This window comes from Lissotriton vulgaris, chromosome 7, assembly GCF_964263255.1.
Source record: "Lissotriton vulgaris chromosome 7, aLisVul1.2, whole genome shotgun sequence".
Classification (NCBI taxonomy): domain Eukaryota; kingdom Metazoa; phylum Chordata; class Amphibia; order Caudata; family Salamandridae; genus Lissotriton; species Lissotriton vulgaris.
The window spans coordinates 1690155107-1690227195 of record NC_141695.1 but is presented as its reverse complement, the minus strand read 5'-3'; positions in this window follow the sequence as shown (position 1 = coordinate 1690227195).

The following is a 72089-nucleotide window of genomic DNA, read 5'->3' as shown; positions in this document are numbered from 1 at the left end:
ACAACACATCACCACCACGAATAATGCTGTTTAAGTTACTTTAATAAGCATTAGACACAGAGCACCGCACAGTACAAACTGATCAGGCTGGTCAGTCCCATCATTCACACGACCAGCCACCCTTCCAATGCTTCCATATTGAAAACGTTCCATACATTTTCTAATTACAATGATGTACTTGTCTCAGACAAAACACACTCACACATTTCCGATCCCCCCCAAAAAATTGCTGTGACACGGAAGACACAAAGTATGTCAGGTTTCTCCAACCAGTAGCTCGTAAGCTTCAGGTGCCTCTCCAGATATCAATAAGTTATTAAAATAGAAGCTTTTGCTTGGTTTTACTCAAATGTATATACAAAACCTGAAAAGGTGTGTATTTTCAGACCTCATAGGCGGATATTTTTAAAAATTATTTGAATTTCGAAAAAATATTCAAAGCTGATATTTCAATGGCAAATGAATCTGCATTAGGAAGATTTATTACTAACATTATTACTTTAGAGGAGCCAAGCTCGCGACCGTGATGGCCGCAATGTAGCTCGGCTCCGCTAGCCTTCCTGTCCAACACATATATCCTGACACGTATCCAGCCCCGAGACGGCATACTCGGGAAGACTCGGAAAGACGAAGGAAAGCTTGTACTCACCATCTGTCCCGGGGGCTCCTGCGAGCGGCTGATCCGAAGTTACACCCCTGCTTGGTCTGGGGCCTCCGCGGCGTAGAGACCGGGGACTTGCCTGTGGAGGTCAGCCGGCGAGATGGTGTCGACGGCGGCCCCTGGTGGAGAGGAGAGGTCGCCTGGGAGAGGCCGTGGTGCGGTTATGCCGATGGCAACGGATCGGGCCCGGTCCGGCGGCCGGAGGGCCCCGTGGTGCGATGCAGCACGCCTTGGACGGGGGAAGACCGTGTAGGAGGCTCCCCCCTTTGTTGCCCTGTCCGGCCACTTGAAGCCCTGCGCCCGGAGTCGGCATGTGGCGCCCGCGGGGCGGTGGCGCTGGCGGTCCCCCTTTTGGTGGCTCTCCTTTCTGTACCCAGATTGTCATTCCTGGGGCTCGAGGGAGCTCCCGTGGTGGCCTTGCTTGAGAGCCCGCTCCAGAAGTTGAGCCGCACGGGGACGCGACTGAATCTGCAAGATGGCGGCCGGTGCCCTGAGTCACGGACTGCACCGGGGCGGCGAACTTGTGTCACTGCAGTGTACGGGGGTCTGGTCATGTGAGCGGGAGCCCACGCTTGGTGATGTTCTTGACGCCTTAAAGACCTTATGCGCGACCCTGGCCCTCGACGCCCTTGTGCTGGATAGAAGGACGGGCCGTCCCTCATGGACGCGGCTCGGCTCCGAGTGTGTGCTGTTTCGTCCCCCTCTGTTGCCGTGAGGAGTGCTGTCACTGTGCATCGGCAAGACTATACACCAGCCTTGATCGTGGCGGGCGCGGGGTTGGGCACCGCGTCGGAGCCCGTTCCTGCTCGACTGGTCGGGGAACAACGTAGATTGCCGATTCGAACTGCCCCGGCGAGACCCCAGTGTTATCCTGCTGAGACGACTCTACTTTCCTGGGCGGTGAGACTTTACCCACACTGTTTGTTGTTCCCATTGTCGTTGCTGAAACGTTTAGACTGCCGCACAAAGTTCTTGCTTGGCCGCTGGTTGCTGGAGTCCTCTGGTTTGCTCCCATGGTCTGTCCTGTTTCTACCATACGGCCTCACCACTTTGCTTTGTTTGCTGCCCACTACTCTACCACGCGCGGTAGCGATGGCTAGGAAAGGACAGGGGTGAGCCGGTTCTGGACCCGGAGGACTGATGGTTGGCGGATGGAGATGAGGAGTGCCCTCAACCATGATACTATGGACGATTCCTTCGAAGGTTTATGATACCCGATATTATGTCGATTTCGTTTTGATGTTGCATTAATATGGGTGATGGCGGGGGGTAGGGGCCGAATGGTTCGATTGATGGCTCTTCTCTCCCCCTGGTTCTTTTTCCTTTTTTGTCTCTTTTGTTTCCTTTCCCTCTCTCTAACTTCTCCTATATTTCAGGTCTCCTATTTAGGGCGACAGGCACGCTGCTGGGGGGGTAGGCCGTAGCCTTCTGCAGGGGTGCAGGGTGGGGTGGGTGGGTTGGGGTCTTTTTCTGACCGTTTTTTAGTTTCTACGGCTCTTTTGTGTCCCTTTCTTAGGACGCCGTGGCTGTGCGTGTTTCCCACGGTGTGATTGCTTGGGGGGGGTGTGATCTCTTATTTTATACGATATTGATTGCACAGATATCCTGACTTGAACGCCCCACCCCCAATAACGTGGTTCCCAGTCACTTTGCTCGCCCTTATCGCTGTGGGGGCGCGTACAGCAGCACGGCGTTCCTTCTTTTCTTTCTTTTTTAGCGTCCCCCTTCTTCTTATCTTCTGGGTCAGTTTAGAGAATGACTGTAACTCCTTTTGCCGTTCTGGTTACTCAGTTAGGTATAAGTATGATAATTTGGTGGTCTGTGTGTACGTGGCGGGCTACGATGGGTACTGATTGGAAATATGGCATCTATATTCTGATTGGTGTAGACTATTGCTGATAACCGTTTTTATTGATGCCTTAATGTTTCGCTGCTTGATTCGTGGCCCGCTATGGACACTCGGATGATTAAACTGCAACCGATCCTGCTATAATTTCTATTACAAATTTAACCTTCTTTGATCCTACGTCCGGCGGTCACACTCGGCTCCTCTACGATTGAACTACTAGCCCGCAATATACTGGGTGACTGCCGTGAAACCTCTTTATTGATTTACGTGCTTTTCAGATTGCTTCGTGGCCGGCCTAATTGGTTGTAGGCCCGTATTTGTATGCTACTACCTGCACAATAAAGGTTTTCCAAAAAAAAAAACATTATTACTTTAGTGATAATTGCTTTGCAGCTATGTTTTTTTTTTTTAAAAAAACTTTATTGGTAGGAAGGAATAATGGTCAATCAATTGCATACAATCATTTTGTAATCCTGTAGTTCGTACATCATTTCTGTGCAATAATTCGCGGGCTACAATTACGTAATCAAGACATGGTTCCTGCCGTTACATGGGTCTCGTCTAAGCTTTCGACTTGCTCCATCTGTTCACAACGTGCATTACCTCGACGACCCCTCTTCCCTGTTCCAGTGATAGTTATGTCTCCCTCCCCTAACTACTAAGAACAAATTCCCCAACATATCCCCCCAACCCTGTGTCATCACGTCCCCGTAACTCCCCCCACAGCTCGTAGTCACCTGTGCCGCTGGTCGTATCACAAGAAATGTTCAGGCCAGGGCCACCTGTATACTCATGTTACATGCCTGAGGCCACCACCTTTCAGTTAGTCATTCACTCCTCCTCCCCCTCGGAGTCCGATTCCTCTCCTTCCGGCAAGGGCTCACAAAGTTCCCCTCTGTACAAGTTCCATGCTGCCCAGACTTTGTTCCATTTCCTGGGCGCCGCTCGAATCACATAAACCGCTCTCTCTGTTACCATTAGGATGCCCATGTTTTTAGCCCACCTATTGGCGGTGGGTGCTTCTTGTGCCCCCCATTTCTGTGCTATATCCCGCTTAGCCACGGTCAATGCCAGTGTCGCCCAAATCAGTTCATATCTACCCAGGTCGTTCGGGTCCCAAATGTTTAGAAGGCATTTACGCGGTTCAGGCAGGACTGAAAGTTTTAGGGCCTGGGAGATGGATCGGAGCACCTGTCTCCAGAATTCACGTATCTGGGGGCATTCCCATAGTGTGTGGAACAATGTCCCTTCCTCCCCGCAGCCTCGCAAACAGTAGGGGTGTGTTGCTCTTTGTATTTTGTGCAGCAGTGTTCTGGTGTAATAGATGCGGTGTAAGATTTTAAGTTGGACCAGTCTGAGCCTACTAGAGATTCCCACCTCCTTTGGAGAGGCCAGGGCCTCATTCCACTCAAACTCGTCTGTATCGCCTAGCTCCCTCTCCCATTTCTCCTTAAGTTTTAGCGTCGGGTCTTTAAGGTTGTTGATTAGCTTCTTGTACGTGAGGGAGGTGGCACTCTGGAGCATGAAGTCAGTTAGCAATCTATCCTCCAAAGGAGAGGAGTCTGGTAGTGTGGTGCCGGCCGGGATGGCCTGTAGTAATGCATGCCTAATCTGGACATACCTAAACGTTTCTGTGGGTCCGAGGTTGTATTGCTGTTGCAACTGTGGAAATGGTAATACTGAGTCACTTTCCCAGAGGTCTCCTATTGTAGAAATACCTATCGAGTCCCACCGGTCAAACCCCTTACAGCTTCTCAGATTCCCCAGCGCTTTCGTGTCCCACAAGGGTGTCATTTTAGTAAGTCGGCCTGCCCACCCCAGACGGGTCTGCGCCACGTGCCATAGTGCCGCCGTGTGTTTGGTCGGACCGATCAGGGCCTTCAGTTGTGACTTGTTGTAAAGTGCGGACAGCATACAGTCTGTCCCCAGTTGTGACCAATCCGCCCGATAGGCCGGGTCGTTCTTCGGGGCGTGGATCCAGTAGTTTATAATCTTAAGTTGGGCCGCCCAGTAATAGAGCTGAATGTTGGGGAGCGCTATGCCACCCTCGTACCAGCTCTTTACCAGTTTGTCATATGCTATGCGCGCCGGGCCCGTGTTCCAGAGCAGGACCGTGACCAGTGCCACTATCTGTTGAAAATAACGCTGCGGCACCAGGTGCGGAGTGTTTTCCAGTACGTAAAGGAGTCGTGGGAGGGCCATCATCTTGTACAGCGCCGCCCTGCCCAGTAGGGTCAGGGGGAGGGCTGCCCAGTGCTTAACATCCGCTCGCAGGCGGTCTATAGGCGGTTTTAGGTTGTTTACGAAAAAGTCTGTGCCCTCGCTCGCGATGATGATACCCAGATACTTGAAAGAGGCCGACGTCTTAAGCATAGGACAGTTCCCCTGTAATCTCGGCTCTGGGCCTTTTAGTGTGTATATGGTGGATTTCGACCAATTGAGAGTGTAACCCGATGTGTGCCCATGTGTGTCGCAAAGATCTAATAGTGCTGGGATGCCGGTCTCGGGTGTGGTCATATATATGAGCATATCGTCTGCGTATAGCGAGACTTTGTCCTCCCACCCTTCCTCCCATTTGATGCCCGCGAATAGTGGCGTTGATCTGATTTGGATGGCCAAGGGTTCAAGTACCAACGCAAAGAGCAGGGGGGATAGGGGGCAGCCCTGTCTGGTCCCCCTGCCCAGTGGGAATCTAGGCGATGTGTGGCCGTTGGCCACCACTTGTGCCACGGGCTTCGTGTAGAGCAGCCGTATCCACCGAATGTATTTTGGGCCAAAACCCATGCGTTCCAGCACCACAAAGAGGTATTCCCATTCTACTAGGTCGAACGCCATTTTGGCGTCGAGGGAGAGGATTACCGCTTGTTCCGTGAGGAGGTGCGCACGGGCCAACACTCCGTGGACTCGCCGGAGATTTAGCGCCGTACTCCGGTGGGGCATGAAGCCCGACTGGTCAGGGTGGATTAGGGTGCTAAGATGGGGCATCAACCGGGTAGCCAGAAGTTTAGCTAGTATTTTGGTCTCGATGTTCAGTAATGATATCGGGCGGTATGAGGTGCATTCTGTCGGCGGTTTTCCGGGCTTGGGTATTGCTACAATCGTCGCTGTGCGTTGGTCCAGCGGTAGCTCTAGTCTGTCTCTACTCTCTAAATACATAGCTAGCAGCGGGGCACTGAGGTCCACCGCCATGGACTTGTACCATTCTACCGGTATTCCATTCGGGCCCAGTGCTTTACCTGACTGTAACGCTTGGATTGCCAGCTGGATTTCATCCCCCGTTGGGTCTAGTTCTAGTGCGTCGCTATCCTCCTGTGTTATGCTAGGTATGGTAATGTCAGCAAGTGTTGCCCTCGCCATTTGTTGTGTGACCCTCCGTCCCGGTGTATAGATGTCCTGATAATGACGAGCCAGTTCGCCCACTATTGCTTCCGGGTGTACCAGTGTCCGCCCATCCTCCGTATTGAGTCTATGGATACCTCTCACTCCATTCCCTCTCTTGTCCAGCCACGCCAGCATTCGCCCCGCTTTGTCGCCCACATCATAGATTCTATGTCTAGTGTTCGCTATGTATCCCTTCTCTGTCGTTTTGAGGTGGGCTAGGTATTGTTGCTGCCGGAGCGTGAGTGTGTGTATCGTGGTCGGGGAGGGGTCTGCCCTATGAGCGTTATTGGCCGTATCTAGTGCAAGTTCTAGGTCTGTAAGTTCCTTCCGTGAGTCCCGTTTGTGTCCCGTAATCGCGGCAATGGCCGCCCCCCTGAGAACCGTTTTGTACGCCTCCCATAGTACGGAGGGTGACTCCACTGTGCCCGTGTTTTCATTAAAATACAGAGACGTTGCCAGTTTGAGTTTCTTCCGGATCTTGGGGATTTTCAGGAAGTTGGGGTAAATTGGGTATGGTCGTGCATTTCGCTTCCCTCCGGCGGCCAGTGATAGGACAATCGGAGAGTGGTCTGAAACCCCCCTGGGTAGTGTGTTTAATTTTTCTACCATATCCAGTCCCAAGCCCAACGTCATGAAGTAGTCTATGCGAGATAAGCTGTTGTGTACCGCTGAGTAGTAGGTGTAGTAAGTGGTTTCTGTGTGCAGTTGCCGCCCGAGATCCACAAGGCCCATTGCTTCCACAAAGTCTGACAGTGGTGCAGTGCCTCGCGGCCGGGTTCTAGAGGGAAAAGTGTCTTTGAGTGGGTCCATGACTGCGTTGAAGTCTCCCCCAACAATCATGTCGCCATCAGGGAGATCAAGAAGGAATTTGCCCAGAGCTGGTAAGGCCACCGAGTGTAGGGCTGGTGGAATGTATACTGAAATCACATTTAGGGTCCTGCCCTCCCACTGTCCGTGGATCGCCGCAAAGCGACCCTGATCGTCAGCCACACAATTGGATACCATAAGGGGGGAAGATCTTCTCACCAGTATGCCCGTTCCCCTGGAGCCAGTAGTGAAGTCGGCGTGGATCGCCATTGTGTACCCACGTCTGTCTAAGGCTTTGCAGGTGGATCCCGTGAGATGGGTTTCCTGTAGGAGGACCACATCCGGGTTCTGCCGTTTTATGGCCTGGAGGACCAAGCCTCTCTTGATTTTGTCACCCAGGCCCCGGACATTCCATGTCAGTATGCGCAGTGGGGGAATCGTGCCGGTTGTGGAGGGGCCCTCCGCGGGCGTGCGATTAAGTGGCCTGGCCATTGGGTTGATGAGGGAGTCTGGCACACAACACGTGCTGTGGCTTAGCCCCTGCTATGACTAGTGTCGTGTCGTGTAGGGGGCCTGCTGATGCCAGGGTGATACTACTGTGTAGGTGGTGAGTGATGACTATAAACAAGAATAAACATTTCAACAAATAAACTTCAGTCCCTTCCCCCCTCCCTGCTACCCTGCTCCACGGACAAACTCCCGCCCGCATCCCCAACTTTGCAGAGTGCTTCAGCCCTCCCCTAAACCTCTTACTTGCTCGTAGGGTTGGTGAGTCCCCTCTGGGCACCGCCTGTGCCCACCCTACTCAGCTACCTCCGAGCCACGGTTCCGCGGCCCACACAGTCTCAAGAAACAATACAGGTAAATGTTACACTGGAGCCGATTGTCCTGAGTCCAATGGATCCCTCTCGAGGTCGGAGTCAAGTTCTGTCTCGCCTCCCAGGTGTTGTCGGTGGGAGGACTGACTGGGCGAAGTCCGTTCATTTTGGTGTCGCGGCTGGTCTCGCTGTGAGCGGTGTCGTCGCCCTGCTGGCCGCCAGCCCTCTAGCCATTCTTGAGCCACCTCCGGCGTGTCAAAAAACCAGGTCTTCCCCTCAGCCACTATCCGAAGTTTAGCCGGGAACATCATGGAGTATGGCAGCTCTCTGTCGCGTAGTGCTTTCTTAACCTCTGTGAAGGACTTACGTCTCCTGGCCACCTCTGCCGTGTAGTCCGGGAAGAACGCTAAGGTTGCATTTTGAATCTGTACTGGTGGCGAGTTCCTCGCCGCCTGTAATATTGCGTCTCTGTCTCTGAAGTTGAAGAGCCGTGCTAGCACCGGTCTTGGATTCGCCCCCGTCTTGGGTGGGCCTCCCGGGACCCTGTGCGCTCTCTCTACTGAAAAGAAGTGCGACAGGCCCTTGGGCCGGAGCTTGTTCTTGATGAGGTCTTCTACATAGAGGTCCATGGCCCCCTTCCCCTCCGTCTCTGGAAGCCCAAGGATACGCACGTTGTTACGGCGTGAACGCCCTTCCTGGTCGTCCAGCTTGTCGTGTAGGAGTTTAGTGACTTTTTGCATCTTTTCCATTGCCAATTGGAGCTCTGAGGTGTCTTCTACGAGTGACTTCGTGACCACTTCCACCTGCGACACCCTCTCCGCCATTTTGTGGAAGTCCGCTCGCAGCAGTGATACTTCTGAAGAGATGGCCCCCACCGTGGTTTTTACTTCTGTGAGCGTCTTCATGATGTCTTCCAGCGTTATCGTCGACGTCTTTTCCGCTACCTGGGCCTGGCCCGTGGAGGGTCGCCCTGTAGGTTGTTGCTGCCCTTGGTGTCCATAGGCGAATTTATCCAATTTGGTTTGTGCGGATCCGCTCCTGAGGCCTTTTCCCGCCATAGTGCTGGGGCCCGTGGGTGTCCGAGATATGTTCCAGGTGACCGCGGCTTGTGGGCCGACGGAGGTCACCGAAAAGCGTTATCAGTCAGCCAGGAGTAGGTCCCACTGGACGGTAGCGCAGAGGTCTAGGAGCCACCGCTGCGTACCGTGTCGTTGTCCCCGGTTGTCTCTCTCCGAGACGGAGCTATCTCTGCGGTCCCCCCCCTGCTGTTCTGCACTGCACCTTGATCTGTGCGCTGGACTGGCCGCCGTGCGATGGGCACCGCTGGTGTGTTGACGCTGCTGACGGTGGGCCCGGGGGTCCCCTTGCGTTCTTCGCTACTGCCCGGTGTTGCGCCGTCCCCCCGGGGCACCTGCCGATTGTCGTTTGTTCTGGCTCTTTGTGCGGGCCCTCCGTCTCCCCGCCTGCATGTGGTGCCTTAGATTGCCCCCAGTAGCGACTCGGCGCCAGGTATGTCTGTTTTCAAGGGGGGGGGGGGGAATTTGCTGCAAGGCGATGTCTCCGTTTCTCGTGGCCCAGGCTGGGGTTACACTGACCTCCGCTTCGGTCCGGTCCTGCGTGGTGTAGGCGGCAGCCTACTTGTCACCGGAGGATTCCGCTAGTAGTGGCGGGCTTGGTCCGAAGGTAGCGCTATGCACCGGGGTGCGATCACTTTGTCCGGCCGGGTCCGTCTCACTTCCGCCGGGGCCGAGACTTTACGCAAGGCCGGTGCTTCGCCTCCCGCTACAGGCCTCAACTCGCCTCTCGATGCTGCTCGGGCTCCGGTGCTCCGATTTTTACGAGACTTGGACCGGTGACACCGCTTGGGTCCCGGACTCGGACGCCGCCGCTTCAGGCGCGCTTGATGGCGGATAAGTATGACGGATTTCTGAAAAGGCAGCAGTGCCCTCGGGAGCTCTCACGCTAAGCGGCCGCCATGCTTGGCTGCTAGCCACGCCCCCCTTTGCAGCTATGTTTAATTGCTACCCAGGTTAAGGCATTTTTGATAATACTAGTGATGCACCAAAGTCCTTGATACTGGTAATCTTGCACAATGCGTCCACTAATGTTATCTTGTCTGATGTGGTCACTAATACAACAATAATAATATGTGTTAGTAGATCAGGGTGACTTTTATTGAACATAAGTAGCTCTTATTAGAGAAGAGGTTGGAGACCCCTGATGTATGGTAACAGCCAGACATGGCACGGCCATCATTTGAGTGATGCCTCCAAGATTTGTGTCCTCTCTGTTTTGTTGGGTGTAGAACTCTGTGCACTTTACCCCACTAACTAGTAGTAAAGTGCCTGTAGTACCCCTTTAAACATGACACATTGGCTTACTCTTGATTGGTATATTTAACCCCTTCACTGCGGCGGCTATTCCGCCGCAGTGCTAAGGGGGCGCGGCGGCCGCATGCTGGTGACGGAACAGCTCCGTCAACAGCCTCGGTTGAGCTGTGCTTATGACGGAGCGGTTCTGTCATGGCCCGCCCCGCTCAATAGAACGCTCAGCGCGGAATTCGCGCCGCACAGGCGTTCTGATCGGGCCATGACGGAACCGCTCCGTCATCAGCACAGCGCACCCGCAGCTGATGACGGAGCGATTCCGTCATCAGCGTCCAAGGGGTTAACTTACCTATGATCCCCAGTATACGGTACAATGTGTACCCAAGGCCTGGGCATTAAAGGCCACTCATGATTGTAGCACCAACTGTGCCATCCAGTACCGTGGCAATGCAAACATGGCTTCAGGCTTAGAATTATAACCTGACTGCTGCAGTTTTAAATCTTCAACCTGGCCTGTCAAAAAGACCTTTTGTCAGGAGAAAACCTCACTTTGACAAGTTAGTAAGTCACCCCTTAAACAGTGACATGTAGAAAATTAATATTACCATGTTCCTACAGAGAGAAGGCCCAAAAAGCTATTTTCACTGTTAAAGGTCTAACTGTCCTTAGTAGGAATCCAGAGTGTAGATGAAAATACTAATACTGCTAACTCAGGAAAGGTACTAGCTAAAAAAAAAAAATGAAACAACTATTTTTAATAGTTAATAAAAATCCAATTCAATGACGGAATCAGATTTAAAAAAAATATATATTAATGAAAAATAACTCTTAGCAAGTTACCCTTTTCCTGCCTGAATTGTCAGAAGGCTAATTAACATAAATGTCTGTCAGCTCCCAGCCAATGATTAGCCTTGAATGCTGCAAAAAAGTTATGAAATGCTTCTTTGGAACAAAGATTAGGCTGATCTGAATGGGCAGAGATGACTCCTCTAAATTTCGCAGAATATACAGGGTGTGGGCTATGGGCCTTCTTTTGACAGCACAATATCAAATCTTGCTTGACAGGTCTATTGAGCCACATGTAACACCTGGCATGAGAAGGGGGACCGGTTATGCAAAGACAGGGGGAACGTGGAGGGCAGAACAGGTGAAGCAGCAACACAAGGAGAGAGGGATCGGCCAATCAATGACAACAGGGCAACAAAACATAAGGAGGGCGGGCAATCAAAAATACGGAACATGCACTCACATGAAAGTGATACAACTTAAAGAACAGAAAAGTATCTCTGAAAGCACCCGACCAGTGGAAGGACCCTGGCCACTTACAGGATGATGTACTTAGTCTGTGCTTCACGAAAGGGACAAACGTACGCAGCGAAAGTTAAACCGACACATGCTGACCAATGAGAAGCACTGAAATGAGAGTGATGATGAAGCACACCAATGCTAAGTAACGGGCTAGCTCCAAGCCCCTTGTATGTAAGCAAAATGTCTCACAAGCACGAGTAAACGTGATGTCTCAGGCGAGCCCTAAAGATCAACTATAAGCTGCACACACTACAACTAACATCCACACGCACAGACAGGAATGGAGTGTTTCGAGATATTAAAATCATGCACCACAGATTAAAAGATGACAAACAAAACTTTAAAAATAACACCCTACTATCTACTTTAATGCCAGCATGAACAACATGGAGGAGAGGGAGTTGCCTTTTTGCCCTTTAGGCACTAGCCGGAGAAGGGAACTGTGGAATGTATGCCTCAGTGACGCAAACATTCAGAATCCAAAGAAGGGCTGAAATGCATCACAAACAAGCAGGAACTATGGGTACACTGCAAGCATCTATGACATACACACTAACACTGTCCAAGCACCTCACAAACACATGCTGACAAAAAAAACAAAAGTTCAGCCAACTTAAGGAGCATTTGTGAGCCTCAAGAGCTTGAGAAACCTGCTTTCCACCCTTCCAAATAGATGACCCGCCCTAACAGCTTGCAGGCCAATAGAATCACAATCTATTCATCCCCTCAAAATGGAAGCTACAAAACCAAACCCACCCAGGAACATACATTTCAGAGCCAAGCCATTTTACAACGTGCATAAGTGTATAATCTGGACAAGCATCTTCCAACTCCTGTTTCTTCAATCTTGCAAACAGAGAAAAGACCCAATCAAAAGGAACCAACAGCAGGACAAATCTGACTGCTTTGAAGCGTTTAGCAGCTAGGCTATCATTAAACCACGTATCTGATTTCTCAAAGCCAAATTCTCCAAACAGAGGCAAACTAGAAATCTTTGAAAGTGCTCTAGACAACATCGTTTACGCCGCTTCCTCCAAAATTCCACATTTAGTTTCCCAAGAAAATAATTTACCAAGTCCTGATCTCTTCTCCACATCTCGGAACAGGACACTATGGGCCTGATTCACAGAACTAACTTGAGACAAAATCCTAAACTTACTACTTTTGGTATTCACAGAAGTTAGGATTTTGTCTTAAGTTTGTCTTAAGACAGACTTAAGACAGACTTAAGACAAAATCCTAACTTAAGTCTTTCTAAAGTCTGTCTTAAGTCTGTTTTAAGACAAAATCCTAACTTCTGTGAATACCAAAAGTAGTAAGTTTAGGATTTTGTCTTAAGTTAGTTCTGTGAATCGGGCCCATAATCACCCAGAAAAACAGGAAATACAAAAGAAGAGGCGACATCACCATACACCATAGCCTAAAGAGATCAAACGAAGGAGAATGTCAGGCACACCCAACAAGTCATCAAACTACTGACAACCTGATGTCAGAGAAACACAATCTGCTTCATCATTTTTACAGTTTATCTGAGCCCAAATTAGGGTTCTACTCTCACTAAATATGACACCTTAACTGACTGACTCTCCTCTAGACACTATAACAGAATACATATTCAAAGAGTAAAGAAGTGGAAATATTGCCACTGCTGCAGTTCAGGAACCAGAAACTGAGAGTCAACGTCTTCACCAAATTCTATAATAAAGTCTCAACCTTGAAGAAAGTTGCATAATTCTAGAAAATGTGGTGGTGCAAAACAGTTTCCGATTCACAATAGTCACATCAATCGATATCTCAGAGCAGGAAAAGTTGGTTACATATTTTAGCACCCAAACAAAATTAATTGTATTTATTCCACATCTACTGGGAGATGACAACCCCCTCAAAAGCTCAAGAGGCACTACAACAGCCATTTCAAGAACTTCTAGTTGCCTTTGATTCCAAGGGGCATATGATCAACAACGAGCGATAAATATCGCTAAACTTGTCTTGGGCGTTTTTCATTATCGCCGTATATCTCCGGATCACATTGTAATGTTAGCGGTGTATTTGCAACGATTTGCCAACAGGCGATGTGAAATCCGGCGATATGCCGCGATTTCCATCAATATTGCATGAAAACCAGCGATGTCAGAACTGCGCTGACGAAAATGTTGTAAATAGGGAGTAGTGGATGTAACCTTATAATCCGCTTCCCATTATGCACATGGCCAAGTCGAGAATATTGCAGACGTTATTTTTTGCGATATCCGGATTTTTTCATCGCTACGCGTGTTATGGGCCGGCTCAATGTCCGGTTAGTGATTATTTTCGTGTAGTTTCCTGACGGTTCGCCTACCTTGCATCTCATAAGTGATGCAAGGCGAGGCATTTGAAAAATGGCTGCTAACATGCGCTAATGCATGTTAGCGCTGCCTTGTTAATAGGCGATGTGATTTTTGTAACTTTCTTGTCTTGTAAAGTCAAAAAAGCGGCGAAATGGACCTTGAAAATATGCCCCCAAAATTGTTAAAATGTAGGCCTTAATCACTATTACTTTCGAATTTTACCATTTGCTCCAAACCTCCGCCCGCATACAACTAACCTTCTGGCTAATCAGGCTGGAGCATGTGATGAAAGCAGTAACACAGCCACAGAAGCAGGCTCAAAAGCACTGTGACCATGGCCCGGACATTTACTAATTATATCCCTTTGGACGGCTTCACTTGTGAAACCCGCAAACGGGCACAATCACACATTAATGAAGAACCGATCCCCAGACCTAAGAAGCTATCCCACTATACGTCTGTTTCAAGCCTACTGTGCCCAAGACTCTGAAAGATGATACAAGGAAATTGTAGTAGCAGCCGCGGCGGGTAGTGGGAGTACCAGCCGGGCGGTGACGTGGGAAGGGCAGGGTGGGGGGTAGTAATGTATGGATTATGGAGTTTAACAGGTAAATAAACATATAAATAAATAAAACGAATTCTGTTGCGCGCACTGCGTCGCATTTGGTGATGCAGTGCACGCAACGAAATAAATAAAACAAATTCTGTTGCGCGCACTGCATCGCATTTGGTGATGCAGTGCACGCAACAAAATTAGTTTTATTTATTTATCTGTTTATTACCTGTTAAACTCTGTACCCATACATAACTACACCCCACCCTGCCCCTCCCCCTTCCCACGTCACCGCCAGGCCAGTACTCCCACTACCGGCCGCGGCTGCGTAGTAGAATGTTTAAAGTCTCCAGCTTGATCAGCAGTTAGATTTCAGACTTGTAGGGTGGAATGAGATTGTACTGTCCATTAATAAAGGCTCCTTAGAAGAGAATACCCTGGCAAAGCTGAAGCCCCTTGGCTGTAAATATTCTAATGATCCACTTCTCTCTGCTTAGTCGGCTGCTTTTATGGACGGGAACAGCAAGAGCCTGGTTGGATTGGATAGACTCCTTCCTCACCAACTTCACATGAAAAATATGAGGGGGTCATACCTAGAAGAATATAACCTGAACTGTTCCAGCAGTGGTATGTCATCTATCAACATTTATATATGAGCTAAGTTAATTGAAGAGCACCAAAGTCACTTCCTGCTATACAGAGTCAACAGCAAGATCAACCACAGGGTATTGTCTCAGTACAAATAAGAAAAAGACAAACTTAAACCTTACATCACTGTAATTTCAGAACTTTTTTTTAACCTTTAATGGTCATGGGTTACTTTACTTACATTGGAATTATTTTAATTATAGGCTGGAAACCATGTAAATATTTAACTACTTAAAACCATACAGAAATATGATGTTTTTCTGCGCACAATTGACTGAATAAACAGATCTATCTTTCTATCCATCTATCCATCCATCTATCTATCTATCTATCCATCTATCTATCTATCTATCTATCTATCTATCTATCTATCTATCTATCTATCTATCTATCTATCTATCTATCTATCTATCTATCTATCTATCTATCTATCTATCTATCTATCTATCTATCTATCTATCTATCTATCTATCTATCTATCTATCTATCTATCTATCTATCTATCTATCTATCCATCTATCTATCTATCTATCTTTCTATCCATCTATCCATCCATCTATCTATCTATCTATCTATCTATCTATCTATCTATCTATCTATCTATCTATCTATCTATCTATCTATCTATCTATCATCTATCTGTCTATCTGTCTATCTATCTATCTATCTCATATAGAAACATAAAATATTGTTACAATAATTATAGTGGCCATTTAGGCAAAAAGTGTGTTTGTAGTCTGATTTCTTTCAGAATTCCAACAGTTCCTGAAGACCTGGCTATTCGGCTAATCAACTGTACCTTGCCAGCGCCTTGATACCCTGACGAGTGACAAGAAGCGCTCTACAAATCTACTAATTGATTGAAATCCACTGATCTTCCCTTTGAGGCACCTCCATGCTAGTTAGTCCTCATTCTTTTAGGACTTTGATGTGATTTGAACTTCATATTAATTGATCCACTCAGATATTGAATACTAATTGACACTAACTTGATGATTTTGTCTTCTGTAAACCTTTAGCCTTTAATAAAACTTTATGGTTTGAAAACTAAATTACCTACTGTCTTCCATACAGAGCATAATGTGCTCTATGTTCTTTGAATGTATTGATTTGTTGACCAGACTCAGTTGTGAACTTCAATTCATCCCATAGCGCTTCATGGGCCCTGAAATTTGCACAAAGAAAGGCGCCAACATTCTTCATAGATTGGATATTTCTCATGGGATCAAATGTAAATCTTGTGAAGGGAGCTCAAAAAGCAGGCTTAGTCTCCAGTCCTGATTACTAGCCCTACTATCATAATTATACACGCAAAGCACTGTGCCTACAAGGCCTTTTCCCCTAATGCCATTGGCCGACGGGAGCACTCCATCCCCAGGGCTGCCGTCGGCCAATGGCCGACGAAGCTCCGCCCACCCTTTAGAACACCCGCACCGCGGCGGAAAAACCGCCACGGTTAAGGCGTTAAAGTTGTAGCGCTTAATGCCACTGCTAGCAGCACAGTTTTGCACACCCAAAATGTCTCTCATGAAAATTACTTCCAAGCTGTCAATTGTCAGTACCACCTGTACTAACCAGAAGGAGCTATACATAAGTATTAAGAGAAGAAGCTCAGAGGGTGGTTTAGTTGTCGGGGTATATAGAGATCAATATATGTCTTAAAAAATTGTAATAATGAATTACCCAGCATCGTTGGAGCCTTGACCTTTCCTTCCTACTCTACTTCCACCAAAATCTATGGTTAAATCATATCCCTAAATTCTTGTACGTTTTGATCTATTGCAGTTTTGTCCTACCAACATTCCATTTATTCCTACAATACTAGGTACCAAAGTAAATAGTTTGCATATTCTCTAAATTGTTAACTAGCTCATTGACTGTAGCACAATAGGACAATATATTCAAAGCTTGATCATGGTGACTGGATGCCTGGTCACAGATCAAAATGTCATTCGCTTAGCAATAGCAGGGAATCTTAGTATGAAAAGAGGACTTTCTCCAGTTCAGCATCTTAGTCAGACACATATAAATTAAAAAGTTGGCCAGGGATACAGTTCTGTTGAACCCCTCCGGCACAGCCATCTCTATCATCTGGGCATCTTGGCATTGATGGGCTTTCTTTTCAGGCAGTTCACAAATTTAAAAGCCAAGGATACACAATACGCTTCACTTCAATAGTTTTCACCATTGGCCGTAGTTTGGTTGGTCCATCGCAGCTAACATTATACACCTACCTCTGGCCTTCTTGGGTTTGTTTGTGTGTGGGGTGGGGCATTACTTTCTTCATTACTGGTAGATACAGCAAAGAGTCTGTGATAATCTTATTGTTTTTTAGGTCTCGCTATTCGATGCGCATGCGCATCGAGCTTGCGAGAGTATGGGGGCTTAAACAGTCTTTAACTAACTTGCAAGGAATCGTGGCGATACCTTGCAGTGCCCGTGAAATTCAAGCTCAATGCGCATGCGCATTGAGCTTAAAAGCGCGTGCACATCAGTTCCCTCAGCCGCACTCCAGGCCCCTGCTGCTTTCACACCCTCTCCCCGCTCCGCCCCCTCCCCTGCCCGCCGTGTCGCATTTCTCCTCCCCCCTCCCCTTCTCTCCCTCCGTCTTGTTTCGGCCGCGTCTCAGGCCCCTGCTGCTTCACACCCTCATGCCGCTCTCCCCGCTCCGCCCCCTCCCCTGCCCGCCGTGTCTCATTTCTCCTCCCCACAGCAATGCCCTCCACCGTACTTTCACTTTGACGGCCGCAGACCGTCTCTCGTGTTTATCCTTGTTTCGCTCTGTCCCTCATACTTCTTTTGCTCCCTTCTTATTTAGAAGACCGTCTTCCCGTCACTTCAAACCCATCTTGCACACAGCGGCGGAGGAGGAGACGCAGCAGCAGTCTCATGCGGCACCGGTCACCTTTCCGCTTCCTCCCACGGGTGCCTTCTCCCATTCACGGACTCCACCTCCCTGCTGTGACCCTCCGTCCCCGGGAAGCCCCTCTGAGAGCCCAGACTCCGCCCCCCAGGCACCGACGGCAGCAGCAGCACTTTGTTTCATTCACCTAATCCACCCTCTGCTAAGAAGCTGCCCCTGCTGATAAAAGGCTGAGCCTAGTTTGGAACGTCACATTACCATTTTGTGAACAGAATTTTAACCGCTGGACCGGAAGCTGAGGTTGATAAAGTAACTTGACATGGATGGGGGAGGGGCAGGATGAATGGGGAAGGCTAATTTCTATCACTTAAAATTGAGTCACGTGGGGAGGAGCCAAGACGGCGATCGGAGCGGACGTGTAGCTCCTCGGCTCCACCGGCCCTTTAGCCCCGCACCGAAATCCTGCTCGCCATCCTGAGGTTTACTGTACCGAAATGTGCGGGAAGCTGAGCTGACTTTGCCAGCGTTCTTCCGAGTTCTCCACCCGCCCGGCGACGGAAGATATCGAACGGATTGCCCTGCAGCCCGGGACCCCGCTTACATCACAGCGCCCTGCCGGACCTCGCGGGCTCCGAGGTGGCCGAGCTGCCTACAGGGGAGGTGAAGCCTGGGAAGTGCCGCCCACACCGGGATACAGACCGGCCGACGTATGCCGCCAAGGATTTAACGCGCACTCACAGTGTAGCGCGAGGGCAAGCTGGAGACGTGCTTTGTCTGCGGTTCCTTTGTCCGGAGCCGCCATGGTGTTGTTTGGCACCCATCGTTGTTCTGCCTGACATCGGTGAGCCCCCCCTCCTCTCTGCCTGCTTTACCAGGCTGCCGCGGTTCCCTGCCTATACCGCTGACCGAGGGTGACCTTGGATACTCAGGGGAAGACTATTGCTGATCGGTCGTGCCCTGCGACCTCCCTTCCCCCCCCAGCTTTCCAGTGGATCGTGGGCAAGATGGCGATGCCTGCTTCTTTGTTACGTGAGGATGACTGCACACCCTCACCATGTAACTGCAATCTCACTTTCGTGCAGTGGGCCGGATCTCACTCATCCTCCGGGGATTTAGAGCTACGGAGACTGCAGCCTGCATGGACTTACAAGGACGTTTTAACTTTTCTGGGGGAACTACGATCGGAGATGACACGCAACTACTGCATATTGGGTGAGAAAATTGATGCACGTGCCCATGCTCTGAGTCGGGAGCAGGGGATCCGTCCCCAACAAAGTTGGGACTTGCCTTCGCTACAGACTATCAGTGAACCAACGTCTCCGAGTGTTAATGTCGAGGTTAATGTAGCTACTGCTGCTACTTGTAGCGACTCGCGGCCACCCATCAGGTCTGTTGATGCAACATTGTCTCCCCTTTGTTCCGAGACTGATTATCTGCCTCGTTCAACGTCTCCGCTGCTTTGGACACTAGAAGCCTGTTCTCTCGCCCCCTCGTCTGCTCCTTCCTTGGGGACTTTGTTCTCCCTGCTATGGAACTTTTGTCACCTGGAAGAATCGGAAGGGCTTCTGACAGAGGGAGACACGCTTTTTGAGGGCAGGCGACGCTCATTCTGTGCTCACGCACCTCCCCCCTCCTCAGGGCGGCCATTTTCTCTCTTTGTCTTGGATTGTGCTGAACTACCATGGAGGGAGGGTAAGGGGGTACGTCCCAGATCGGGCCAGGGCTAGGCGATTTCTTTGGTAAATTGACACGCTGGCGGGTGGAGACCGTGAGGGACTCGATTTCGGTCTGTTTCGTTTGCATATTTCGAAGTGACTCTCCCTAATTGTCAAAATTTTGCCGAATCTATTTGCTGATGTTATTGGGGTGGAGACTGTTTATTGGGCCGGCGGTGACCGAGAATATGTACTTGGCCCTCCTCCCGGCCTCTTTTTTTTAGTGGGAGTTGTAGAATAGAATGCTCTTTTCTCACTCCCTATATCACAGGTTTATATTTATTCCTTTTCTTTTTCTTTCTTCTTTCCTGCTCTCTCCTTTCTCTTTTCTTGCTATATTTCGGGTTTATGGGGCGACAGACACTCTGCTGGGGGGGGGGGGGGGGGTAGGCCATAGCCTCTGCATGTGTGTAGGGTGGGGGGTTTGAATTTTAGTTTTTAGTTTTAGTTTCTATGGTGCCTATTTTTGCTTTTTGTTTTTTGTTTTTCCTTCTTTCGTCTTGGCCCGTGTTTAGGCATACTAGGGGATGGGTGGCGGCGGATATATGGATGGGATGTTAGGACTGATACCCTTGTAGCGTGATCATCTAGCTGCCATCCTGCCTGGTGGGGACTTGATTGTTGGGTTGTTGGATTAAGTGGTGAACTGTAGCTAATGTCATGTCCCACCTGCACGGACCTTGCCCTTTTATCATATTATTTCTTTCATGATTAAGAAACAGTACGAATGGAACTTAATAGCTGCATAGAAAATTCTAAATTAACCTTCATTGATCCTGTGACATGGTATCGCGGCGCTTTACAGTTTGATTTCTAAATATTTGCTGATGGTAATGACGTATTACTGTGTCGCCGGATTGCATGCACTGGTGCTTCATGAGTATTTGTGGCCGGCCGGATGGTTGTGGGCCCGTATTTGTTCTTTACTTGATGCACAATAAAGGTTTTCAAAAATTAAAAAAAAATAAATAAATTGAGTCACGGCCCCTCTGCTTTTTGATTTACAGATCTCTCATCTTTGCCGGTAGTTAGCTGCTGGTGACGTCTTGCCTCCACATTCGCATGATCGCCTTATGTTATTTGATATATGCAGGCAATTACATGTTGGATTTGATTGTGCTCGTTTTGTATGTAATGGTGCAAATGTTCTTCTTTTGAGAGGATTTTGGAGCAATGAGCGCTGTTCTGGTGTTTTAGCTTATTAAACGTAGCTTCGTGAAGTCACACGATGAATATTGATCCACTCGGTAACTTATTGTTTAGAATTCGCCCCCAAAGATTTTCCGATTGAGGTGTTAAGCAAGGGCAAGTGCATCTTTCAAGACCGTTGATAGTCGTTGTTAATGAGAAAAGAATGTGTTACATTTTCTAAACGCATAAATGCCCACCCTTCTGATTCCGGCGGGAGAGTTATGATTTTAAGGCTAGTCTCCACTCTCTCGATTCCTGAATGCAGAAGCCCAATTCCTTGGTGTGCTTCTGCGGACAGTGACTGGTCTTGTCTGCCTCCGAGTATGCACTGCCGGTGCACAGCATTTGTCATGCTCTTCCTGCCTCGCACAGCGCGTCCTCCCTGCTCCGACTAATAAGGAAAAACTGTATTTTTTGCACTTCTGATATCTGATCCTGCCTCAGCAGTTTACAGTCACATACATGACATGGACCCGATTCAGGCCCGAGTAGAAATCAATGGGAGAAATACGGGCTGCATCCACCACCGCCGCATCCACCACATCCACCACCATCACATCCACCACCACATCCACCATGACATCCACCGCCACATCCACCACCACATCCACCACCACATCCACCACCACCACATCCACCACCACCACCACATCCACCACCACTTCACCACCGCATCCACCACCACCACATCCACCACCACCACCGCATCCACCACCACATCCACCACCACATCCACAACCACCACATCCACCACCACCACATCCACCACCACCGCATCCACCACCACCGCATCCAGCACCACCGCATCCACCACCACCTCATCCACCACCTCATCCACCACCTCATCCACCAACGCATCCACCACAACCACCACATCCACAACCACCACATCCACCACCACGACATCCACCACAACACCACCACATCCACTTTCACCACCACATCCACCATCACATCCACCACCACATCCACCACATCCACCATCACATCCATCACCTTCACATCCACCATGACATCCACCACCACATCCACCACCACATACACCACTTCCACCGCATCCACCACCACCACCACATCCACCACCACCACCACCACATCCACCACCACCACCACATCCACCACCACCACCACTTCCATCACCGCATCCACCACCACCTCATCCACCACCACCGCATCCACCACCACCACATCCACCACCGCATCCACCACACCCACCACCATCACTTCCACCACCACTTTCACCACATCCACCACCACCACATCCACCACCACCACCAACTCCACCACCACCACCACCTCCACCACCACCACATCCACCACCACCCCCACATCCACCACCACATCCACCCCCACATCCACCGCCATCACCACCACATCCACCACCACCACCACATCCACATGTGTGTGGCTCTGTGTGTGTAGGTGCAAATGCAATGTTCTTGGATTGTCGTCACAATAAAATACACTGAACATAATCTTCACAAAAGTTATTTACAAACGTTTAAGCTATTGCCATTATAAATTACAATAACTTTTATTTAAGTATTAATTATTTACAAAATTAAAAGCCATTGTTATTTGTAATATCAATACATCTAAGTCACGTAAATACAACACACATTGCATTACAAATGCTATAGGTGTCACATTTGCAAATGTTAAAACTATTGACATTGTAACTGACAAAGCTATTAATTTTGCTACTTTCAAAACCAACACATAAATAAAAAAAGTGTCATTTACAATACCAATAGCTCAAACTTTCCTAATGCGAGACCTATTGCATTTCCAATGCTTGTCTCTATTGAAGTTATCTAGATTTTTTCCAGATTCCACAAGGAGTTTTCACCATTTCACCAACGTGTGTGGTTTTCTCGGCATACAAATGTAGTACATTGTCGGTCTATTGAGGATTGTTGCCAATGTATGCCTGCAGTAAGATTCTGTACCAGAGAGAAGAAATTGTTGTTCTAAATGGTCTTCTTGATTTATGGTAATTTTTCATTAATATCTGAAGTTTGTTTTTGTTTCTTTTATCAGTGAATAATATCCCCTGCCTGTTTACTGACTGATTTCACATAAGTTATTACTGAACAGCATTCTGTGTTTTTGATTAATTTGTTTTCAAACTCTCTCTCTTTGTTTGTACTATTGGATTTGCATTTACCTGTTTGTTTACTGTGTTCTATGCCAAATGTTGAATTGCTGATAGCGTATTGAATAAATCAGTAGTGTTGTCATATATAGTCTTGTAAGATCTCTTTCTTCTGTGCCTGATTAACCTCTATGACATTCGCTCTGGGATGTGCGTTCATGTGATTGCTGAGTGAATTCCTTTGCTGGGCCTTTAACATGTGTTAGCATTTTCTTAATATTTTGTTTTTAATTGATATTGGGTAACTCTGGATTTCTGGAGATGAGTTATCTGACAAGGAAAGGATTCATTTTGCAGTCGGAGAATGTTAACCTTCCTATAGAACCTCCTTTTGTTCTTCCATTGAGATTGTAGATTCCAAGACATTTGCATATGTTTAATAATTTCTTACGATTTCTCTAAACCACACCATCATTGCAGTTGCCATCACCTTTAATAGTCTAGGCGAACATTATCAGAGCGAGGAACTGGTCTATCTTATGTAATGATATCAACAATCGAGGAAAACCTCTTAAAATTGTGGGTGATAGATTAGGCTTCTAGTGACTACCTTGGTTTGAGATGTTATGGTCAGGTTGCTATTAATGCAGATTTCTTGGTTATGGACCTACTGCATTATATTGGCATGATGCTTATTCCTTTTTGCAAGAATGAAGGAAGAGGTTTCTCCATGGACCCCTATGGTCCCGACTGAATTTTTGGGTAGACCACAGTGTTCATAGCAGTTATGTAGAGACCAGTATTGCAGGCAGCAAACATGTGGGTCAATAACACTAGGCAGATGTGGACCTTTTACAGAAAGATGGGTAATCCCTGGGGCACAACAGAGGACATCCTGGTGATTTTGACAAAGAATGTGGTAATCTCAACCTGATGGGCCTGGTCATCTAGAAATAAAATGAACCAAGGCAATGCTTAAGTCAATGCTGCATCCTACAGGGGCGGCCTTAGGCATGTGCAAGCTGTGCAGGGCCACCAAACCCCAGGGGCTACCATGCCAATATATATCCTTAATATAATAATCCTCTGAGGATGGATACATATTTGCGTGGTGGCCCCTGGTGGGGATTTGGCGGCCTCCGGCTCTGTTCCACTTCCAAACACCTTGAACCCCCCCGTCTTCACTGGCCTCCGCGCCCCGCCCCACCTGGACACCCTCATTTGGGGCCCCCTACCTACGCTCCCTGACCAGCGCCGCCATGAGCCTAGAGCCGCCCCTGCTTCCTACTTTAGATGGTTAACCTTGACAGTGTGATCTGTGTTCTCAAACACGGCAGAAATCGTACACATTATCGGACTGCTAGTCACCCCTTCCTTTCTAGCAGTGAGCAGATCCTCCCTTAAGTTGAGGACAGAAGAGTTGGATCATCAGCATAGGCATAAGCACAGCAGTACCTTGCTCGGGATGAGAGTTGTTTCTGGAAGTGAGGAAAGCTAGTAGGTAACGATTTGCAGATACTTCACCGCATGTCAAATACTGAGATTGTATTGACAGAGGGGATTGTGCCACAGTGATTGCCACATTATTTTTTAAAGGGAGTACCCACGTTCCTCCTCCTAACCTGTTGACAGGCATTTCTCCACCTACAACTGCAGCGCTATTGAATTATGCGGTGCATAGCAGGCTATGAAATGTCCGTCGGTAGTAACAACACAACACAAAATCTGCATACCGTAAGTAACTAAACCTCTGGTGACTTTTCCATGCACAGAGTTCCTGAGGTTGCTCCATAATTCGGCAGTATCCATTATTGTTCTGCCCCTTTTAATAAAGTAGACAGATTGTGTGCTTTAGCTCACTTGTTAACACTGCATTGAAAAGGAAAGAATTAATGAGTCTAGTTACCAGGGCGTCCAAAGTTTCGACTCCCAGGTTGGCAACCTTCACATTGCAAATATTTGTTGATGGTGCAGTCAGATTAAAGGACTGGATTTCTGTTATCCATGCCTCTTGAATAGCGTTTAACTCCTCGACCAGGAAATCATCCAGGAAGTCCCTTCGGATGTCCAAAATTTAGGTGGGTGACTGTTCTTTGATTTGCCCAATGGGAGGTGGTGTCTCCATGAGGAAGGCCGCATGCTGGAAACAGCATTTGTGAGGGATGGTGGACGTCGCGTGATGGGTTTCAAATTTCCATGTGAATCATAAAGAAACATTTGTAGGAAATTCTAGCTTCAGTACGTTTGGTATATTCTGAGTTATAAACACTGAGTATTTCACTTGTAGCCTTGATAGCTGCTGTAGTGGCAGATAGTTCAAACTAATTCCACAATCTAGTATGCTTTTACTAATTACTTTACCCCAGGTCTTCAGTCATTGGGTGATTACTGCCATTAGTGAACACATTTTGTGAATCCAGGGCAAAAGAGATGGTTGCTTAGATGATGCCAAGGAATTCATCCTGTTTTCCTGTTCTTTGGACTTAGATGGCAGCAGTCATTCTAATAAGATAGGCGGTACATTATCATGCCAGGGGAGTGTGGCTTAATGACTGACTTGGTGTGAGAGGATCTTGCTTTCTATAAACGGCACAAAATCCAGGGAAAAACGTTCTGATAAATTAGAGGAACCCATTTTTCAGGGGCAGCTCTTCTGTTAAGGTGGAGGAGCGTCGCCCCACTAACCAAATTGCCCCCAGGTATGTTGCTATGTGTGCACTAAAGCCTGTTTGTCAGGGTATCTGGAGCTCTCTGTGCATGTCAGGCTGTGTTTATACGGTCCACGTTTATAAGTGTCTATAAGAGCAATGCTTAGGTTCACAGGTAATCGGATTAGATATGGCCCTGTCTAGGTTTGTACATGTGTGTGATCTATGTAAAGTGTGCCTGGGTGTTTTGCATCTCTGTGAAAGTACTATGCAAAAGCCAATCTTATAGGCTTTCCCTACAAATAATTGTAATGCCATTCCTACTTTGCTACCACCCCTTCCCTGAATGACAGTTCTGTCACTTCTGTCCATTCACCCTCAGTTGTCTTGTGCTTAGTGTATGTGCCACACGTTCACTATCCTAAATTGTTTCTAATTTATATCTGAAGCATTTGGGATAAAATACCACTCGACCCCTCTATCCTTCCTCCAACCCACCGTACTCACGCCATTCCTCTACGGAAGAGGTTTTCTGAATAAAGGGCACGCCCATCACAACAGCAACTACGTGTTTTGGGGGGTGAAAACCAGCATTGCATTGGGTTACCCGATGTCTCCATTTCACTGGGACACGTTGTCTCTGGTCCAGGCCTTTCAAGTGACAAATAAGTTTATTCTCGGATTTGTGGTCTTAGTTTGGCTCTGTTAACCCCTTCAATGCTGATGACGAGCTCAGCTCGTCATCAGCCACGGTGGTCGTGTGCGGATGACGAGCTGAGCTAGTCATCTAACGCGGCTTTTAGAAAAAAGCAGCGTAGCGGAAAAATAAGCGCCGCAGCGATGCGGTTAAACCAGTTCAAGTACCCCACAGGAATGGTAGGGTCAACAAACGTGACTTATCACCAAGGTCCATTGGTGACATATGACAGCCTTGGAGTACGATATTACAATACATTTGTGGGTGGTGTATCTCCCAGAAAGCATGAGGACCTAGTGAACAATAGTCTTGAATAGGAGATTCTGGTCACATGGACCCCTGTTACCACTATCAGTATCAGTACACTTGTCTTCTAGTAACATGCCACGCTTGTGTCTCAAGTATTGGTAGCGTTTGGTTGAATTAAATCAAGAGTGGTGTAGGAACAATTTTCAGAGTGGGTGTGGTGCAGTCAATGTGACATCCTTGAAGTCATAGTTGTGAAAAATCCAAGCTTCACACAAAGAGTAAGTGTAGCAAATGAACTGCAACCATTCAGAAGGAGGGTTGTGTGTGGTATGTTGCACATGTGGCGCACCGTGAAGAATAAGGTCGCAAATCAATTACTTTTACAGACAGCACATTTTCCATTGATATGGACGCAAAATTTGCACTGACATGCAGCTTGACTGATAGAACTACAGCACACAAATGCTAATGTGTGAAAATCGGGCTCCTGCAAATATTTATTGTTTGCGCATCTCCAAGTAAAAGTGTTTTGATTTTCATTTTAATCCAATTAGTATATTTGTTTTCAGCACACTACAGAATAAGAAAAGAGCTTCCTTTGTGTTTTCCTAACTGCTGATATATTCTGAAATGTGTGTTCAGTTGATATACAGGTATTTAGATTTAATTGGGTTAGGAAAAAACTGACACCCTACAACCTTCGCTTTCAAACTCCTTGCAAGTTAGCAACATTGCCAAATAGGTCACTTTTCAATTTGCTTCAACTTTGCAGTTAGAGAAAGAAAAGTAAACACTTGTCTCCGTTTTAAAAGAACATGCAGCAATTTGTCAGAAGATAAAGCCTGACATTTGACATGTCTTTGAACATTTAGTGCCAGGAATTTGTCAAGATAAAAACACTTTTTCAAGACTTATGTATTTTATCATTCATCTTCTGAACTCCAACAGTGGTTATTTTCTTTCTTTGAATTTTATGTATGTATCTCCCCCCCCCACCCCCCCCCCCCCCCCATTCCTCAAGCGCCTTGAGACCCCCTGGGTATGTAGTGCGCTATATAAATTCTGAATTGACTTGACTTGACTTGAGCCTGACCAGAGACTTTCACGTGACAATCTCCAAACAGTATACATTTTTTTCTCTACCCAAAATCTAAAAACGTCACATTTTCCGAACTCCAAGTATTTGTTTACAGCTATAAAAGTACTCGGTAACAGACTTTATATTTACATAATATGCAACCTCTGGGCCAAGGGGAGCTCTGCCTAAAATTGGTAACGATTCCGAGAACTGTCTTAACTATTACACAAAAGTCTTGGCAAAGCCCAAACTCGCTGCGTGCAGCTCAACAACAGGTTCTGTACCGGCCCCCCTTCCAACCCACTCTTGTCTGTGCTCCTCTCCCCTCGGGCGCCCCCTTTCTCCTGGCTGTGCTCCCCTCCTCCCTACGGGCTCCCCCTCTCTCCGCCCCCTTCCTCTTTCTTTCAAGGCAGCCCCCACCTTCTTCCTCGCCTGGGTGACCTTTGTCCCACTTTTGTGTTTTGGCAGAAGCAGTTGGTTTGTTTGGAACCCAGACACATTGCTGTTGCTATGCGCTCGCGAGCCTGGAGGGGGGACTCTAAGGTTTGCACGACAGACGGAGACTGCGAGTCTAGATAGGTTCACTGGGTTCTTTAAGGGGAAACTAGGGGGTGAACGACAGACAGCACTGTTTGGACACATTAGGAGCAGGGCCTTGGAGCATGCATTGTTGAAGCTGGGCTCCCACGTTTTATTGTATTAGTAATACGAGTTATTACTCTTTACTACATTTATATTTACACAGAAACAATAGACTTTTGTTGCCATCAGTCTGTCGCTCTCAGGGCCATATTATCAAGAAAGGCGATACATTATCGCCGATTTTATCGGCAGGAAACTAGTGCTAAAGCGGCGATAATGGGCTTGATAATATGCCCTTGTGAATTCCCATAGAAGCCCAGGTTCTGGTGTAAACCTGGGCTTCTATGGGAATTCACAAGGGCATATTATCAAGCCCATTATCGCCGCTTTAGCGGCAGTTTCCTTCCGATAAAAGCGGCGATAATGTATCGCCCTTTCTTGATAATATGGCCCTCAGTGTCTCCCCGAGGGGAGTTATATACCGTAATTTAGACAGGCGCATGTGTGGCGCAAAGCATTGCGACGTTGTATTTGTCGTTAAAAAGGCCTGTGGGCGCGCCCAAAGTTACTCAGCGTATGCACATACACAGGGGCGGATCTACAAGAAACGAAGGCAGCTCGGTGCTGCAAGTCATTTTGCTGCGCCGTGCTGCGTTAGTTTTGAAGCACAGGGATGCAACATATTTACAATATGTCGCATCCCTGTGCTTCCCCCTGCACTGGCGCACAATGGGCTGCCATGCCGGCGCAGGCACCCTTGCACCATGGTGCAAGGATGCCTGCGTCGTCGGGAGATTGTTTATGTGCACAAAGGTTGCACCTTCCTGCCCAAAAACAATCAATTGGGGTGATTTCCTCTTCTAATGCGTGCTGTAGAATGCAGCACACATTGAAAGAGGAAATAAACAAGGAGAAATGAAAACATTTCTCATCGTTGCACCTCGCTACACCACAGCATTCTGACGCATTACCAGATTTACGATTTCTGGTAAATCTGGAAATGCAAAACCAAAGGGGATGATGGACGAAGTGTTGAACATTGCAAGCACTCACCCGCAGTCAGCTGATCTGGGTTTAATCCATCATCATTCTTTAGCTCCCTCCACCACCCCAGTTTAGACCTGGCCATATGCAAATCAGTCAGACCCTGTGCCTCATGGGAACAGTTCAGCCCGAACTGCTGAAATCTGGAAATACATCAGTGAACATGGGTGTTGCGTGGTAACACCCACAACAACACCCATGTCAAGCCACTGACACGTAAAGTGTTGCGTGAACAGGGGCGATATTTACAAACACAGGTTAAGTAACGGAGTGTGACTTTACCTGTGCTTGTAAATATCACTCAGCAAGCTGCTCCACCGGTACGTCATGCAACGTGATGCATCGGCTTACTTCTGTGAATACCGAAATGAGTAAGTGTCTTCTGTGAATACCAAAATGAGTAAGTGCCTTTTGTGAATACGAAAATGGTAGTACGTTTAGGATTTTGTCTTAAGTTAGTTCTGTGAATCGAGCCCTCAGTGTTTAATGAATTTAGGTCGCCTTTTGAATTTTTTTTATCAAGTGCTCTGTAGGTGTTTAATTAAACTTAAACAGAAAGCAGGTTCTATAAAACAGGAAAGCATAGACATATGTGCCTGTTACCTCTGACAAGTCCACAGCCTCTGTGGTTATAAGTTCAAACTGCATACGTTCAACTTTTCCATATGAAGGCAATACAAAACTGTGACAAAACCAAATAGTCTGGACTTTACATAGTGAAAACTAAGATTTTATCAAGATTCACTAACACAGTCTTAGAGGATACAGCAGAGGCAGCACAGTGGTGTAATTCAAAATTATGCCAACTCCTGCTGAATGTGAGGAGGGTTCCCAAATCTCCCATATCTTATAGATATTTCTTGGCTTTGTGCGGAAGTGGGGACCCCGTGAAGGACCCTGGAGGGCGGCTTCCCACCTCCGCGACTTAGGAGACGCAGGGGCATGTATGACTTCCTGCCTTTCCTCGTATCCTCCCACATTTTTCCAACGTTTGGACCTGCTCTTGTGTTATATTGTCATTATTTTCCATTCTATCCTGCCTCACAAGGATTCAGTGGAAAAATGGGTGGGTTTCCTCACTCAAAAACCGGCCCTTCCTCTTGCCATATTCTTGTCTTGTTCATAATATTGAGAATTCTAGAAGAGGGGACCAAAAATAGTTTGTTTCTAAGCATGGTGCTGCGTCTGGGTTTCGCAAACCATTCTACGTGAGTGGAAGAACTACAATACCATCTCACATCACACCTGGTGGACTTGGGTTTGTTTAATAACAAGTGCAGGTGATACTACATATAACAGTACTTTCAAACTCAATTCCTCACCCTTTAATGCAAAAATCCTAACCACATTGATCCTGCTGAACCTTACCTATCCCAGGGGTGGCCTTAGGCATGTGCAAGCTGTGCACCTGCACAGGGCCACCAAACCCCAGTGGGCCACCACGCCAATATATATCCTGAATATAATAATCCTCTGAGGATGGATACATATTTGCGTGCGGCCCCTGGCAGGGATTTGGCGGCCTCCAGTTCTGTTCCACTTCCAAATACCCTGACACCCCTTCTTCACTGGCCTCCGCGCTCTGCCCCGCCTGGACCCCCTCTTTTGGGGCCCCCTACCTACGCTCCCTGCCAAGGGCCGCCAAGAGCCTAGAGCCGCCCCTGCCTATCCACTAGAATTATAGCTGCCTGCATGAAGACACTAGGAATCAAAATTAAGGCCAGCTTAGAATATATGTGCCCCATGCCTTTATAGCCTGACATAAACCATTCTCACTAAGTTTCTTTTCCTACTATACTCATATTATGTCTCTGCTATTCGATCCACCTTTTCCCCACAACACTCCCTATGTTTTTTCTTTCCTCTATGCTATATTTCTCTATAAGCAATACATAAATACCTACCCTAGAAGCAATAGCTGACATTGTGTCACTTCACAGCTGAAAGCCAAAATATTAACCCACCCAGGGACTACTAAACATGAAATAAATTAAAATCTTTTAGTGCCAAGAAAAAAACAATAGAAAGTGCATTGCCGCTACGTGATTCTAGCTGAAGCACTACTGAATGGACCAAGATGACGTGGCTAGACATGTGCTCAGGGTTGGACTAGGACAGAAAATAGGCCCACATTAGTGAATTAGATAGACAAATGGTGGCCGACGTTCACAAATTAAGGCAGTTTTGAACCTTTTAAGACACGCTTCTTCTGCTGATGCTCTTCATTTTACATTAGACAGGCATTGTTCCATTTTTTATGCATTATTTACACTCTACCAGGAGTTCCATTTAAGTTGATTCCAGGAAAGCTGAAAGGCTGTGGTGATTATAGACAACTCATTTCATAATTTATTCCTGAGTGCTGTGATATGTGATTACGACAACGCCAGGGCTGGACTGGCCGTAGCAGGCACCAGACGTTTCCCTGGTGGACCACCAGGGTAGGGGTTGGTTTTGGGGGCTGTTTTTGTTACCGGGGCCGAAAATATCGCCCCCCCCCCTGTAACAAAATCGGGCAAAACCGACTCAAGCAAACGGCTCAGCTGTACTGTGCCCCTGCCTCCCCCCAGGCGGGGCGTACAGTTTGCCGTGTTCGGTTTCGGTTCCCAGTCCGGCCATTGACAACGCTGTATAAGATTTTACAAGGTGTGGAAGACTAGGTGGGTTTGAGCTTGCTGCAGGCAATGCTTGTTTAAATATCAGGAACATCAACTAAACAAATGTGCCCATCATAGGGTAAAAAAGAGGCACAAAAGCCACATAAACGGAACACACACTGACCTATCAGACCAGTTCTTTGAGAAATGCCAGATTGCCCTATAGGCAGGGCCACTGGAGTTATGCTTTTGTGCAGCCTCAGCGATTTTCGCATAATTGTAGATTTGCTGCAGTTGTCACATAATCCATCATCTGCCACATAATCTGCTGATTTTAACAAACTTTTTTTGTTTCTAGCTCAAACGGTTCAAAAGGTAGTAAAATCGCTGTGACAAGTGTTGCCGCGCAGTGGATGGTGCTTTGCAATGGTTGACTGGGCACCATTTTAGGGCGAGCCTAGAGCAGCGCATGCGCTGCTTGCTCGACTTTTAGTAAGGGGGTTTTCAAAGTGCTACCCACCAGCTTTTTCTGGACTCAAGCTTGCGTGCACGCTCGCATGCACGAACACAGCTGCCATCTGCCTTTCTTATCTCTTCCTCGCATCACTGGCCATTACTTTCACTTTTGCGGCCGTGCAGACGTGTCACTTTCACGGCCGCGCTGCCATTTATTTTTGCTGTTATCCTTTGTTCTCTGCGATATATGTATTTCATCTAGATCAGTTATGCAATAGTCTGACTGAGACGTAATTTGAACCTGTCAGAAGGAGATAGTCGGGATTAGTGTAAGACTAGATGCGCTATTTATCATTGGAGGTATTTTGTAAGTGATTGCTAAAAACTCTCCTAAGAGTTCAGGATTTGATCGCGCCTGAACCTCCTCCAACCGCTAAGAAAATTCTATATTTGCAATAATTGTGTTTACTCTTTTTCTGAAATCGCATGCACCTACCAACAGTGTAGGCCTTTAGGTTGCCTTGTTTCCATGCGCTTTCAGAACCCTCCATTGTGCAGAATATGAAACCTCTCAATATTGTCCTTATCTTCTCACCCCACTCGTACCTTTCTTCGTTCCCAGTGCTTCATCTGCAAGGTGTACTTAGACCACAAGCGTGCACCTTTTCTTTAACAAGGCAAGTATTGCTGGCATGCAGTTGTGTTCAGTATTTTGTTTTGGATCCATTACGATGGCGTTGGCTGTGGTCCGCAGACTCGTAACGTGATTTGTAGTAGAAGACTTGTGCTGCTTGTTTATTGGAAGGAATATAACCCGGAGGTGATTACTTTTTTCTCACATGGTTACACTGTTGTGCAGATGAATGGTAAATTTTGTTTTTGTTTTATTTTTTTGGGGGCCTTTTGCACCGACTACTTTAAATTGGTACAATTCTTTGGGTTTGAGTGGTGAACAGCAAACCAGTTTCTATTAGCTTTCTGTAAGCTGTCGCTGATTGTATTTTACTGACTAATCAACTATACTGATTTAACTATGTTACGATTTTTACTTTATGCCCACCTGACATTAAGCATCAGCACCTCTTTGTAGGATGTGGAAGCTAATAACAAAGAAGCAAACGTTATTACTCTATATTTCATTATTTTGTTTTCCTCAGTGTTTTTTTTTAACGTGATTATCGATGCCCTACGCATGCGGGTCTTCCAACCTAGGTTCATGAGGGCTGTAACCGTGCAAGCTTATCGGATTAACCATTAGTTATGTAAATGAAAACATATCCTCTCTGGATATCCTAACAAGCATTTGCAATGCAATAGTTCTTGCATTTGTCAGAGTTAGATCCATTGGCGTTGTAAATGACTGTCTTTTATCTGTCATTTGGTTTGGAATGTAGTGGATGTGAGAACAGACACAGCTTGGTGCTCATGTTTCATGGGTTTAGGCATGCTCAAACATTTGAAAACATAAGCCCAGCCTATGAACATGCTACTTCCATATTTTCAAACCTTCTGAAGAACACCCCTTTGTGACAACTGTGCAGTACCTACCATGGATGTCTAGTCCATTCCAGCACAGTCAGTTTGGCGTGATGTACAGTCAGGACTTGGCAATTACGTCTCAAAGTTCACGCTTGAAGACTTGGAAAAAAAAACCATAAATATGAAGTGACCCTGGATGGTATGCATCTGTACAGTACAGTTCCACCCTTCCGAAGCTCACACCACCTAGAAAAATAATGTGTGAGGAGTTCAACTCACTAAGGTTTCATTTTGCAAATATGTATAGCTTTTCTTTGAAGTGCCTCCCGATGCAAGGTAAATTAGAGCAGGAAAGACCTCCTCTAACCCCTGCCCCTATCCTTGCAGCTGCGGCAAGATGGTAGGTTCATTTGTCCTCGGCCTGGGATCTATGGTGTAAACAGCTCAGTTGCTGCCTCAGCCCAAGGCATAGGAGGCAAGGTAGACCCTGGAAACTGCTGCTTCTGGCGACGCAGTCTATTTTCTATCTATTTAGTGTTGCAGCAATGGCGGCAGGTCACGTTTTAGCTTCAGATGTTTAAAGCTAAAGCGTGATGTGCCGCGATTGCAACAAAAGTAACAAGCATTGGCATAGCCAATAGGTCTTGCCTTTGGGACCTTATAAGTGTTTAGCCATGCAACAGATAATGTTGTTGCAGTAAGGATATTGTGCTGCATAACTAAATACTTATAAGGTCCCAAAGGCGAGACCTATTGGCTATGCCAATGCTTGTTGTAGCTTGTTGCTATGTTTGGGTGTTAAACTGGCACTAATGAGGTGCAACTAATGCCCAGACAGTTTTAACAAGCTTAAAAATGACAAAATAATGAAGTAATTCTATCATAAAATGTGCAGCATAATGCTGCATTATGTGTCTTTGCTTGCCGCATAATTTACTAAACCCTGCCGCATAATTTGACCCTTCCCTGACGCATAATTCCAGTGGCCCTGCTTATTGGCCAGTTCGACCCTGCCTGTGCTCGTGGACACGGGAAACATCCTTTACGACGCAACTTTCACTACGCAGTACCTTTACAACGCAGGTTTAACAACGAAAGTAATTACAACGAATTGCGCTGGGGGGCGCTGCAGGATAGGGAATAGTTTAATTTACTATCCAACACCTTCCCTACTATCCACGGGGACTGGAGTTGGAATAGTAAATTAAACTATTCCACTATCCAGCGCCCCCAACGCAAGACGCTGTAATGCCTTGCGTTGTAAAACCTGCGTTGTAAAGGAATGTGTAGTAAAAGCATGCGTTATGATGACATACATCCGTGGACACAAACCTAGTAAACCTCTCAAACACAGATGAAGCCTGACACTGCACTTTCGCCCCCCCCCCCCAAAAAAAACCTCTCACATGAAAGTAAACTGGAAAAATATGAAAAATTCAAGTTAAGGGGAATCAGCCAGAACCTCTCTGTAGAAAGAAGACTCTAATGTAAGTAAAATGGGATTTAGCTGCACCAGAACAATTGAAAGTCACTGCTAAGCGTCGTGTGCCCTGGAACACCATGTATTCTTTCCTTTTATAAACAACTGCAATTAGATTAATTAGTCCAGTTGAGTTAAACTGAAGCCAGTCAAGGCGGCAGGTCACGTTAGGCTGTCGGGAATCCCGCCAGTGTTGTCATAGCTGGGCCAGCAAATAACAGATTGCTAAAACCTTCAGTTCCACTAAAGTAACACAGATGCTGCAACTTTACACGTGGTGTTGTTTTGGAAGAAAGAACAAAATGTACATCAACTCTGAGACCGAGTGAGGTTTACAAAACAAAACACTTTAACAGTAGCAGTGCAGACTCTTACAAGCAAATTCAAATATTTAAAGAGTGACAATTAGCAGCGCTGGCAGAAAGGACAAAAAAAGTTGCCCTTAGTTGTAATAAAAATATTTACACATTAAAAAGTTATAGAAATAAAATATTAAAGAGAAATGGAGAATTACTCAAACCCAAGGGTACTCCCACACATTTTCCAGGGGGCAACAAAGTTTGACTGTTGTGTTAAAGAAATACACTTTTTTAATTTTGAAGAGACTATCAGATTTTTACTGTTGCAACATGTTTTTAAAAATGAAGGTGTTCCTAAATGTAAATGTGACCAATGACCGGATAGGGTATGTAAAATAAATAAATCAATAAAAGCACTTACCTTGTGCTCGCCACATCGCCGATGTCAATACTTGTTTTTATTTACTGATCAGAGGTAGAAAACATATTTTTGCAAAAGTTAAAAAAATTTAATAAAAACTAGCGCAAAAACACTTTTAAATTGTAGGGTCCGGAAGAAACTTGCTGCCTGGCCCATCAAAAATATTAAAGTATATAAACAAGCATTGGCATAGGCAATAGGTCTCGCCGTTGGAACCTTAGAAGTGTTTAGCCAGAGCTGTTGGCTTTGCCAAGTCTTTAATCTATATTGTAGAGCAGTATGGCAGCTGTGTAGCATGTTGAAAAGCTATAAAAAAAGTTTTGTAAACAGTATTACTAACGTGTCAAGAATAGCAAAATAGTAGAAAGCTCTGAATATTGTTTTAAAATCTCCCACTTTCCTGTTCTAAAATGTTTGATAACCACACTAAAAATCTGCAGATGTCATACATAAGCAAACTGAAACCGTTCCAGCTATGAAACCCTAATTTTTGTGTTTGAGGATTATACACATTATTAGGGAGGACTAAATTGCGCCCCAAGGTGGCCACCCTTTTCACCCTCCCTAAATAAAACTCATATTATGGCTTTCCCTGCATGCACCCCGATGAAACTGGATTGCTTCAGTGCCTGCTGCTTTCCTGCCCATTGAAAGATGGACGGTATTAGCTAATGTAATTTGAAATATATGTATTTCTTGTTAAAATAAAACTTTCTAATTAATATACTATACTAATATATGTTGTTGAGAATTTTGTTCAATATCAAGCTATACTTCAATTAAATCCCAACTTATTTGAGCACATTTTCAGAAATACGTTGCATCCAAATAGTTACTTTTTGGTTAAAGTTACTGGGGCGGATATCTTACAGTAATTTTACACATGGATCCAGTGGCATCAGACCATTAGAAGCAGGTGCGCCGGCGCCGTACTAACGCATTCTGAGGTCACCATTTTAGAGACAGGCGTTAGGCTCACCTGGCAAATGCTGATCCCAGCATCTAATTAAGAGCGAACATGACTTACCTGATGTTAACATTGCTACTACTTTGAACATCTGCAAGCAGCTGAGCATTTATTTGGTAGTCAAGAAAATCTATAAGGCATGACCTGTGGGGCGGAGATAACAGACTAAAGAAAGCTCTGGCTAAAATGCCCTGCGTTTCTTAGTTCACTGTTGATAGCACGTAAACCTACTGTTCATTACAAAACGGTACATTCACCCAATGTTGTCCAGCGAAATTCTTGCAACCGTGTTTATGTAAGTGATATTCTGAAAGAACTGCGAGTAACCTATATTCAAGAGTACTAGATTTATCCCTAATTTAATTGAAGACTGTAATCTGTCTATGATGAGACGATTCATTAAAACATATAGTGTTTACGCTTTAGTTTGTGAGCCCCATCCTTCACCTTTGGACCCAGTGCGACTGCATAGGTTGCACCACACTAAAGCCAGCACTGGAACAAGAAATGCTGAAGGTCTATGAATATAGAACAACTTGTAGAATTATATATAACTAAACATAAATGCACATTAGTTATGCTGTGTTGGTATGTGATCTATTAAACTGTATGGGGTGTTTAAAATGTATAGGCATTACTAACATGTTGAACAGCAAATGAACATAATATACCAGTGCCAGCCTGGCAGTTCCTTTGGGTTTTTGGGGAGTCTGCTCACTGCAGCCTTGGTACAGGCTTCTTGGAGCTGAGGGGAGCACAGCGGCAGCTGACGTCTTGCCCCTCCAGTCCAGTCCACAGTAATGTGGAGACCGTGGCCGCTGCCCAGGTATACAGCATTGCACATAAAACTACAAGTCCCAGAATGCAATTGGCTGTTAATAGAAAGATTAGACTCGGGCTGGAAGCTCAAACATAAGCAGTATTCTGGCATATCACTTATTCTCCCCGTACCTAAAAAGGAATGTGTCCATCTGTGAGGCAACTGGTAGTCATGTAAAGCGCTCGGACATCTTCGGGTACAGTTTGTGCGATAAAACTGCAAAAAAGGGGACTTGGCCCCCACCCCCAAATAAATTCACTTTGAAAGTCAAATGCATTGTTTGCATCTTTGGCGCACACATAGTAACAGCAACTTGAGCTACGTAGAAGGACAGATGCCATTGATTCAAACAGCAAACTTGAGCAGGTAATTGACATTAAACACATCTGAAGGGTGCCCTGGAAGATAATGAAGGCATCAGTGTCCTTCCGGGGCTGCGGAGCAAACAAGTAGCTCAAGAGGAGTGGTGGGGAGGGCACTGGGAGACAAAGAGGAGTGGTGCAGGGGAGACAAGGAGGCACTGCAGCTGCCTCCCTGCACCCCACTGCTCGCTCCCACCAGCAAAACACTATGGGAGTGAACTTTTGCAGAAGAGGTGGGACATGCACCCACCTTTAGCCATTTGCAGGCTACGATTACAAAATGACACATGCAAAAGCCAACCCAATGCGTGGGGGGAGACAGACCTACACAGAGTAGTTTAGAGTAGTTGCAAGAAGCCTCGCAGAGCAGCGCATGCATACTGCGCTAGGCTCGACCTAAAAAATCACAGGGGTTTAATAGCAACGGCAGCATGTTAAAGCTTCTCGAAGTATCGCTCTCACTTCCCCACCTTCTGATCTGCAAACGGAGAGCAGCGGTTGACCACCCATTTATGGCACACAGCACACAGTTCACACTTCCTCATCCCTCCTAGATGCGACATGCCACACACTGTGACAGTCACACTTCTTAACTCACAAAGCAGAGCAGGACGGCCTAGAGGCATACACAGAGCAAAGTAGAGCAGAGCAGAGACTGAAAGCCCGAGCGAGCCTAACAGTGCTCCCTTTGTCCATGTGAGAATAGCTTAGCCTTACAAGTGTATTGTTTCTATTCAATCTGCAGCTTGTAGTCCTGCTTATGAATTTATAAATCAAGGATTGCAAGTAACAGAATGCAAAGAAAAAACTGCAACTGTATCAGCCACTAAAGCAAGGACCCAGGATTTTTTTTGTAACTCTTTTTATTGAAGATTTCAAAAACAAAACAACAAGAGCACACATCGCCCACTCCACTGAGTGGTAGGCATTTTTCCCCATACATTTCAGAGAAATGGGACAGTGAAAGTCTGTTCTGCAGCTATAGAAAACCCTCCGTCACCATCCCACCCCCACACATCCCGGTCGGAGGGACCAGCCAGGTCAGGACTCAGATCGCTGCGATGTCCATGGTATTCGGTCCCATATTTTTGTGCAATTCCGCTTTTTATAGATTTGTTTCTCGTGCAGGGAGCACCAATCCATGTCCTTTCTCCATTGATCCAAGGTTGGTGGAGTTAGGGAGTCCCATTGTTGGACAATGATTCTTCTGGCCACCATCAGGCCCACCCTACAGTATTTTTGCATATCGTGGTACGATAACATCTCTCCATATGTCAAGTCCCCCATTTTCTGCTGTGAGTGGATCTTCCAGGCTAGTGATGTCTGTAAGGCCAGGCAGTCCCACAAGGTGTGTAGAGCAAGTTCCCTCTCAGATTGAAGCTTTGCAGGCAGCGATCATATGTAACGCCTCTGATCCTGGCCAGGAGTTATGTAGCGAGTTATGCCTTACGCAGATGCTTAGCTGCACCAATCTGAAACCCAACCTTATGGCTACCCACCTTAGTACTGTCACTGCTTCCGTCAACTCCCCTTCATCAAAGGGACCGTCTTCTTCCCATTTGGCTTTAACGTCAGCCAGTGGGCCAGGGGTGTTAGTGATAATGGTGCGATATACAGGGGAGATGGTTATCTGCAGGAGTTCATCTGCAAGTAATCTGTCCTCAAGTGGGGAAGCGTCATGTAGGGGTCATTTTGAGGGACGTGTGCCATCAGGGCATGGTGCACTGTAGGAGGTAAAATGCTTCATAGCTAGCTAGGTCAAACTCCTCCTGTGGGTTGCCCAGGGTATTGGTCCATCAGTACCCCATGCATCTTCCAATTGGCTGATCCCAAACAAATTCCATTATTGGAAACCCTACAGGGTCCTCACCTCCAGGAGCAAGTCACTGTCCCAAAGGGGTTTCCCCCTCATTAGAATCCCGTCCAATCTGAGGCAGAATGTAGCCCCATCCCATGGCTGAGGCATGGCTAGTATGTGTTGGGTGAGCAAAGTACCACTTCTCTTCTAATATGCGACCACCGGGCATCCCCTGCCCCCCATTGGTTGTCTTTTAATTTTCGGGGGCTCCTCTAGTGGGTCATAAGCCCATTCATTGAGAACAGTTAGTTGGTAGGCCTAGTAGTCCTATACTCCCCATGTCAGTTTCCCCAGGGCTATTCTGGCTGGCTTTCCATCCCACAGCAGTGTCCGAATCTTCGACTCTATTAGGACCCGGGAACTACGAGCCTTTATACGGTGCTGAAACCCATTCAACAATACTTGGGTCTTGTGTTGTTTTATGCCAGTTTATACTGGATCCTCCTAAACTGCTACAATATATGGGATAAAAGACTTCAATCTATGTAATAAAAGACACCCATAATATTTCCCTTATACTGCTATGTCCTCTTTCACTCAAATAAGACAGAACCACTACAGGCCTTGTCTCTCAGAAGTACTGTACAAGATTGCCTGGCAGCAGGCAGTATGATTTAGACAAGGGGCATACATTGTTTCTATAATCTGGGAGGGAGGTCTAAGGACTCTCACTTAGTGTAAATATAATGTGTCACACAATATCCAAACTATTTCTCTGTATTAAATGCATCTTTATAGTGTAAACATAATTCTTGAATGCCTAAGTCCCCTGCCTACATACACACACACACACACACACACACACACACACACACACACACACACACACACACACACACACACACACACACACACACACACACACACACACACACACACACACACACACACACACACACACACACACACACACACACACACACACACACACACACACACACACACACACACACACACACACACACACACACACACACACACACACACACACACACACACACACACACACACACACACACACACACACACACACACACACACACACACACACACACACACACACACACACACACACACACACACACACACACACACACACACACACACACCCCCCAATGGCTTGCTATGGTGACATTTAGCTCAAGTATCTAGCATTTATGAGCAAAAAGGAATCTGAGTCATAGCACTCAATGTGGCTCAAATAATTCACCAAGTCATCCTACAAGTGAGCTCATTTAATAGCTCAGAGATCAAATAAAAGGAAATTAAGTAGATGCAAAAAGTGCAGTGCCCCATGTAAAGCACAAATGAACATGAATATAAGTGTGTGTATTCAGTAACAAACAACTACATTAATGGAATTCAGGCTAGATATGTTACTATAAATCATATTGCTCTACATTCCTCAACTAATAAGCCCAGACGCAGTGTGTCTACTGCTGGTCCACCCCTTCCCTTCGTGCATGTTAGGACACCATAGCTTTCTTTGGATACCTCTCAAATCTCCAGAGAAGACAAATTGTCACAGCATATCCTGCCTCTGGAAAAGCAACACCCAGAGGTATATTTACAAGTGAATATTTCCACCAGAATGTCACTTTTAGCGATGTTCTGGTGGCGATACTCCCTTCTCCTTAACGTGATTCAACGGCACCTTGTAAAGAAGGCTGTTTTTCACGCTTCACTTAGTGTGGAGGGGCGTGCAATGGGTGCTTTGGGTGTTACAGTGGGTGTTCTGCCGCAATACCAATTGCCTTTTGTCTCTGCCCCATATTTACAAGGCTGGAGCAGCGCCAAGAACTAAGACTAGGGAATACCTGGTCTTTTGAACAAAAGGATGTGCACTGAACACAATACAGGAAGTCTGTAGAAATTTCTTTATTCTCTTCTTTTATTTCAAAATCGACAATAGTTCATAAAAACAGCCAACACGTTTCGTTCCCCAAAACCAGAAGTTTTTTAGAACTTCATCGGGGCTTATGTGGATAAAAGCAGATTCTCAATAAGGTCATTATATATGGTATTTCCTGGGGTGGAAATATGTTCCCAAAAAGGTCAATAATAAACACCTCTTATATCAGGATGCAATTAAGCTTTCAAGAAGTGGCATGTGATACCAATAGTCCTTGTAAACAAGGTAAACTTGAGGTATTGCGATATCACCACCTTTTTATAGCGGAATTCAATTAAGATTTCAAGTCGTTGCACAGATAGCAGTAATCCTTGTGGAGAAATGAATCTCCAATTGGTGCAATAAGGCCACTGTGATAAGCGGTCTTGCCTTCTTTCAGGAACGCTATCTGGTCTTAGACTGGCCAAATGGGGAGAAATGATTAATTTCTCGTCTTTTCTATTCTGCAGCACACATGGAAAGAGCAAATCGCCTTTCAAGATTGTTTATGTGGAGGAAGGTGTCCCTCCTGCACATAAACAATCACCCCTGCAGCCCAGGCACCCTTGCAACATGGCACATGGGTGCCTGAACTGGCGCTAGGCAGTTAAATTAGTGCCAGCTCCAGGGGAAATACAGGCATGCACCATAGCTTTGTAAATACTGCGTAACACCGTGCTCTGACATTTCGTTGTAAATATCCACTCCAGTGTGCCACGTCAGGGGAGAGCCTTGGAAACAATCCTAAACCCAAATAGGTTCTAACCATACATTTCAAATGCTACTGAGTACTTGATTGGAGTTCAGACACTCACCACCCATGATGATATATGTGCAATGGACCCCGGATCCAGTGTAGCTGGAAGAGTTTATCTCTAGTTTGACCCTTGACCCGGAGGGCAGTCAAGGTGTGGAGCTGCAGGTGATCCTTTTAGCTGGGAGGCAAAAATTCCCAAAGGACCTACAGCTAAAGAGCTGCCTGAGGTGACAGGAGCAACAAAGAGATGCATCCGGTGACAGAAGCACTTAAGAGAGCCCTGGGGTGACAGCAGCACTATAGAAATGACTGGAATCTGGAATGACAACAGACCCACAGGAATGCTGCCTGCAGTCACAGAAGTTCCTATGACATTAACCCTTTCCGTGCTGCGCGATTTTTTCACGCTGCGTGGGTGTTTTATTGAGTGGGCGGGATTCGGACGGCCTTCGGTCGTCGTCAGCACACGCCCACCGTGACGTCGGACAGCCAGGGGCCGCCCGAAGCACACAAGGGGTTGAGAGCCAGAAAATAGCAATCGATCACCCTCCAAGACAATGTGGGCACCGCCCATGGCAGAGACAGCGAATCAGTGATGAGCCCACTGTAGGCCCTAAGTCCCTTCGGTGGGGACACTTCCTGTTGGGCTTGCCTGCATTATTGAGAAAACAATATTTTACCATTTAGGGACCAGCCTTTCTTGGATCAGGGTAAAAGAATCTCCTGTCTTGTCACCAGCCTGCATCCTGGTCAAGATGTGCCTGAGTCAGCTGTTATGATGTCTGCAGGGCCCTGCTACATTGGATTCATTGCTGTAGGGGGCTTCTCCATCTAAAGTCAGGCCTAAAAGGTCAAATTCACCCAAAGAGCACAAAAATATGTTGACCACGCCTGACCTGCTTTAACAGCATTTGAAAAGTATGATGAGCCAGATTTCAGATACAAACCCATTTTTTGTTGCTTTGGCAAAACCCTACCCGACTGCTTGCCCCATGCTGAGCAGCAGCTGCCCAGCCCGCTCAGCTATCTTGAGTCTGTGGTGCTAACTCGTCTCACACCTTTTGTGTTTCCACCGTTTACCATGTAAATTCATTTGTTTAAACATCATCTGTCAATTTTTCTACTCAAATCACTTCGAAGTTGCAATCTGTGCAATCTTACTGAACAAGCATTTACAATGCAACGGTTTCGCCTTTGCAAAAGTTAGAGCTGTTGTCATTGTAAATGACAAACGTTTTATTTATGTGTTGTTTTTGAAAACAGATAAATAAATGGCATTGTCATTTACAATGCCAATAGCTTAATCTCTCGCAAATGCGTGACCTATTGCATTTGCACCCACACACACACAGAACCCCACAGAACCACACACACATACACACAGAGCCACACGCACCCACCCACCACACAGACCCCCTGCTTTTAAATTATATCGACCCCCACTAACATGCTGGACTTGCACCTCAGTCACTGCTGTGACCCGAGGGTTTGCCCATACAGTGCATTGTCAATTTTTCTTTGCTACAAAGAGTCGCATTGTGTTGAAAAATGGGTTAGGAGTGTGTTTTCTTCTATTCAACAGTATGCGTTTCCAGATTCTTATCCAAGTAAACAGAACTTAAGCTCTCCTTTTGTTAGTGCCTCGAGGGCTCTGGCCTGCTTAGCAGAGAGTATGTTTGCTGCAGACAAATAACACACCTGCTTCCTCTCCAATCAGTGACAAAGAGTCAAGACTCGTGCTGCTGTTCATTGAAACCTTGAAGGGTCGCATTACCGGCCATGCTCCTGCTAACAGTGAAGAGAGGCGATTTGTGTGAATGTGATCAGGGTTTGATTAAAGTCCCTCGGTTCACTTGCAAACGGCAGAATACGTGAACTGTGGCTGATTTAAACCTTTGTTTACTCATTTTAATTTGGTTCGTGCCTTGAAAATAACATGTCTATAATGAAGCCACTTGCAGCTCTGTCTGAAACCCGTGAATGCCAGCCTGGTAGAAGTGAACTAGTGTATAACGATTATTAGATGGTGAAACCTACAGCTGATCCCATGCCAGGTACTGGTGCGTGTGTGTGCAGTCGCAGCTCCTGGAGGGAATGCTGCGGGGCAGTGGGGCGGGCCGAGGGAGGGGCAGGGTGGGGGTAGTAAACTCCGGACCGACCAAGGTCATGACTGAAACATGACACCTTCGGGTAATGTTTGCGCTATATAAAATCGCATGAAATAAATAAATACATTGGAGGAGGGGAGGCAAATGAGGGGGGAAGCAAATTCAAGCCCAGTCGGAACAAACGCTTCACAGTTCCCTTTGTGATCATAAAGGCCCCCAAATTCAAAGAGCTTTGCGGATAGGAAATGAATTCCAGAGCACCATCCCCTCTCCCCATGTCGCTTGCCAAGCATGGTGGCTGCTTGGGCTTCAGCAAATGCCTGGAAGGGCTCAGAGATTGCTGCTGGGAACTCTTCGCAGCAGAAATATGTGTTTCACAGGAAGGGGGACTGGTACGCCCTCCACAGACATGGGTCACATGGCTTATTAAATGTTAGTTTAATCTTTGACATCCTGGAAACAAATGGCCCTGATGATCGGAAAGAGGCGGTTCATTCATGCCCGTCCCACCCCTCCTTGGAAATCTCAAGGGGGGCTCTGTCAGCCTGTGCTTGGGGAGACCGCGGTAATGGAGGATGTATGCAGTCACACCATGGCTAGAGGGCATTGCTGCTGAGATTGCAGTACCACAAGACCTACAGGCACTTAAGGGTGAGCTCCTCGCTGCGCTGACTGTATCACGAGGCACACAGTTGAACTTACATACACAGGGGTCAAAGGGCGATTCTGATTCGCAGCTCACAGTAATGCCACAAGACAGACACACAAACAAAGGGTTGTAGGGGGAGCCTCTTGCAGATCTTACAGCAACGGAAACAACAAACACAGGGAGATTCCGCCAGAGATTTATAATACGGCACACAGACGAGATCTTCCTGCAGAGTTTACAGCAACTTATGCACACAGAAACAGGGGGACAGGAAGGACGGCGGGAACGGGCACACGGACAGCGGGAGGGGGGCGGGATAGACATACAAAGTGCAAATGCCGCTTACCTGCTAGCAAAGCCAGGAAACTGAAATTGCGCAACCCACCCCTGCAAATGACACTTTCAAAATGGCCAAAACAAACCTTTACATTTTTTTTTTTAAAACACCGCCAACCGCCGCAATGACGATCGCAAAGGGGCGGAGAGCGAAAAAATCGCCGGAACGCCCACGAATCTGCTCCGACAATCAGGGCCGGACTGGGAACCAAAACTGGCCCTGGCAAAGTGCTCGGCCGGCCCCCGCCCTTCCTCCCGGGGTTGGGGGTGCCGTCGAACTCTTTGCCAGGGCCGTTTTTCGGCTGATTTTGTTACAGGGCCAATTTTGCAGCTATGCTGCAAAAACGGCATTGTAACAAAATCGGCCCCCAGAGACCCAAAACCGGCCCCCACCCATGCGGCGCACCGGGGGATTGCCCGGTGCCCGCTACGGCCAGTCCGGGCCTGCCGACAATGACGGACAGATCTCTCTTCCAATGGCTAGCCTCCATTTATGGAGCTAGCCAATGGAAGAGAGAGGCGGGACAAAGCCCCGTACTGGTAAACATAAGATTTCGCCTGCACGAGCACTGCTGCGCAGTGCTACGCCAGGCGAAACCTAAAAAAGCAACACTGTGTTTTTCACATAACAGATAGGTTAAAATCACTGTCAGACTTGTCAACACAACAAATTACCCTTGCACACAACAATATATATAACAGTTTGTGTCAATGTGGACACTACCATACAATTAGAGTAAAAACAAAGCTTATGAGTAAACAGAAGTAAACTTCAATTGGTCCTGAAGAAAGAAAGTGTTTTTAATGTTCTTAAGAGCAATCCAGCCGACACGTGTTTCGTCGCATGTGGGATTGTCCTCCTGCGACTCCTCAGGGCGCTCCGCTGGTGATAATTCGGACCCGGCAGGGCCCAGGACTCTCACTGTCAAATATGTAGGTGTTTCAAAATCGGATAGTTGAATACATAAAGTTGCTCCACAGTTCCTAATGAAAGCGTATAGCTTAGTTTGAAAAACGCAATGGTAAGATAGGATCAGTAATTTTCTTTAAATCTTCAATCTGAAGTCAGGGTTATCTCCGTTGGAAATTGCTCCCACGGAGATGGGCACGACGTCCGTATAGGTCGCGTATACGGGAGGGGATAACTCCTCGTGTTTTGAGCGCTGTTTGGTTATTAACGAGTGTCTGTGTGGTCGATCTGTGCGTCACTGCGCCGTTTAGTAGTGGGAAAGTATCTGCTCTGCCATGCCGCGTCTTCCGTGTTCCGTGTGTGGCCACACACGGAACTCGGAAGACGCGGACCATCTCCGTGGGAGCAACTTTCAACGGAGATAACCCTGACTTCAGATTGAAGATTTAAAGAGCCCATCCTCTTAAAGCTATACCCCTAACCCCATGCCCATAAAATCCATACCAAAAACTCTTTACCCAATAACTTAAACACTTAAATGTATTTTCCAGAATCTAGACACTTATCCCATATCTCAAAACCTAAACTCAAAACCCTTACCCCATACTCTTTACCCCTATATCTACTATATATACTATTATATACAATAATATCGTTCCCCGAGTCCATAAACCTTGTACCAATAACATTAACTCCTAAGGCCCTATTTCATAAATACATAATTCTATACCTTTGATCCCTATAATGTTAAGCCCTATACTATTAATCCCTATACCCGTAACCCCCTATACTCTTAACGCCTGTACCCTTAACCCCTTGAACGCTGTTTCTTCTTCATTGTACTTTTGAAAAACACATATTGAGAAGTGTTTCATTTTTTTTTTTTTTTTTAATTAATAACTGATAAGTGTTGTTATTTTTTTTTTAAAAGTGTTAAGTTTGTAGCTTCAACGCGATAGCATGGACTGTGACCAGAATACTTTAATTATCCCCAAAGGGCTGAGCTACTGTTCGTCCTGTTTTCAATGTATTTTTAACAGCAGGATATCCTGGTAACCCCTAGCAACAGCTAAATAAATAAATGACGCCCAAGGATTCGAATAACAAATCATAAAACCGCAGGTTACATGCGGGGTACTTCTGCCTGCCGCGTGAACCGTGCCATCTGTTTTTACAACTTGTATTGTTGATCCATTTCAAATCAACCATTTGGACTGACACACCCACAAGGAATGGTATTAGAAGGTGGTGCCTCTGGTCACCTGCGCCACCTGGTGACCTCACTGCCGGCTGTCCTCAAAGCTGCTTATCAATACAATCAGTTTGCTGATTCAACAATCGATGCAATGTGTGTGTATCCCCACCAACGCCCAGCTGGAGACCAACTCCGAATTTCATCCTTCCGTGATGAGTACCATTGAGTTGGTAAATAATAGTAGAACTTATTATGGGAGAGCTGGGAGGAATTAATCTTTGCATAGTACTGAATTATTAATATTTTTATTGTAAGCAAAGGGGCAGATTTACAAGAACTGGCGTATTCCTGCATATTAGCAGGGATGCACCAGTTAAATTGCGTCACGTAAAAAAAAACCTTGCGCCACCATGGATGCGCCGCATTTACAATGCTGTGTACCTTGGTTAGACAGATGCGTGACGCATCTTTTCGGTGTAAGGGCAGGGCACGCATTGCTGGAGTTATGTCGCAAGTACAACGCAAATCCAACAATGGTTAGGAATGCCTATTCCTAGCATGCTGCATCACTTCTCATGCCTGCTTCAAGCAGGTGCAAGGTTTTGACGCAGTGGAGTCGTAAAAGTGAATCAGTTCAACCTGTAGATTTAACTGTGTCACTTTTACGAGGCTTTTCTGCATGGGAACGCCCACCCTGCATACATTATACCTGGCGCAGGTATAATGAGAAGTGTGGCCCACTGGTTAGAGCAGGCAGACCCTGAAGCAGAGGTCAGAGCCGGGACCAGGGTTCAATTCCCGACGCGGCAGGGTCTTGAGCTCAAATGTCCATGGACTCGATAATTCTCGCTTCGTGCCTGACCTAATCATGGGTTCACACTCTGCAACTCTGGGCATTAAGCTTGCTTAATCTCCACAACGGCCCCCCCGCGGCGGGATGCCTGCCTTTCACCTTGGGGATGCCCTGTAGGGGCTATCTCACAGGGAAAAACCAGGACGGGTTCCCAAGGCATGCGCGGAGATACCCCTTCGGGGGTTGATTCTGGCGCTATATAAGAAATATAATAATAATAATAATAATGTTGTGCAGGGCTTTACAACCTGACGCATCTTCCTAGATACGTGCATCTCCCTAGATGCGTTACGTTGTAAATATGTCGCAATGTGGGGTCATGTTTACGCCGCTGCTGCCTCACAGAAGTGATGCAACAGTGGCGTAAAGTTATTGCAAGGGCATTTGGTAAATCTGCCCCACAGAACGCACTGAATGGCTTCTGCGCATTTTCACATTCTTGCAGGTAAGGGAATTGAGACGCAGTGAAAAATACTCATTTATCTAGGATCACTTAATTAAGTGTAGCTGGGAAGCCTTTCAGTTCCAAAATTGTGTGTTCAAAAGTTCTTCCCCGCTGTCACTACATCAGATACATACCACCAGTGTTACTACGTTGGAGTATTATACACCTGTTACACACCCCAGGTAAGCAACTAACAGGAGCACCAAAACCCTAGAAATAGAAGTGACTGCTAACAAAATGAAGCATGAGTGACTTGTTAGGCAGCACTCACACCCACGATATGTAGGTGCAGCACTCACACCCACCGTATTTAGGTGCAGCACTCACACCCACCTTGTTTAGGTACTGCACTCACACCACTGTGTTTAGGTACTGCACTCACATCCACGGTGTTTAGGTACTGCACTCACACCCACCATGTTTAGTTGCAGCGCTCAAACCCACCGTGTTTAGTTGCAGCACTCACACCCACTGTGTTTAGGTGCATCACTCACACCCACAGTGTTTAGGTACTGCACTCACACCCACAGTGTTTAGGTACTGCACTCACTCCCACGGTGTTTAGGTACTGCACTCACACCGACGGTGTTTAGGTACTGCACTCACACCCACCATGTTTAGTTGCAGCACTCACACCCACCGTGTTTAGTTGCAGCACTCACACCCACTGTGTTTAGTTGCAGCACTCACCCCCACCGTGTTTAGGTGCCGCACTCACACCCACCGTGTTTAGTTGCAGCACTCACACCCACCGTGTTTAGTTGCAGCACTCATCCCCACCGTGTTTAGGTGCCGCACTCACACCCACCGTGTTTAGGAACTGCACTCACACCCACCATGTTTAGTTGCAGCACTCACACCCACCGTGTTTAGTTGCAGCACTCACACCCACCGTGTTTAGCTGCAGCACTCACCCCCACCGTGTTTAGGTGCAGCACTCACACCCACCGTGTTTAGGTGCAGCACTCACACCCACCGTCTTTCAGTGCAGCACTCACACCCACCATGCTTAGGTGCAGCACTCACACCCACCGTGTTTATGTACTGCACTCACACCCACCGTGTTTAGGTACTGCACTCACACCCACCGTGTTTAAGTGTTGCACTTACACACAAGCATCGTATTTATGTACTGCACTCACACCCACCGTGTTTATGTACTGCACTCACACCCACCGTGTTTAGGTACTGCACTCACACCCACCATATTTAGGTACAGCACCCACACCCACCGTGCTTAGGTACTGCCTTCACACCCACAGTGTTTAGGTACTGCACTCACACCCACCATATTTAGGTACAGCACCCACACCCACTGTGCTTAGGTGCAGCAGTCACACTCACCGTGTTTAGGTACAGCACCCACACCCACTGTGCTTAGGTACTGCACTCACACCCACAGTGTTTAGGTGCAGCACTCACACCCACTGTATTTAGGTACAGAACTCACACCAACCATGTTTAGGTGCTCAGCTGCATTGGGTGGTGCTTCGGTGCTGTGGAAGCTGTTGTGATTGGTATGTGTAATGCCCACCCAACGGGCGTCTTTCAGTAACCCTGGAAGGTGCAGAGGTACACAAACCCTGGCTGGGTACCAGCAGAGGCTCATTTTGTTGTTTTCCTGCATAAGCCCATTTTAGAAGTTTGGATGTATAAGCAGATGAGAGGGGTTGGAAGTGACTTCGGAGGGCCAACTAGAGAGAAGCTGGAGTTATTTATGATGTTACTCAGAACCTGAGATAAGAAACATCCATGGAATTCACTTTTTACCTATTTATACTTTTATGTTATACTAGCAGCCCGCCTCGGCGTTGCCCGGGGCAGAAGGGGGCTGGGGGCAGCATCGCAGCAGGAGAGGCGCAGCAGAGCGGCCGGGAGCAGCAGAGTATACTTACAGTGTTTCCTTGCTCCCGTTTTGTTGGTCCTGGCCGCTTCTGCCCACGCTCGTGTCCGCTGGTTCTCTGCGCTCGTTTTCTTGGTCCTGGCCGCTTCTGCCGACTCTCCTGTCCGCTCTTACTCTGCGCTCCCCTGGGCATGTCGATGCTCCTCTACGCGCTCCGGACCTTGGAGGGTGTCTCTTCCTTTCTCCTGTCCGCTCCTCGCAGGGTGTTGCTTCCGGCTTCCGCGCTCCCCGTGATGTCAGCACGCATCAGCACGCACGTCCTTAGCTGGCGATACTTCTAAGGGACTACTTTCCCTTAAAAATTACGTTTCACTTGTAACATATATATTTTGTTTTTATATAGCCTATGTCCTTCTGCTTTCCCTGACGTTTTCAAACATGTATTGGGTGTTTGGATTGGTGGTGTACTTTTCGAGTTTACCTGGCTCAAAGGACACAGTTCTCTCTTTATAATAGTAGTATAGATATGGCCTCAGAAATCATTTGCCCCTGCTTTCAACTGCTACAAAGGGGCAGAGGAGTAATTGTGGGGAAGGGGAGGGGCCGATGCATAACTCCTCCGTCTCCTAAATTTAAAAACATGCCTTTGCAAAGCCAATACATTTTGCCTATATGGTAGCCATTGGCTTTGCCAATGTGCTTTAGCCATGTTGTATAGTGAAGTGGAATGGAGTAGAGTGGAGGGAAGTGAACTGGCATGGCATAAAGTGGTGTCGAGTGGAGTAGAAAGAAGAGAGTAGAGTGGAGTGGTGTAGAATGAAGTGGTGTAGAGTGAAGTGGAGGAGAGTGAAGTAGAGTGGAGTGGCATAGAGTAGAATGGCGTAGAGTGGAATGGGTTAGAGTGGAGTGGCATACAGTGACATACAGTGGAGTAAAGTAGAGTGGAATGGCATACAGCAGAATGGGTTGGTGTAGTGTAGAGAGAGTGGACTGGCATAAGTAGAGTAGCATAAAGTACAGCTGCAAAAAGTGGAGTGGAGTGAGTGGAGTGCTATGGCATAGCGTGGTGTCGAGTGGCAAAGAGTAGAGAAAAAAGGCTTGAAGTGGCATAGAGTGAAGTGGCATAGAGTGAAGTGCCGTGGAGTGGCATTGTGGAGTAGAGTGGGGTAGAGTGGTGTAAAGTGGAGTGGCATAAAGGGGAGTAGCATAGAGTGGGGTACAGTGGAGTGGTGTAGAGTGGTGCCTGCATTTCAATCAGTGGGTGGGGTTCGGACAGCCCCCGGCCATTCTCCGCACATGCCCACCTTCACGTGGGACGGCCGGGGAGCGTCCGCAGCATCGAAGGCGTTAAGTGAGTAAACCGTGAGAAATGTAAACAAAGCATCAACTGCAAGAGGAAAACACCTAAAGTGTATTTTAGATTTGTGAAGATTATTCCTAAGTTTTTTATGCTATTTCCAAGAAATAGGATATAGGCAGTTTCACACACAATTCTTTGTAAGTACCATCTCCTGACACTTCTATACCCTCTGAATATCAAAACAAACCGAGAAAGGAGTGTCATAGGGATACAGAGTTTAAAGACCTGGTTCATATCCCCAGCTACACAATATGACCAAACACAAGGAACCGAATCAGTCTATGAGCCAATTAATTCTGGCCTAACTGACATCGATAGTACTATGTCAGTGGGTGCTACAGTCACCCTTTAACAAATTACAAGAGGCAATAAAAGGGAAACACAAGACCAAGCAGTGAACTAAGAACACAAAATGTGGAACTACTTCAAAAAAACTGATCAGCAAGATCCAGATCATCTCATTGTGGATAACCATTAAACAGACCAGGTAATCAGTCATATCATTTGGCCGTCCAACTTGTGAATTGGCGGGTCCTTTGATTATCGAGACCACATGCCATACAGTAAACTGTTGATACTGGATCTAGTCCACAGTTAACTGTGAACAACCAACTGCACAGACTTTTGATTAACTATACATAAGAATAGGAGACAACACTTTAGGGGTTTTTGACACGGATAGACATTATTGGTTGTCTCTGAATGAGTATACTCAATAGTTTTAAGATGGATTATGTGCGTTTTAGATAAAAGATAGGCATCTATTGATGCTAGTTGAATGGGTTATATGCCAGTGACTGAGGAGTGCTCTATCACTGAGTTTGTTGGTGGGCAAGGATGACTAATATAACAGGGAGTAAGGATAGATATCTGTGGACTCTACTAAAGAGGTAGATATTTGATGTCTCCCCCTGTTTGCATATACTTGTTCCACACAGCGTGGCCTCGTATACCTGAGCACGGTCCAGGTGAGGTGAGGTCCGGTCCCCTGTCATTCTGGGTGAGAAAAATGTATTGATTCATTGATTAAGACATAAGATATTATGGAAGCACAGGTGTTTGGGGCTATTGTAATACACTGTATTAACAGGAGAATTATTTTCCCAACAGATTGTTATTGACATCCGCTGACATGGATGATTAGTACAAAATGTTGGTACAGGTTGTATTGTTTTTCAACCTTTATTATTTGTAAATTTCTCACAACTTTATTTAGTGCACTATTTAGTACACAAATAGTTAAACAGTAGCAACAAGTAGAAGAACAGTGGCCCTGATGAAAGCCTAGGGACGTTTTGCCCGGTAGGTAGAAACATGTTGGCTCATATCGCAACAGATATTTGTTTCATACTGTCGTTTGCGCTGTTCCTGTTTTTTAATTAGGGGATGTGCCTTGTTTCCTATTAAAATAGTTTGTTTGAGACATATCACCCTATTTTAACATCACCACCTTTGGTTAGTTGCACAGTGTTTTCTCTATTTCTCTCTACCATCAATAATTGGCTATCAGTTGGTTGTTCACAGTTAACTGTGGACTAGATCCAGTATCAAGAGCTTACTGTGTGGCATGTGGTCTCGAAAATCAAAGGACCCGCCAATTCACAAGTTGGACGGCCAAATGATATGACTGATTACCTGGTCTGTTTGATGGTTATCCACAATGAGATGATCTGGATCTTGTTGATCAGTTTTTTTGAAGTAGTTCCACATTTTGTGTTCTTAGTTCACTGCTCTTGTGTTTCCCTTTTATTGCCTCTTGTAATTTGTTAAACGGTGACTGTAGCACCCACTGACATAGTACTATGGATGTCAGTTAGGCCAGAAGCAATTGGCTCATAGACCGATTCGGTTCCTTGTGTTGTTCATACCCTCTGAATAGACAGAAATATCCAGTATATTTCTCTGGGAAAGGTGGCAACCCTTCCGGCTGGTCTTCAAAGAAGACTGGCACACCAACGGGATGCTCACAATCATGGTTATCCCCACAGCACTAATCACCCCTATGGTACCAACAGACGCGTATACAACATTGGGTGATTGGGTGTGATTAATGCTTCTGAAACATGAGAAAGCAAACTTCCCTCCATCACGGAATAAGTACAGCGCACCATCAGCAGAGCAAACAATACTCACGAAATAGGCACAGCCAGGCATTACTGTTGCAAGTTTGACTCTCTCAAAGAACAGATACATCATGGGCATCCGTTGGTAAATTTCCCATGTTCACAGAAGTACAACAGAGCATACCTCACAAAACAGTTACTGCTGGGCATCAGCAGTGCAGTCTTCCATTCCTCAAGGAACCGGTACAGCATGGTCAGAAATATAAGCTTTACTCCTTCCTTGAACAGATTCAGCATCGCAACAGCAGGGGCAAGCTTCCCTCCCTGACACTACCGCAGTAGTAGCGGTCCTACTGTCACAGACCTGGGGACGCTCGCCTCTCTAAAATAACTAGTAAGTGCATACACCCTTGCATTTTGTAATCATATGGTTCAGTATGGTTGCGTGGCTGAGCAAGTAAAATAGTTAAGTGTGGATGGTTGAGTATAAACATCTATTGTTTTAGCACCAAGATGCTCCAAGAGGTGAACTTGTGCTTACAAATACATATGTCGGATGTATATCAGTACAACGCGGTCATTTTGATCGCGGTATTTGACATCGCATATTTTACAACGCAAGTCGTTACAACGACTTACATTGGAGGGCGCGGATTTAGGAATATTATAATTTCATATTCCAACACCAGTCCACGTAATAGTAGGGAAGGTGTTGGAATACCAGTTAGCGACAGCTAGAAGGAGATAGCGACCATCTTGGGCCCCACTTTGCATGTCAGTGATATTTATCACTAATGACATGCAAAGTGGGCGTGCCAAGATGTTAGCGACTGGAAACAGTCGCTAACATCGCTAACTCCTATTACCAACTTTTGGAGATATTCGCGCTAAACGTGATTATCTCCAAAAGCTAACAAGTGCCCCTGAGGAGTTCTTAGCCATGTTATCCAACGGGAGGTGGATAACATGGCTAAGAGCATTAGCTCAGTAATGCATGAATATTGCGGACTTTTCAGCGATATTCATGCATTGCGGCCGATTTTTATCGCATTTGCGATAAACCTTGGTAATACCAAGGTTTATCTGCGATAAAAATCGCCGCAGCTCAACTGTAAATTTTTGCCTCTAACCAAGCAATAGCGATAATTATCGCTATTGCTTGGTAATATGCCCCCTAGTTCCCCCATCTCCAAAGTTGGCAGCTCGGGCCCCAGTAATTACTCCAGTACGCTACATCATATGGATGTATATGTGGATGGATGTGTGTAAACTAACTCAATGCTGCTCTGTTTGAAGCTGCTACCCTTGTACACAATCTGAAAAAGGGGCTAGTGACTTTGAAGGTATGTACAGCTCCCTGGTAGGGAACAAAGTTCGAGAAATCTCTGAGATGGGGAGCAAAACTACCAAATCTCATCAAGAATCCCAGTACTACCTATTGATTGGAGTTGTCCTATGTATTCATGTAAGTCATACACTAGTAATAGTGAATTCTACAATGACAAACATAATGTCTTTGGTATTATACTGTGACTTGGATCTGCTGGTCTGCAAGAGCACCTCATACCAGAATGAATAGCTGTGAGCCATCTCAGAAGGATGTAGAGCATGTTGCTGACGTGCGTTCCAATTCCAATGCAGTTGTGCCTCCAACAAGTCTGCTAACAATGTGCCCCAACTTGTCAGAACATTCAATATTTACTGTGCTTCAGAATGACACTACATGAAGCGCTATTAGCACTAATCACTGGGATGCTAATTCTCTGTCAGTAAAGTGTGCCTGTTTCCATGGCTACTCTCAGAGTAAATATGCAACCACAGCAAGCACTAGCCCCGTCATCCACTGTCACTGACAGGACCAAATGGAAGCAGGTGATGCTGTGCTGTGGGCTTGAATCCGGCAAAAGTAAATATAGCTGATTTTGTTAGGACCCGACACCTAAAGATAAAATCACTGGCATGTGGATCCTATGTCTGATACTTCGCTTATACATGTGCGGGTTTAAGATAGAGGAAAATGGATGCTGCAGCATGAAATACATAATTTAAGAGCCAAATTCAGTTGCTGAATTATTGTAAATTGATACTTGTATCTGTGGAACCCATCCTGGCTTTCCCTGTGAGGCGTCCACTCCTGGGCACCCTGAAGGTGGAGTCCAGGCATCCTTAGCGTTGTGGGGGCCGTTGTGGAGATTAACCGAGCTATTGCCCAGAGTTGCAGAGTGGGACTCCATGATTGGAATAGGCACCGAGGCGAGAACTATCAGGTCCATGGAATTTTTGAGCCCAAGACCCGCCGAGGCGGGGAATTGAACCCTGGTCCCGGGCTAGACCTCTGCATCAGGGTCTGCCGCTCTAATCATTGAGCCACACTTCTGTGTGTCCCCATGCACCAGACATAAGACCTGAGAGAAGCATGGAGTGCCAACACTGCGGGTTGATCGTATCGCTGTGGCCATCATCCCATGTGCCAGTACTTTAAGAGGGATGAAAAAGGTGCAGCGTCTCTAAGAGGGACATTAGCAAAAAGTGTAACTAGAGCATCCTTTCCAAGAGGCATAGGCTCAGTAGTGAAGGGTGTAGCTTAAAACAAGAAACCTAATGTCCTGTATTTTACAAAGCTTGCCAACTGACAAGTATTTGGGTACCTCTATGTGAGTTATATATTATTGAAGCTAGACATATAACAACGAGTAACAACAGTGATTTTGTTGTGAATACTTACATTTGAAAATGTTTAGATTCTGAAATTTTTAGACTGAATTAGACATTGCTAAGATCTGTGGAAAGGGAGGCGGTCGTCACCGTATCACAGTCACTTTTGTCCACTTCACACCAGTGTCTCCTCCCCTCTTTCACTCACTCATCTTTTTTCTCCCCCGCATCTTTCAGAAATCCGCATATCTTACACATCATAATTTTCCTCTTCAGACTGTCTTTCCACTCTTTTCTTCTGCGCATTCTTCTCTTCATCTCCTCACGTTACCACCCCCCTCCCCCACACAACCAGCCAACTCAACTCTAAGGATTGCAGTTTATTTCCCTTTGGCACAGTCAATATTTTGACAGCTGTGCACCTCTTTCACACACTTCCCCATAAAAGCACAATTGCAAATGGCACATATGTGACCATCACTCTGTGTGCTCTTCAGAGAGGCCAAGGATTGCATGTTTTATGAAGTCAGGATACCTTTATGATCCACTGACGGGCGCTCTGAGAAATTCACACTACCTTCTGACTCATCTCCAGACCTCTCACTTGTGCACCGCCAGGGACACTCACCGACATCTGAAACGTACCCAGACACCCAGAGGTGACTCCTTTCACATGCACATCGCATATGTTGCATAAAAAGCTACAGAAAGACAAGACATGGAAAAAACAGATACTCCTTGTGATTGCAAGATGAAGTTAATATGAAATGTGAGCAGGGACTGCATCGCTGTTCTGGATTACCTCAAAGCTTTGCACAGGCGTTGTTAGGAAATCAAGCATTTTTTTTTGCCTGTAAAGGGCATGAATTTAGGACCAAATATGGACCTATTTCAAAGGCAGTTTTTAATTGCTGCCACATTTGAGTCCTGGCAGAACCTACCCAATGAATGCCCTGCAGGCGGCACACCGTTGCGGAGTGGGCAGAGGCATGCACATCACACGCACATCTTCATAGATCACTTTGCCATCCCAGACCCAGTTTTAAAGATGGTCGAGCCACTTGAGCTCAAGCCAGATGCCTGGCTCATCTCGAGCTCCTCCTGGATACTCAAGCCCAAAACCAGCTGAGCTTTCTTTCATATGACTTCTACCTGCCCCACATTCTAGCTTCATACGCCAAGAATTAATCACATAGAAGTGACCTTGGGTGTAAAGCAGGTGAGAGGAAGAGCTACCCATCTGGCAGCTGAATTGCACAATATGAAACCAGAAAATCTGGGCTCAATCCAGCATCCCTGCTTTAGCAAGTTGTGTGATCCTTGGCAAATTCTTTATTTCAGGATCCTCCTTTTTCTTCATTATCACAAGCAAGAGTGCCTTCAAATGTATGAGTCCATAAAGTGCATTGCACAAAAACGTTGTGTTAGATTTGACAGATCATAAAGTTGCCCCATCTATGATATGAACCTAGGCCACATATAGAGAACACATGACAATTCAACTGAGTTGCGTCTGAGTTTAGAAGGGGCACTGGCCTCAGATTGTCATGAATATATCTATGCCCATGTTTCAAAACTATTACTTTTAATATATTCCTCTCAATGCAGCGGCGTTTTGCATGATTTACATGCCAAATGTTCTTGGTTGGTTCGTGCACAGGTTCTTATTGTTAACGCCTTAGCTGCGGCCGTTATTTCGGCGCAGTGCTGGGTGTTGCAAAGAGTGGGCGGGGCCGCGTCGGCAGTTGAACGTTCGCAGCACCAGCCAGGTAGTGCTCCAATCGTTCGGCGGCCGATGGCAGCAGCTATGAGGTTAAGCCAGATCCCTGTCTCAGTTCTGGCTCAGCTCTCCATGCTAACTTGTTGGCTCACCCACCAGGGCCAGACTGGGGACCCAAAGCAGCCCTGGAAATGTTGTAGGACCACCCCCCTCAGGAGAGGGGGGTGAGTAAAAGTGTGAAGTACTGCTGCTTTTGGTACTGGGGGTCGATATTGCAGCATCGCTGCAAAACAAGCCGCCAGAAACAAAAATCTGGCCCCCACTGCTGCAAAACCAGCCCCCACCCGTCCAGCCTCCCGGGAAAATGCCCGATGCCCGTTACGGTCAGTCCTACCCTGTCACCCACCTTCACACAGTCTGCAGCAACTGTGACTGATTTATTTTATTTAATGCATTTTTATGAAGCGCAGACTTTACCCGAAGGTGTCAGAGTGCTGTACAATAGAACCAGTTACGATACATGAGAGAAATGGTACAAAACAGAACGTCACAAAAATCTATAGGAGAAGTAGAGTAAAACCATATAGGCAATCACAAAATATAAGACACAGCAAATCAAGGGTGTGGAATAAATAAGAAGATGGTACAAATTTACAATGGTGAACTAACTACCTGGAGGGGTCTGAGAATGAGGAAATTAGTTCTGAAAGTGTCTTTGAACGAGAAGAGATTTGAGGTCAGCTTTGAAAATCTGGATGGAGGTGGTGGCACGGAGCAATGGCAGAAGCGAGTTCCAGATTCTCACTGCATTACCTGAGAACTATTGAGCCATCGATCTTTCCTTTTTGAAGGAGGGGGGCTGAAGCAGAAACTTTTCCGCATTCCGAGAGGGTCTCGAAACTCCTGACATTTTCAGTATATTCGCCAGGTAACAAGGGGAGGAAGTGTGCAAGCCTTTATGGGTGATGCAGTCCGTTTATAAATGGATCTTGCCTCGAATGGAAGCCATCGAAGAGAAGACTGATAGGTCTTGACCTGACTGAGACATTATTAGGAGGGTGTCCTACCCCATACGGTCCCTTTGTAGCCATGTCTTTGGTTCTAATTTACAGAATGGAAGATAAATGCATTACATGTCTTTAAGCAAGAGCAGTATGGACTGGGGGAGCAGACACAGTAGAGTAAGTTCAGTTCAGTAAACTTGTTGAAAAAATAGATCAGAACATTTCACTCCATGTTTTTGGAAGTCTGAAAACCTGTGTGGTTAAAAAAAGTTAGTGGTGAAGTGCTTCCATGACAAAAATAAAGTCAAGAGCTGGGGTTGCCAAATGACCCATTGGGCACAGGAAGAGGAAGGCAGGAGTTAGAGACACGTTCAGGAGGGAATCACCAAACAATCAATCATAGAGAAAAGACTTCACAGCTGGAAGTGGCATTTTAAATATAGCTCTATCTTTGGAAATCAGTCATTTCCTTTCTCCTATTTTTGGAAGGTAATGGATTAAGGAAGTGCTCAGGACTCAGGGGGGGGGTCCGGGTGTTTGGAAGTGGAACAGAGCCGAAGGCCGCCAAATCCCTGCCAGGGGCCGCTACACAAATATGTATCCATCCTCGGAAGATTATTATATTAAGGATATATATTGGCATGGTGGCCCCTGGGGTTTGGTGGCCCTGTGCAGGTGCACAGCTTGCACATGCCTAAGGCCGCCCCTGGTGGTCCTGAAGAAGGGGGAGTGAGGTGTGAGTGTGTGTGGGGGGGCGAAGGGGGTGTAGTGGTAGCTGGCCTGGAAGCCCAACTTTGTTTGTTGCCTGTCCAGGCTGTCCTGATTATCCTGAGTGCCGTGGTAAAGAGATCAAAGATGTGCCCGAAAAGAAAAATAAATTCTGCAAGTATTTTGTTGTTTCACCTACGGGCAAGTTCGTATAATATAACGCCCATGCATTAAATGAGAAATAAATTCAAATTAAACTAGTAAGTTAGAAATGCATTCCATATGCATGCTTGTGAGACAATAGAGTCATAGAAATGTGTCTTGGTTGGAGCAGTATGGCATAGTGGCTTGTGTATTCATTGTGCTGTGAGGTCTCATCCTGAAATGCACTCTGAATATGCAGGTCACTATTTTCAAATTGTATTTCACACAGTATAAAAAAGGCTGCCACAAATTGATTCAGTATTTAAGATAAAACAAATTCTTTCAAAGAATACATTTAATTGGCATTCATACTGCACCAAGTGAAAACAAATGCAATTTTTTTTAAGTTCATTAAAAGGAAGATTTCCAGAACTAAACTCTTTCACATTATCTTTCAGAAAGAATAAATCATTTGTCATCATTAACCGCTTAGTGCTTAATTGGAGCTAGTAGTTTGCCGTGCTCCACACCAGCACTTAATTGTCAACATTGGTACTTATGACAGTCTGCCACATGGTGGCGCTGTTCGTTTACTTTATTGACTGGCACAATAAGAGTTCTTTATTAATTCAATATACATTCAAAATGACTAATACCTGTCACCCAAGTCATTCTTATAGCTTTGGGAGAATGGAATAGTCTGAAGTGTCATACTTCCAGAAGTGTGATGGTTAGTAGTTGTGCCTTGGTGTGATGGCCCAGTGGAATAAGAGTAAGTATCACTGGTGCTGCAAGTGAAGATTCAGGGTGGCCCAAGGTGTAAAGGGCCAACCAAACCCCAATTATGACTGTTATAGTATCACTTCTTGCTTGCATTGTGGCCTAGTGCACACCTGTTGTGTCAGTTTGGCTTTGAACCTTGGCTTTATAACCCAAGGGAGGGAGAATTTAAACAGATGTGACATCTTAGCTTCTGCCTCAGAGAGATGGCAGAGATGGGGGATGGGGTTAGACAAAGGTCCATGTTTTTAACAAGTGGCAGAGGAGTCTGCCCACTTCGCAAGGCAGTAACTCTCGTTAGAGAGGCAGGTGTAGTTGCACCGGGGACCAGAAGTGTGAGGGGCCCACAGCATCACAATTATGACTCTCTTACTTTACAGACGAGGCATGAGGGCTCATTTTCCTTCCTAGAATTAGTGCTGGGGGCACCGCTGCTGCAACGAGTTGGGCAACACGTTGGAGCTCTAATTTGTTCCCTGAAAGTGACAGAGAGTCAGTTTCTGGATTTGGTTACTGGCCAGTTATGGTTGGAAAGAGGCGAAAGAGGCAGAGAGGGTGCCCTGCTGATATTCAGGATGCAGCTATCATTTACACAGGAGGTGCAGTTGCAGTGGGTACCCAGGGATGCGAGTGGCTCACAACTTCCCATTTTTGAGAAGCTGTGTTTTTTGGTCAATTTCTAATTTTGTTTATTGTATTTACTGACTTTTAAGTCTCGAATTTAGTGTGGTCCGTGAGCTACAGAAAAGATTACCCTGAAATGGTCTTATAAGGGTAAACATTGTTTACAACGCGGTGTTTACACCGCAGTGCCTTTACAACGATGCCATTACAACGCAAGTCGTTACTACGACTTGCGGTGGATGGCGCTGTTGGACAAGGATTGTTGTAATTTTATATTCCAACACCTTCCCTACTGTTACGTGGACTTGTGTTGGAATATAAAATTATAATCAGACCCCCCAGGATATAGCGGCATGGATTAGCAAATTTAGCGGCACAAAAATGGAAATTTAGCGGCACAAATATGGAAATTTAGCGGCAATTTTGTGGCATTTTATGTGGCCATTTTTCCTACAACAACCACAGATATCTTCGTTTTTTTAGTTATTTAACAACATGAAGCTGTGTATATTTGGTTTCTTTACAATATAGACACTTTGGGGCAGATTTACAAGCCCCTTGCGCTGCTTTTACACCGCCGTTGCGTCACTTTTGTGACGCAGCGGCGGCTCAAAAGATGCACCATGGTGCGGGGTATTTACAACGTGACGCCGGAGAGTACGGCCAGGGTGCGGATAGTACGGCCCATGTGTGCAGAATCCGGCCCAACTGCGGATGTAAAGATACGACTCGCAAACGATCTCTGTAAATACTAAAAGTCATAAAGTTAGGCCTTTGTCTAAGATTACCTTTGGGAATCGGCCCATAAGTTTCTCATTGCTTAAATAGGTGTAATTTCTGATATTTATGTTTCCCTCGTCTTCATTGCTTTATTTGCTTGTGAGAAAGTGTCATTCATAATCGTTGAAATGTAACTCATATTCCCACTGAAAGTATGAAAATGTCACACATAGCAATCTGAAGCCTTGACAGTTATGCTGTTTTATTTGCGAATAGAGGTCACTATTATTTTGGTGCCAGCGCGTACTTTCTGTTCCAGAGGACACTGCTTGTTGGTGGTGCAGCAGATCGCAGAGTGTTGTCACGAAGGAAACGGTGGAAAACCACTCGAGAAAGTTTTAAATATTTTTGTTTGAGAAAATTCAACAACAAGTGAATCCCAAAAAGAAATTGCTGCTCCTCAACAAAAGCGTAAAGATGAGATCGTTATTCATTACCAATCAATGCTTGGTTTTAACATTAAATGCACCGCACAATTAATTGTTTACCAGAGAGGCTTTTAATTGGGCACCTGCAAAGAGAGGCACTGTGACATAACAGTCCATCACTACTCAAGGCTCAAGAGGCGCTAAAAGGGTTTGTTTATTGAGTAGTTTACACAACGCCCCCGCCCCCTCGAGATCTCCCCCTCCACTGATTTATAACCTTGTGATAAGAATGCCGTTTGATTAATCTCTCTGAAACCTTGTAACGAGAAACATAACTGCCCTGTATATATTTCTCATAAAACCATCAGGGAGTTAGCGGGTATTATATGTGCCTCGGAGATCAGCACCTCTCCCCCTTCGTGAACATCACGAAGAAAGGAAGGAAGGCCTGTCGAAAGAGCCAGCACCTGTCCGTCAGTACCGGGGGATAAGAGCAGGCGACCTTAGCTCGAGCCATCAGTGCAGAAACAGCAGGCGGCCTTAGCTTTGACCAATGTGCAAACCAGCAGGCGGTGGTGACGGCTTGTAGGTTGGCTGGAGAGGCTGGCAGACAGCCACAAACACGCCAGGTACGGTAAACTACCCAATCCACAGGCGATAGCCGCACAATTGCCAAATGGGCTGGCGCTGGGCTTGGCACCTTCACTCCTTCCTAATGTTTCTGTCACGCTGTGACTTGTAGATGTGCAAATTCTTGTTGACTGAATCTCCAAGAAGCGCTGGAGGTGTCAGAACCAAGACCAGTGGTACCAACCCCCGCAGGATCCACAGAACAGGCAACAACAGCATTTTTTTAGAGGACAGCTCCTGGAGGCCTCCCCGTGGGAGGGGCGGCGGATGGAACAGACGTCCGACCAGAGGCCAAAATCCAGAAAACCCTCGGAACTGGGACGATTCGAGACAGCAGGGATACAGCAACAAGCAAGTGAGATTCCAGCCAGACAACCACGGAGAAATAAACACCAGGAGAAAACCCTACCGTTGGTAAACAAAGAAAATCCCATCATGAATCTGTCCAACCAAACACTGTCAGAAGACCAGATGAAGATCTTGAGTAAAGGATTATCATTCGTCCCCACATCCCATGCGAATGTGTTCAACCTCAAAACCGAACTTACAAAATTCTTTCATAAGATCAGACTCAAAAGCTTCTTTATGCATAAAACTCCCTTCACCAACAGAGCGTTCACTGACCTACGACCTCCGTCCACATTCACCCCCTACACTGCAATGACCGATCATCGAATCTTGACCTACGAGAGCCTGGTCCTCAGGGATGTGCTTAAGACTTGCAAGACTAAGCAATACGTGAAACATAACATCACAAGAAACGAGCGAGCGGCCCTTGAAGAACTCAAGAAGAACAAATCATTGGTTATCAAGCCAGCCGACAAGGGGGGAGCAGTAGTCATCATGGATGTTGATGACTATAGACAAGAAATTCATTCCCAATTGTGTGATGGGGCAAGCTATCGACCGATAGCTAGGAATCCCACAATGGAGATCCGGCGCCAAATTCAATTGCTGACTGAAAAAGCGAAGGATATTGGTTTCCTAACTGAAAAAGAATATGCCTTCTTGAATGTGGATCAACCTCGCACCCCCACTATCTATGTACTACCAAAGGTTCACAAAAATCCCACCAGACCACCGGGAAGACCAATCATTTCAGGATGTGGATCCCTCCTGGAACCAATCTGTAAATATGTAGACATTTTCTTGAAACCCTTGGCGGAGGCAACCCCTACTTACCTGAGGGATACAATGCAGGTAATCAACCTCATGGATCAACGACCCTTTGATAGAGACACCCAGCTTCTTGTAACTATGGACATCGTGTCTCTCTACACAAGTATCCCACAGATACCAGCACTAACGACAATACGGAGAGCACTGTCCTCTAGGCCTCAACCAGCGGAGGTACCCACAGAATTTCTGATTGATCTATTGGAGATCGCAATGACTAAAAACTTTTTTATATTCCAGGACAAGTATTATATGCAATGTAAGGGAGTGGCAATGGGGGCAGCCTTCACCCCGGACCTAGCGATTATATACATGAGTGATTTTGAACAACATTTCATCCTCTCACCCCATAATCCATTTGTCAGCAAAATCATGGAATACCGCAGATACATCGACGACATCTTGATGATCTGGAGTGGACAGGAAGATGACCTTGTGGAATTCACCCGATGGCTGAATACCCAATCAGAAGATATCCAATTCACCAGCAGTAACAGCAATCATTCTATTGATTTCCTGGATATCAGTATTAAGGAACTGGAAGGACGACTATATACTACATTGTACAGGAAGCAGTCAGAACGAAACACATTACTGAGATACTCAAGCCATCACACCAGGGCCTTAAGAGACAACCTTCCCTTCGGACAGTTCCTCCGGATTCGGAGGAACTGTACCTTGAAGGATGACTACTTTTCTGAATCCGATGACCTCATCTCTCGATTAATAGACAGAGGGTACCCCAAGAGACTGGTTAAGAGAGCCCGTAAGAGAGCTTGGTTTAGTGACAGGGAAACCCTGCTGACACCCAAAGACCGTGTACCACCTGATGACAGGATGATCTGCGTCACTACATACTGTAGTAAGAGCAATGAGATCCGCAAAATAATCAATAAGCATTGTTTCAGAGACAATAGAAACACCGGACCCTCCGATGCACGCATTCAAAAGAGCGAAAAGTATCCGGGACTACGTGGTTCGCTCAATGCTTGACACCCCCCCTGCTCCGAGCATACAAACTATGTGGAATCTACCAATTGCAGTGGGCAATTACAAATGCAGTAAATGTAAAGCCTGTGCTATGTGTATAGAAACCAAGACGATTACGCACAATAACCTGACAATCAAACTGAAGGCACTGACAAACTGCAACAGTCAGGGAGTGATCTATGCCATCTTCTGCCCATGTGGGCATATCTACATAGGACAGACCAAACAAAAAGTTAAAAAAAGGATACTACAGCACTGTAGTATGATAAGGTGTCAAACCACAGGAGCACCCTTAGTGGAGCATTTCATGACAATGACACACACACCTGAATCACTCAAATGGGTTGTCATTGAGAAGATCACGTTGGGTGCCCGGGGTGGTGACTTGGACTCCATCATGAACCTACGTGAATGCAAGTGGATGCAGTCCTTTGACTCTGTACAAAATGGCCTCAATGAACAGGATGCCACTTTCTCACAAATGGCATTGCTCAGTTAAAGGGTACAATTTATGTAGCGATGTGAAAATAAGAATGTTTATTGATTCTAATACTGTATTCCCTGTTTAGGTGTGTGTCGGTTAGACCTCAGGCTATCTGTACAATTCTGCCAGTGAGATTTGCTGTACAGCACATCTGACCATACCTACTCTATAAGCAATCCAATCGTCTATTTGGGCATATGCACCATGACAATTGGTAGCAGGGTCTCACCTTAACAATCAATACATTGCCTCCAAATATGCTATAATATACTCTATACAATTTTTGAGTCCCTTCATGCTTTTACATTTGTTAAGCAGTAACACTGCAATTCCCCCTTCGAGATGCACGATCTCTCTCTAAAAAACTCCCTCTGATCTGAATGCATGCACTAATACCGGTCGCTGTGTGTCTCCCCTGGCAGTACCACCGATCGGAACTAGCACTCGCAAATGCCGGGTCACAATCTGCCCCATACTATGCTGACATAAGCATTTCAGACCTATTCCTTCGGATAGCCCCTTACGTAATCGAAAGTAGGTGGAGATTTCTACACGCTCCCCAGCGAGTCTCCTCCGATTGGCTGGACTCGGGTGAGCCCCTAGGAAGTATCCAGCGTCTGCACCTCGCGGCCGATTACTCATGGCCCGTCGAGCAAGGATGCAGCATCGTATCTGAACCCGTCCAATTTCACGGTAAGCTACCTCACGATGTGAGTTCAATACCTCGCTGTCTAAATAGTGAATACTGAGACACCACTCGGTGCTCTCTCCCCACGATGTCAAGCCTGCAGCAATTCCACCGCGTTTTATGATTAACTCCTCTATGCCCAGCGCCGACTTCCAGCGCTAACATGGCAATTTTGCAGCGACTCCAACGCTTTCTCATGATTAACTGTTTTATGACCAGCGCCGACTTCCAGCGCTAATATGATAGTCCTGTGAGGACTCCAACGCTTCCCCCTAATTAACTGTTGCATGACCAGCGCCGTCTTCCAGCGCTAATATGAACACCTTTGGTTTTCATCAACAAATGAACAGTTAACGATATTACCACTTCCAATTGCAGAACTGCACTTTGTTCCCTAACTACTAAGGCACCCGCCTTTAATACCTAGCCAATTTCTTTCTTTTCCTCTCTAGAACCACGTGGGGTGCGTGATTCTCAACCGCACATACGCCGGTCTAGATGACATCAATGAAAGACAAGATTTAACAGTTTGGATGGAAGGCCACATGTCCCAGTAAGTACCCCACCAGGGTATCTTGACAACTAATGCGTGCACATGCTATCTATGACCTCTGATAGTAATCCCCACTCCCCTTACAGATGAATGCGGGACCATCAATTGAAAAGAAAGGAACCCATGACGGTCCTCCCATATTGGCCACTTGAGGGCCTATGATTAAGTAAGCATTTTCACACTTGACCAATCCCCCCAGTGTGCACAACAGTGCTTTTGTACCACATGATACACTCATTGAGAATTGTCATCCTTAGGCGCTCCTGTCTCTTTTTGTCCTGAAGAAGACCCCAGCATGAGGACGCAATCTACCCGTTAACCAGGGGGTCGAAACGTAGACCAGAATATATCCACTCTCTAATCATAGGACCAATTAACGGAATATAACGGATCCTATGTATAAGAGTATATTGGAACTGCAGATCGAAATACAGACTGTGAAGGGCCTATATACCACTGTGATTGTTTCTAAGTCACAACCACCTTTACCCAGTCCTCACTTCTTTCCCATCACACCTACCCTACTCAACTGTTTCCCTTTTTCTATCACTTTGGGCGCATTGTAAATACTATTATTTGGTATAAATTGTGTTGTCTTCTCCATATGAAGTTTCTGATATTACATTTATATGAGAGCAATGCCCGTAGGCATTTATGTGATTCAATTAAGCAATTGAATGAATAATTCTCTATGTTTGAATGTATTGATACTTCATATACCTAGGTGCTCATAGAGTTAAATTGGGCACCTGACCAATAACGTGCTAAAACAACGAATAAAAGGTTAAGCACACTGTGGGTGTAACTATTTTTTGCTTAATACTTGTATAACATTTGATGTTACAGTAAATCGATAGACTCTGACCATTGCTATTGTACCTACCTAGTGTATCATCTTGCAGCGGCCTTCATTTGCATTGCTGATTATTGTGTTTGATCTCAAATGAGTTGCCAAGACAAAGGGCACATTTAGAGCTGTGGTGCGGGGTGTCAGATGTTATATACACCCATTCCAGGACAAAGATCTTTCAGCATGCTGTGTGAAAAGGATTAACGCGCACACGCATGCACGCAAGCTGTCTGTCACACACACGCGCTTACGCACACATGGCTGCATGTGTCTTTTGGTACATACACACAGACCCCCCAGGATATAGCGAGGTTTTGTAAAAATGCCGCGATTTCTAGAAAAATGCCGATTTAGCGGGCACTTTTGTAAAAATCGCGGCATTTTTTCAAAATTGCTGATTTCGCGGCAAATCGCGAAATCGCGATATCCTGGAGGGTCTGTATAATATTCCAAAATCCGCGCCCTCCAACGCAAGTCGTTGTAACGACTTGCGTTGTAATGCCCGCGTAGTCAAGTACCGCGATCTAAAAGATCGCGTTGTACTGACATACATCCTCTTATAAGCCATGCCCCCTGCATTTATTCCTCCCCTTCTGCTCTCACAAATCTTGCCATAAAGCTTTGAATGGGGTTCTGACTTCCAAAAAGTTGGCTTAGGGTGTCTCAAGGCAAACATGTTTGAAACTCTCTGTCTAAGGTGATGCATCAGGCATGGAAAGGGTGGTAGTCCTTATGTCTTATTGGTATCTCCGCAATGAGCCTCGGTAAAGCAAGCATTGAATCCCAGTTGCCCCCATCTATCTTTGAGTTGTTGTTAGGAAGGAAGGCTTTGGGCCTAATGCTGTGCGAAGTTGACCGGAGATTTTATAAGAAGGCCAGATTTAAGGTTTTGGACTGGGCTTGGCGAGTCTGGAAAGCTAGTGTAAAGGCTTTTAACATACCCAAGATCAATTTTTATATACATATATGCAACTCTAGTCTCTTCTCACAGATGGGGGTAGATAGGACCTTGAAGGTTTGGAGGGGGTTGGGTATCAAGACATTCCGGGATATTATGGAGGGAGAAGGGGTAGCGAGCTTCGATGTCCTGCAAAGTAGGTTTGGAATTCCGGCTAATCACTGGTTTGTGTACGGCCAAATTATACGGTCCCTGAAGGCATTAAGACCTAAACCGCCGCCTCCAGTAAATATCCCCTTGCTGGATGTATTGACCAGAGGTTGCAAGAAGATCAAGACTATATATAATATTTTTCTTGAGGGAATTCAAGATGACCTGGATAAGATAGAAGTAGCTTGGGCTAGGAAATTGGGAAACCCTGATGCAGATGTTGACATGGCCCTACTATTGAATAAAAAGGTCTTTCGGGCCTCAAACCTGCGGGTCCAGCACTATAAAACGGTGTTTAATCTGTATTACACGCCGGCCAAACTATTTGCCTGGGGGGTCAGGGAAGATAACAGGTGTCCCAGATGTAGGGCTGGGCAAGCAGATCTATTGCATATGTTTTTTAACCTTAGCCTGCTGATCCCAGTCAGGTTGGAGATAGAGAAATTTTGGGAGGGGCTGCTAGGTCACAAGATCGATCCATCCCCTACCCTGATGATACTGGGCACAGACTCAAACCTGAAACTGGGAAAAGAAGAGGAAGCCCTGTTTTTTATCTCTGTGCTCAGGATTTTTATTTCAGCGGGTGGAAAGATACTGTGGCTCCATCCTTTCAAATGTGGCTTTCCAGATTCCTCGGAATACATAATATTGAGTCATGTCTTTATGAACAAAAGGGTGTGAAAACTCGGGACTTCGGAAGAGGGATCTGGGCTCCGATTACAAAATGGAGGGAGGCCAAGTTGTAATCGCCTGATCTGGTATGCTGCTTTTATTTTAAAAAGTGTCTCCCGATATTACGAACTGATGATTAAGATGATTTGAACCTTCCCTAATTCTTATTTATGTATTTATCATTAATTGTATGTATTTATTGTGCCTGATCCCCCAGTGTTGTTATATTGTCCGGATTGAATTGAATGAATTTAAGGTTTCTCTGTATTGCACTGATAAATCCGAATAAAAAAAAAAATTAAAAAAAGGTACCTCCGCAATGTATTGCATGGTTACTTATCTAGCACCTTCCAGAACCCCTCTGAGGCTTAAACTGCTTTTCAGATTGGGGATCAGAAACAGGAAATGAGTAATGTTTCTGCGACTACCGCTCCGTCTGGTACTCATGGTAAAGAGCACACTTTGTATTCCAAGGGCACACAACCGCACAAGATAAGAGTGTTTTCCACTTTTTTGTTGACACGTTAGCTGCGAATGGAAAACTTCATGCACTCCTGTTTGAAGGACAAGTCTACCTTGGCTCTGAGAGTGCCCCCCTCCCCAATCGTAGGCAAAAGTATTGCAATTTATGAAAGTGCTGGGAGAGGTAGTACAAGCTAAAAGGGTACATCACTATAGTCACAACTACATCCAAAGAAGAATACCCCACATCTACCCCTCTATTGCAAAAATGCCAGCAAATTTAAAGCTAAATTATAAAGACATGACAAAAATTCCAGCATACTTTGCTGTGTCCTTATATAGCCTTATAGCCCACTGCTGATGGCTATAACGGTTGTTAAAGGCCGTGAACCCAAGTTCAGTTGTGTAGCATGGGAGAGGTGGGGCGGCCTGCCCATGGTGGCATGAGTTTTGGGGGTGGCGGCTTTCCCCCAGCTCTTACCTGCCGCTGTCACGGGCCAGCATCACCACCACCTGCTCGTACGTTAGGCCGCCGTGGGTAACTAACGCAGGGGCCGCCACAAACTGCATAAGGCTTGGCTACGCCACTGCCCAATTATATATATAACAAAGGAGAGGGCCATTAAAAACTGGTATAGTCCAAGGCAGAAGGGCTATAAGGCTATTAGAACCTTCCACCCACTAAGGATTTTCTCAATTAAAAAGGGAGAAATATGAAAACAAACATTGGAATGTTGGAGCTCCGGCCTTATAACAGCCATTATAAACCCGGAGCTACTCCATTGCCTTCAATGGAGCTCTAAACATTCCAATGTTCTAATGCTGTTTAAGCAGAATATTTACTCGAGTAGAAACCACTCAGAAAATTAGGATTGAACTATAGCCTCCTGCAGTGTACTATAATAATGATTAAAGATGTGTCTCGAGGTTTAGGACCGAGTCACAAGTGAGGTTCCTTCACTAGGAAGAGTACCTTTAACCGCCTGTATAGCCAGAGTCAGAAGGCAGTAATGCCATTAGAACATTCCATTCACTCAGGGCAGAATGTTCTAGAATAAACCGGGAGAAACCGAAATGGAAGTATTAGAATGTTGGAGCAAAAGAGAAATTGACATTAAATGCCCAGGGCCACTGGGGAACAACCTTTACAACGCGGATGTTACACCGCAGTTCCCTTACGACGCAACTTTTACAACGCAAGTTGTAACAACGAATTGCGCTGGGGGCGCTCCAGGATAGTAAATAGTTTAATTTACTATCCAACTCCTTACCTACTATCCACGGGGACTGGAGTTGGAATAGTAAATTAAACTATTCACTATCCAGCACCCCAACAACGCAAGTCGTGGTAACGACTTGCGTTGTAAAACATGCGTCGTAAAGTACTGAGATGTAAAACATCGCGTTGTAACGACATATATCCGGGCCACTTCCTGGTCTTCAGCGGAGAGCCCAAGATTCTAATGTTCTAATCATATTTACAATTAAGAGTAAGCAAAGAACAATAAGAGCTGTAATATTATTGCATCCATGTTGACAATTTCCTGATTCTTACTGCCTTGTCTTTAAACTGCATTCTATCAGTGATTGTATTATTTCCCTCGTTGCTAGATTCATCATATGACAAATTCATTTTATTCATGTCATTTCTCCTGATTCAAAATACACTTAGGCACAAAAAACACCTTCCCTTTGTGCCACAC